Source organism: Nicotiana tomentosiformis, chromosome 5 (assembly GCF_000390325.3).
Source record: "Nicotiana tomentosiformis chromosome 5, ASM39032v3, whole genome shotgun sequence".
NCBI lineage: Eukaryota > Viridiplantae > Streptophyta > Magnoliopsida > Solanales > Solanaceae > Nicotiana > Nicotiana tomentosiformis.
In genome coordinates this window covers 138,471,092-138,543,180 of record NC_090816.1, presented here as the reverse complement: position 1 = coordinate 138,543,180, position 72,089 = coordinate 138,471,092, and the positions used below count along the sequence as shown (strand labels likewise).

Sequence of the window (72,089 nt, the reverse complement as noted above, 5' to 3'; positions counted from 1 at the left end):
AAGACCTATGGAAGAACCCCCTGAATCCTTTACTCCAAAGAAGTCGAAAATAGATCTCTCCAGCTCTTTAGAGTCTGACCTAAATTTCTAAGATTCTCTAAACAGGGATTTTTTCATCGCTTTGAAGGACGAGCCAATTGCTCATGGGAGGGTAGTCAACCTTGATGACATGGAAGCCCTAAATTGTAAGGTAAAAAATCTGTTCGTCTATCAAGGCTGGTTAAAATTCTTTTATGTTACCCCTCATAAAGTTTATGAACCCCTAGTGAAAATGTTTTATGCAAATATTCGCTCTAGTAAGTCTGACAAGTTAGAATCCTTAGTGTTAGGGAAGCGCATTGTTCTTGATTGTGCCATGTTTGACTCAATTTTCCAGTGTAAGTATTCTGGTTTTCCCATGCTTTTTAAAAATTCCTTGCGTGATGATTTTGAAATCTCTTTTGATCAATCAAAATGGTGTATTGTTGAGTGTCCATCTAAATCTCTCCCAAACCAGTTAGGTCCAAGTGATGTTAGTTTTGAAACTCATATTCTAGCCCACATTGTTGCAACTACTCTGCTTCCTCGTACTGGTTCTTTCTCAACCTTCTCTCAAAGAGATACTTTTCTTGTCTATTGCCTTATGATAAAACTCAAGATCAAACTATCCTCCTGGGTCATCAATTTTATGATTGAACATGCTAATGATCCCACCAGTCTGCCCTATGGCATGGCCATCACTCACATTCTGGAAGCTCATAATATATCCATCTCTGAATATCCCTTCATCTTTGTTTCAAAATCTTATAATTCCAGAGCGTTTGTGAGTATGGGGTATGTGTGTGTGAATAGCTTATGGATTAAGAAGCAAGAAGGTGAGGTCAAACTTGTTCAACCTGAATCAAAATCCAAACCCTCTGTTTCCCATCATAGTCCTATTGACCCTGACCTTGCTGAGAAACTTGCTGCCATTGACAATCAGTTGTCCACCATCAAAGATCTTCTTGCTGCTACCCATACCACAATTGGAGACATGCATGCAATCTCTAAAGAAACAGGGTCTAATGTGTCAAAGATAAGAGTTGCAGTTCTCAGAGTTAGGGAAAACGCAGTCAAGACATTCAAGGAGGTACACGACAGGCTTGATGGAGTGACTGTCTCAGCCAGTGCCAGCTTTGATCAACCGAAGGAGGCGATTTGCAACACTCTTACCTATTTCTTACGTCGTTAATGTGGAAGTTTTAGATAATATTTTTTGATGTGTTGTTTTGGACTGGATAACCAGTCATTGGATGATATTTTATTTTGTTTTGCCATAACTCTACAAGCATATCATGCTATAAATCCTGTTTTAGTATATAATATGTTGTTATCTGCTGTTATGATGATGCCAAAAAGGGGAGAAAGGATATATATATAGACATATATGTACATGCAGGGAAGTCGACTAGAGGTACACGCGGCACCTCTTGAGGGGGAGTCATAGATCCTGCAAAAGAAGTCGACTAAAGGAAGTAGTCTCAACAGAAAAGTCAACTGCACTCATTGAGGGGGAGTAAAATACAGGGAAGTCAACTGATGTTTACATATATAATTTTGTCATCATCAAAAATGGGGAGATTGTTAGGTTTTTATTTTAATGATGAAAATAATATAATTGCTCTTGGTATAGGGACTCAAGAAAAGCATCCAAGATTGGAGGAATCAATTAAAGGAACTCAAGGAAATCATCCAAGATTGAAGGAATCAATCAAAGACAAGAAAATCAATCCGAAATTGATTGAAGCAGAAAAGAAGTATCGAAGATCTTGCAAGATGATCAATCAAGTTGCTATTACTGGAAGGACCAAAAATCAAGGAGTAAATTCGGCGCTATCAAGACCTGTAGAAGGAAAGCTATTAAAGTCCTTTCATCAAGGAAGAGCAATGTCAAATAACCTTATTCTTGGAAAGAATAAATCTCTTTCCAAGGATCAAATCTCTTGGGTTGGCAAATCTCTTCAGCAACGGCCTCTTACAAAGTATTTATACAAATCCTTAAGCCTTAGAAAAATATACTTTGATCAAACCAAATACCCTCTATTTGTTCTACTGCAAACAAACATTGTAGCTCTATTAGATCTGTTATGTAACAAGTTAGAAAAGAAAGAGAGAAAAATACTGGTGAGGCATTGTATCAAAAAGAAATGAGTGACATAGAAACTGAGCTATTGGTGTAAACCACATCATTCACGATTGTACTCCAGAAACTCATTCACTGAAAGAGAACTCCCTTGCAACCCAAGGGGACTGGACTAGGATTCAAATTGAATCCGAACCAGTATAAAAATTTCGGTGTCTTTAATTCCTGCATTTTATTTTTGCATCTTAATTTATGCTCTTCTTATTTTCTGGTTATTACATTCAGTCGACTAATTAGAAAACTAGTCAACTAGTAGCTATTAAAATATAAAAATAAACAATTCACCCCTTCCCCCCCCCCCCCCGTACTTTCACAGTCTCCTCATTCTTATCGCCTTCCTAAATTTGCACTTCTCTCTTTCTTCGTACACTAGTGGGGTAGCCCGGGCTTGACCCGGGATCAACATGAACAAAGGTATATTGTTTTATTATACATTGTTATCCTTTCTATACTAACTAAAACAAAAGATTATTTGGAGTTTGTACTCGGTTATGAATGGAATGCAACTGATTTCATATATTACAAAGGTATAGTCACATTCTATAGCTACCCTCATAAAATATCTCAAAGAACTGAAGATATAAGTTTTATCATCACTCTTGAAAGTTGAATCAAGTTTTTTAGTACTTGAATCAATAGAAACTTCAGCAACAGGACAATTAGACTCCTGTCCTTTCTTCCCTGCATCCATACAGTATTGAAAAATTTTCAAAATTCTTTTCTAATTATCAAACTTATTATTAATCAAAGCTTTTGAAATAGGAAATCCAAACCTCTTGTTTAGACTTTAGATTGATGACATTATAAGTTTTCAGTGTTAATGCTATCAGCATATGCATCTCCAAGTGTTGCCTCTTTAAGATGCATGTCTGCCAACTGAATTCTCTTCACATTCTCTTGTTCTTGAGCATGTTACCATACTCAAGGAGCTTCTCAATAGTCATTTTTGGTTGCTCAAAAGTCGGGGGTTCGTCGAAAGAGTTCAGAAGTTTGTCCCCAATAGCTTCAATTCCAGCTCATGAAACTCATTTCGTCATCTCATCATCATATACTTGTGCCCTCAACCAACCAAAGAAGTCTGTATCAAAACAAAAATATACACATTAGTTATAATCAACACCATTCTACGTCACTAATGTAATTCGGTTAGGCGGCCAAACTGAAAAAAAAAGTTACAACATTGAGTCGATTTTGTCAGTCAACAGGATATCCCCCTTACCTATGGACCATTCCAGTTCACCTTTGAGCTTTTGATCTGTTATAAGTTTTTCTAAAAAGTTCTTGAATAAATGTGATTTTCATTTAAAGAAAGGGTGACACAAATCATTGGAACATTAAATGTAAAAGTTTAAAAGTGAATGATGATTATAAATATAGGTTCCTTTGGCTATGAGAACATAAGGTTACATTGGGTATAGTGTGTGTACCTATGTTAATTGGCAAAACCACTATATCAATTATACCTATATTAAATACAACACCACCCAGCAAATCTTGCGCATATCAGCACTATCTAACAGAAGTAGGGCCTAATATTATACTATTAAGTTCCTCCGACCGCACAAAGGAGGTTGACTATGAGTGGTGCCTTGGGAACGGCTCTATTTACATAAAAGAACCCACACAATGAGTAACCATTGGACAAATAACTGACCAACCATGCATAGCTTGTAAAGAAGCAAACCACTCAAAGAAAGTGTCGTGATTCTTGAAATGCTTTCTACGTAGAAAAATTAAGTAGCTTTACCAATCCTATTTCTCGCTAAGTTTATTAACTTTTTTCTTTACTTTTTCATATATTTGTTCTTATTTAGTTTTCTTTTATTATTATTTTTAATTCGAAAGGAAGGGCCAATGGTGTAGGAATATGACAGGATTCTTAAAATAAGCTCGACTATTGGTAAATAGAGTTCCCAATAACACCTACCATGATGCCCCAAAAGAGAATATAAAATGGTCCAACGATTAATGCACACTTTTATCGCCTATGTACAATTAAAAGTTAAGTGGGATGCATTCTGAATCAAGCTCTGATGAGCTGATATCCCAAATCAGGAATATAGTAACAGATATGATCCATGTGTAACCTCAAACTTATTGGGATTTGCATCAAACATTTTTTAACATGAAATTTAGTCATACAGAGGCAAATCGGAAAAGGAAAATAGAAATATCACTATCTAAGATACGAACCTTAAAAAAGAAAGCAATTAGACATATTGGTGTACATGTTCCCGGGTCGTTGCACAAGATATGAGATATCAAAAAATATATAAATAAGTTGAGCAGGATCTTAAAAGGAAAAAAGAATCTGGAGATGCAAAAAAGTTGCGTTGAGAGAGGGGGTTTCCGAGAAAGTAATATGAACTAAGTTTGTCTTTTACAACTTTGAGTCTGATCTTAATCATCAACCAGAACGCATGCGTCAAAGCAATAAATGTCGTCCAATGGAGGTAACATATGATTGACTAACTTCTCGATTCGGATGTATCTGCGTTAATTCAGTCCTTCCAACTGCATCTACTCCTGCCTAGAGATTAAGAGGTGAACTTGTTAATATACACAATATCAGGGATCAATCAAATCATTAAACTGTACCTCAATCCAAAACTCAACAGCGAAATACGTACTACCCATATTTTGATTAAATGCTTAAATAAAACTGAATTAATATAAAGTTTTAACGAATATTTGCAAACTAAATAATTCCACCAATATAAACTTCCTTAAATACATGTAGGAATCATTTAAAGAAAGCTCAACAGGGAAATACGTACTATCCATATTTTTCCCTTTTTTCCTACAGAGCTACAGAAGAAAACTATCTTACTACTATAGTGAACACCTCCAGTGCTATAATGTCAAATGGCAGATAAAGCTTTCTAATTATACGATGATAATGCAAAAAATATGTCTACATAACGCTAAAGGAAAAACTGATACCCAACTAGGGCTGGACATTCCTTCAGCTCTTGTCCTTGGTAATAAATATCCTACACTCAATCCCCACAAGAATTTAGTTAGTTGAGCTCTAAACAAAATATCATTTTACCTTGAACAACTGGAAAATTCACTTATTTCTCCTTTGCAATGACTATAGATGTCGAATAACAAGTAAACTATTAAATTTTTTGTTTAATCGACACCACGTCATAGGAAAGCTAAAGCTCCATATGAATGTCTCTATTTTTATTTTTGGGATAAGTGCGTCTAAATATCGTAATTTCTATGTATGCGAAGCCTTAGAAAAGAATAGCAATTACATTTCAAGTGCCTCTCCTCCTTTGGCATTTTTATCATCAACTTCCTACACCGAGCGAGGACCTTTTTTTGGCTGTCGACTATCCATTAATGTATTTTTTCACAATGTCAATACTCTAGGGACCTACACATTTTTCTACAACATTACAATTAAATTTTCTTCGCCAAATAGCAGAAAATATTGAGGAAGCAACAATTAAGTAACAACCAGCGAAAGCAGAACTATTTGACATTATAAAATAGAACATCATAGTACAAACAACAACTGAGCGTAAATGAAGATATCAACGTATAACACGCCATGTAATTCAAAAGAGTTGTTTATCTAATAAGTTGCTTTAACCAATGGTGCGCAGTGGTCAAATACAAATTAACGAATGATCTAACATCAGAGACAGAGTGATTGTCTGTCTGTTAAGTAGTGAGAAATAGACAGAAGTAATTATCTTGCAAAGATAAATAATCCCATAGATGTCTTCTGAAGTTTAAGCAAACAATAGTCAGAAAGTGGAAGGGAAATATTATTTTCATCGGTAAAAGTTTACTGTATGACAAAAATTCTTGAATCGATTTTACTATCTAGAACTTCATAATTTGCATCTAAAAATGATAGTAATTAAAAATTTAGGTACTCTTCATCATTAGAGAAGAGCTACAAGGGCATCGGGAATAACATTCTAAGCTAATTAGCAATTCACAAGGCCAGTCTTCTCCTTTATATTTCTGTCAAAGAAGTATGCTTAACACAACCTATATTGAAAATCCTCGTTCAACAAATTTTAAAAGAAATTAGGGAATTGCTTCATAATTTTTAAAAGGGATTCAAATTTCATCTCCAATTCCCTTTTGTCCTAGTTCTTCCATTTAATAGTTGAAAGTTGCAATAAGTTTTATCCCTTGAACCACATTCCGATGAAGATAGTACTAGTCTTGTCTTGTATTGCATAAGCATCCAAATATTGTAGAAGATGCTTATGGAACCCTTGCTGTAAAGGAACAATTTTGTAATTACAACAACAACAACAACAACAACAACAACAACAACAACAACAACAACAACAACAACAACAATAATAACAACAACAACAACAACAACAACAACAACAACAACAACAACAACAACAACAACGACGACGACAAAAACAACAATAACAATAATAAAAAACTCAGTGTAATCCCACAAGTGGGGTCTGGGGAGTATAATTACTCACACAGAAATATAAAGATACCTATAGTCACAAACTTTGTCTCTCTTTCGCTCGTTTATCCTTCTAATTTAAATTAAACACGATGAACAAAAATATATTATGGTTGACTACATAAAATTCTTCCTTGAATGAACAAGTCACTTTCTCGTTCCATAGTCCATACACACATATAGCGGAGATGTTTCAAACATATAATTTTCTGGCAAACAACGAACTCAACCCCATTGAAGATCAGGGGGAACATGTAAACAATTCCATGCGATTGCCAACTAATCACTTATCATCAACTAAATTATACTCCATTAATGGACCATCAAATATTCATATGTTATTTGTCTTCATGGTTTGAGACACCTCGTCAATCAATGTTCATATATCAATTAATTAGTTTTGACAGAAAGCTACTTCAACCAATAAAGAAAGACCCAAAAAGCAAAAAGTTTAAATTTTGAAGAAATAGGGTTATCAAATTGATCGCAAGAACTTACAGGAAAAGCTGATTTTGTAAAGGTAAACCACACGTTTAAATTATTTGAAGGTGTGAGTTAAGATTTCTCGAAACAACAAATTAAAAAAAATTAGGTCAATCGTAGTTTCTTTCGGGCAATTTTGCAGACACTTCTAATGCAAACTCGTGTTCAAAACATGAGAAGAAAACATTATTCAGATTAAAACCCACCTGAATCTTAAATCTAAATAATGGTGGTAATCATACGTTTATTGTGTATGACCCAAATAGCAAAAACTTGGAATAGCTAGTGCACATATGTGCAACGGCAAACTGAAAGACGGAGCAAAGAAGAGGAGGAACTTGAAAAATTATTAAAGTTTTGTACAAACAAAACAAAAGAAGCCGATGAGAATAATTTAACTTCTTGCTAGGTAACGACGTGTCAAACCTGAAACAGCATGTGTCAAACTATAACATTAGCTATTTTGATTAAATTACGATAAACCCACTTTCTAACCGGATGTCTTGTTAGGTAACAATGTGTCTGTAATGACCCGGTCGATCGTTTCGAGTATTATAATCCTGTTCTCTTATTTACTGATCAATTTATGCTTTACAGTTATTTTATGACTTGGCGGAGTAGTTGGTTTGGGTCCGGAAGGAATTCGGAGTGAAATGAGACACTTAGTTTCATAATTAAAATTTTAAGTTAGAAAAGTTGATCGGATATGGACCTATATGTAAAAAACCTCAGATTTTAATTTTGATAATTCCAACAGCTCCGTATGGTAATTTTGGACTTAGGAGCGTGTCCGGAAAATTATTTGGAGGTCCGTAATGGAATTAGGCTTAAAATGCTGAAAGTTAAATTTATGAGAAGTTTGACCGGGGGGTTGATTTTTTGATATCGGGGTCGGAATCCGATTCTGAAAATTGGAATACCTCTGTTATGTCATTTATGACTTGTGTGCAAAATTTGAGATTAATCAGACGTGATTTGATAGGTTCCGGCGTCATTTGTAGAAACTTAAAATTTCAAAGTTCATTAGGCTTGAATTGGGGTATGATTCGCAGTTTTAGCGGTGTTTGATGTAATTTAAGGACTCGACTAAGTTTATATGGTGTATTAGGACTTGATGGTACCTTTGGTTGAGGTCCCGGGGTCCTCGGGTGTGTTTCGGGGTGAGTTATGAGCGAGTCCGGGCAATTCGGCACTCTTATATTGTTATGGCACTTTTGGGGGTGCGGACCGCACATTTTGGGGTATTGAGACGAAGGAGAGGTGTGGACCGCACATAAGAGTGTGGACCACGGCAGAAAAGTGCGGACCTCAGAGGAGGAGTGCGAACCGCACAATTCTGTCTGCGGCCGCACTCCAGGGAGTTCGGCAGATTCGCCGGTCCGACTTCGGAAGCTTATATCTTTTGATCTACAAGGAATATTGAGATGCTGAAAAAATAAAAGTTGTAGCTCTTCGTGTCTAGTTTCCATAAAGGTAAAGAAGTCATCATTTGGACATGTGTAGAGAAAGGTATGGCCAAAATACTAAGTCATGACAGTGCAGTCACCAAAAGGCGCTGCCGCACCATTTTTGTGCGATCGTAGGAGCTGGGATATGCGGCCACACTTGGAATTGTGCGGACCGCACATGGTGATTTCAGAGAATGTACTATATAATCGAGGCTTAGGTTATTACTTTATTTTTGGACCTTGGGAGCTCGGTTTGAGACGAGTTTTGTGAGTTTTTCAAGAAATTCATCGGGGTAAGTGATTCTAACTTATATTTGGTTAACATACATGGGTTGCCAGATTTTGTATCTTTTGTCGGGTTCCAGGACGTGGGCCCCACGGGTGATTTTTTTTGAGTAAAATTTTGAATTTTTATGAAAAAAAATACATTTTCTTATGGAATTAATTCCAATAAATTTTATCGACTGAATCGAATTATTTGTGGCTAGATTCGAGGCGTTTGGAGGCTAATTCACGAGGCAAAGGCTTAGCGGAATAAGAATTTTATGGTTTGAGGTAAGTAACAGTTCAAAACTGGTCCTGAGGGTATGAAACCCCGAATTTTGTGTCATGTGATTATTTTTGGAGGTGACGCATATGCTAGGTGACGGGCGTGTGTGTAACGACCCGACCGGTCATTTTGAGTATTACAACCTTGCTTCCCCCTTTACTGCTCAAATTATACTTTACAGCTGTTGTGTGAATTACCTGGGTAATTGGTTCAGGTCCGGTGAGGTTTTGGAATGAATTGGAACACTTAGTTCCAAGGATTAAAGCTTAAGTTAAAATAGTGATCGGATGTCGACTTATGTGTAAACGACCTCAGAATTTAATTCTGATGATTTCAATAGATCCGTATGATGATTTTGGACTTAGAAGTGTGTCCGGAAAATTATTTGGAGGTCCGTAGTGGAATTTGGTGTGAATTGCCGAAAGTTGAATTTTTGGGGAGTTTAACCATGGAGTTGACTTTTTGATATCGGGTTCAGAATCCGATTCTGGAAATTTGAATAGGTCTGTAATGTGAAATGTGACTTGTGTGAAAAATTTGAGGTCAATCGGATATGATTTGATATGTTTCGACGTAAGTTATAAAATTTGAAATTTCAAGATACAATGATTTTGGATTGAGGAGCAATTCGTCGTTTCGATGTTGTTAGGTGTGATTTGAGGCCTCGAGAAGGCCCGTGTTATGTTATGGGACTTGTTGATATAATTAGTTGAGGTCCCGGGGGCCTCGAGTGAGTTTCGGACGGTTAACGGATCAAATTTGGACTAAAGGAAATGCTGGAACTGTTGCCTACTGGTGTGATCGCTCCTGTGAAGATTTTGATCGCAGGTGCGAAGCCGCATATGCGTGAAATAAGCCGCAGAAGCGGCCAAGAGTGGGACTGGGTAGTGCTCGCAGGTGCGAAGAATTTGTCGCATCTGTGAGGCCGCAGGTGCGAAGGGGAATGCGCATCTGCGAAGCCCGCAGATGCGAGTTTTTAGAGGACTGGCTGTTTTCCGTAGGCGCGCATTCTTGTCCACAAATGCAGATGCACAGGTGCGAGCCCAGGCACCGCAGGTGCGGAAATGCCTGGGCAGTGTTTAAAAACGAGGGTTCCGAGAACTTTTCTCATTTTGGACATTTTGGAGCTCGGTTTGGGCGATTTTGGAGAGGAAATTTTCCACACAACTTGGGGTAAGTGTTCTTAACTCCCTTGTGATTATATTCCATGAATTCATCTTCATTTTTGGTGTAAGATTATTGAATCTTCAAGAGAAATAGAAGGAAATTTCTATAATGTCACAAAATGAACTTTTCAAAGTTTGAATACCGATTTGGAGTCGGATTTGAGTGAAATTAGTATGGTTGAACTTGTAATTGGATGGGTTGTCGTATTTTGTGAGTTTCATTGGATTTCGAGACGTGGGCCCCATGGGTGATTTTTGGGGCGTAATTTCGGATTTTGTGAAAATATTAGTATTTTGATATGGAATTAATTCCTATAAATTTTGTGGGCTGAATCAAATTAATTGTGACTAGATTCGAGCCGTTTGGAAGTTTATATGCATATAATGCAATTTCTGGAGCATTGTTTAGCTTGCTCGACATTGGATTCAGCTTGTTCGAGGTAAGTAACTCTTCTAATCTTGGAGTTGAGAGTATGAACCCTGAATATATGTATTTTGTGAATTGTTGGGAGGTGACGCACATGCTAGGTGACGAGCGTGTGAGCGTACACTATAGAAATTGTGACATAATTATTTCTGTGAAATTTTATAGTTAAATAATCTTGGCATTTTCCATGCGGTTTTATATATCAAAGAAATTGAACTGAAAAGCATATTAAAAATTACGTTGAGGCTATGTGCCAGTATTATTGGGACCCATAGAGGTCATATTGTTGTGAATTATTGTATTAAATTGAAAATTCATACTCAGTCATATTCATTTCATTTCATATCATAACTCAGTTTTATGACTCTATTTTGATGCATATAAATATTTTGGGCCGAATGACTTGTTTTACTGAAATGCCCGAGTGGCTTGATTTGTGAGGATGAGTGTGGATCGGGGCAGCCCGCCTGCAGCATACTTTATGACTGAGTGAGGCCGAGGGCCTGATTTGTGAGGATGAGTGTGGATCGGGGCTGCCCACCTGCAGCATACTTTATTATTATGGCACGTGAGTTGTCCGTGCAGACTATAGCGCTTGGGCTAAAAGAGCACCTCCGGATTCTGTACACACCTCCAGTGAGCGCATGTACCTACAGAGAGCGAGTGCCTAGTGCTGAGTGACTGGGAGGCATGAGTGATTGTGAGGTATGCCCGAGTGGCAAGAGTGATTGTGAGGTATGCCCGAGTGGCACGAGTGACTGTGAGGTTGCCCGAGGGGCTGTATATGAGTGATGTTCTGCCCGAGGGGATGTTTTTGATTTTATCACTGAATTGCATCGCATTGGCATGCACACATGACATACATGCATAGAGATGTATTTTTCCTCATGCTGTACAACATCACATCATTCATGATTTCTGACATATTTTTGACAGATGGGCATAGTGATGCATTTGTTTTTACACGGGTTATCCGAAAGGAAAATGAAACATCTTATTTATTATTGACAAGATTTTTGGAGAAATTTATTGTTTTCAAACTATTTATATTATTGGAAACTTCGGCAAACTATTTGGGTTTTCACTGAGATATTTGAAAGGAAGAACTATAATTTTTGAAATTATTATTTGGCTGAGTATTTTATCCCTGAGTTATTTCTGGTATTATTTGTTTTATGTTGTTATGGATTGTTGTGGACTATTAGTTTTGGACCCGACTTGGTGGAAGCTCGTCACTAATTTCAACCTACGGCTAGGTTTGTTACTTACTCAGTTCATGGGGTCGGTTGTACTGATACTACACTTCTGCACATTGCGTGTAGATGTTGGTTGTTATTGTTGCTGTGCTCGATGGTTGCGGGACTTGAAGATGTACCTGCATTCCTGTTGTAGCTGTCTTTTGTTCAGGGTAGCCTTAGATTAATAAAAGCTCTGTTTATGTATTATTTAAACAGACTATGTATTTATTTCATTTCCGCTTTGTATACTCTATTCTTAGAAGCTCATGATTTGTACTACCAGTTCTTGGGGGATGTATAAGATTAAGATGTTTATTCACTTAAATTACTTTAAATAATTATTATTGGAATTGGATAGTTGAAAGTTGGCTTACCTAGCGGGTTGGGTTAGGTGCCATCACGACTAGTTGGATATTGGGTCGTGACAAGGTGGTATCAGAGCACTAGGTTCATAGGTTCTACAAATCATGAGCAAGTGCCTAGTAGAGTCTTGCGGATCGGTATGATGACGTCCATACTTATCTTCGAGAGGCTACAAGGCATTTAGGATATATACTTCCCATCTTTCTTTCCTTATCGTGCGAGATTGATTCAGCTTGAGACATAACTCTTTGAATTCTTTCCACGTATTCGTATGCGCATATGAGCACTCGGTATCAGCTGTGCATCGCCGGTTTGTGATTTTTTTGAACGAGGTTCAAGAGGTGTATTCTGTGTTTTGGTAATGGTCCAGTCTAGAGGACTTGAGGCCAAGTTTAGACCGCAGCTTAGGCTTGGTAGCTTCAGCTGTAACCTGTACATTTGGACTCATATGTCCGTTAATATCCCTACGAGTGGAAGTTGTGGCTCGATGAGCGGCGGAATGGCTTTGTGATGAGTATGATGTAAATGCGGGATGTATTAAGACGATTTGAATATGACGAGAAGTGTTCCCTTGAAATGTAAAGAAATGGCCACTAGGTGCTTGATTTTCGTTTTAATGTAACGTACAGTCTCGAGTATGAATGTTTGAAGCATCTTTCATATTGTTAAACTTTTGGGGTAAATTAAATTCTCATGTCTGGGTAATGAGTTTGGACGCAGATTGACTAAGTGATTGCATAGTAATTGTGACTGTGAAAAGATATAATAATATACCAGATTGAGGCTAAGCATGTGAATTATCCCCTGTGGAGTAATCTATGTAGGAGTATTTCTTATGATGTGAGTGGAGAGTTTCTTTTCTGCTGACGAGGTATATGGGTGGAGATTTGAATCTGAATCTGGTTGAGAAAGTTGACTTGTGTGTTAAGAGGATGAATATGATCTTAGCGGATGATTGAAGTATTTTTATGGTTGGCATTGTATGAACTTGGGAAGAAGTTTCGTTGGACTGACTGTGGCATTATGGCAGTAAGAGAGTATTGGTATTATGAGTTATGGAATGTTTTAATCTATGGCTTTGAGCTAAGTGGGGGAGTCTGCTATTGACCATTTGATTTCATGGTTAGGTGTTAAATTTTAATTTTGGTCGGAGGCATACTTGTGGGTTAGCTATGACTTGCAGAAGTTGAGATCGAGGATGACTCGAATAAGGAAATTCCTCGTTAAGGATTATATTTCACGTATGAGTAATTGAAATTCGTGGGATAAGTGAGTTGTTATTGGTGAATGATGTAGTGCGCACGGAGTATGAATTTGATATGTGGTATTAAAGTAGAGTTACTTCTTTGAGTGTTATGGTGCTAAGGGGGCACGTGTCTTTTGGCCCATTTGGGCGGTGCAATTAGATTTGAGCAAAGTGGGTGACTCCCGAGAAAATTACAGTGGATTTGAGAATTATATATAGCAATTGAGAATGTTTCCAGACTTATGTAAATTCGAGAATTGCGTTTGATGGTGCCTGGACTTGCGGAAATTCTATATGACTATGGATTCTACATTTTTTTTTGTAAGGAAGGTAAGAAGAGAAATTTCAAATTCACATAATGTATTCTCAGAGTGAGTGTTACAGTTGTGGTATTTTTGGAGGTGCTTAAGAAGAATACAGTTGTTTATGGGCCGTAGGGCGTTGTGGTTCTATGCTAAGGTTTGTAGGGTAAGTTGTGGTTAAAGATCATGGTATTTTAGCAAGAAGAAGTATCAATCTGAAGACAAATTCAGAAGGGACTTGGAGAAATAAGACAACTGGGTAGTAGGTTGGATCAGTATGGTAATGGATAATATCGGTTCTTTGGGTGCTTATGAGGTGGGGGTTTTCTACAGGTGCTTTGTGGCAATACACCTGAACTTGGCGACCTGCGTGGCTTGGTCGAGTTAGAGGTATTTAGTTTTAAGGACGTGATTATGTGCAAATGGATTCCAAAGTATTCTTGATGGTTTCTACCGGTGTGGAGAACGTTTGTGTATTGTGATTTTCTCCAGGAAAGAAATAAGAGAAAGGTTTCTAACTAAAATGGTATGTAAATTATTGGTGACTCAAAGTTGATAATAAGATTCTTGTGCTATTTACATGATGGAAATATAGATGTTATGTGTTGTACGAAAGCTAGATTTTTATGTACAAGGTGGCAGTACAATCTTGAAGAGAAGGTAATGAATGTTGGACAACATGGAAGATTTCAAATAACTAGATGAATACTATTACTACTTGGTATTGTATGAGAAAGGGGCGGACTTCAGAAGGCGCATTGTATTTTTACTTACGGATGTATAAATTAGTATTGCGGTACTCACATGGTTGATAGACTGTTGATATTCAAATTTTTGTCAAGTGGCACGGAAGAACTTTTAAAGTATTTCTCGTGGGATAATCATGTATAAGAGAGGTGTTAGGCATTCGGGCGGTGGATATCCATACTTATTTGAGACTTCATGTATAATTCTAAACCCGTTCGAGGATGAACGTTTGTTTAAGAGGGGGAGAATGTAACGACCCAGCAAGTCGTTTCGAGTATTATAACTTCGTTCCCCCATTTACTGCTCAATTTATGCTTTACAGTTATTTTATGACTTGCCGGAGTAGTTGGTTTGGGTCCGGAAGGAATTCGGAGTGAAATGAGACACTTAGTCTCATAATTGAAAATTTAAGTTAGAAAAGTTGACCGGATGTGGACCTATATGTACAAGACCTCGGATTTGAATTTTAATAATTCCAACAGCTCCGTATGGTGATTTTGGACTTAGTAGCGTGTCCAGAAAATTATTTGGAGGTCCATAGTGGAATTAGGCTTAAAATACCGAAAGTTGAATTTTTGAGAAGTTTGACCGGGGGATTGACTTTTTGATATCGGGGTCGGAATCCGATTCTAAAAATTGAAATACCTCTGTTATGTCATTTATGACTTGTGTGCAAAATTTGAGGTTAATCGGACGTGATTTGATAGGTTCCGACGTCGTTTGTGGAAACTTGAAATTTCAAAGTTCATTAGGCTTGAATTGGGGTATGATTCGCGATTTTAGCGGTGTTTGATGTGATTTGAGGACTCGACTAAGTTTATATGGTGTATTAGGACTTGATGGTACCTTTGATTGAGATCGCGGGGGCCTCGGGTGTATTTCGGGGTGAGTTTTGAGTGAGTCCGGGCAATTCAGGACTCTGATATTGTTCTGGCACTTTTGGGGGTGCGGACCGCACAATTTGGGGTGCTAAGGCAAATGAGAGGTGCGGACCACACATAAGAGTGCAGACCGTAGTAGAAAAGTGCGGACCTCAGAGGAGGAGTGCGGACTGCACAATTCTGTCTGCGGCCGCACTCCAGGGAGTTCTGCAGATTCGTCGGTCCGACTTCGGAAGCTTATATAGTTTGATCTACAAGGAATATTGAGATGATTTAAAAATAAAAGTTGTAGCCCTTCGTGTCTAATTTCCGGAAAGATAAACCATTAATAATTTCGACATCTGTATAGAAAGTTATGGCCAAAATACTAAGTCATGATAGTACAGTCATCAAAAGGCGCCGCCGCACCATTTTTGTGCGACCACAAGAGCTGGGATATGCGGCCGCACTTGGAATTGTGTGGACCGCACATGGTGAGTTCAGAGAATGTACTATATAACCGAGGCTTAGGTTATTATTTCACTTTTGGAGCTTGGGAGCTCGGTTTGAGACGATTTTTTGTGGGTTTTTCTAGAAATTCATCGGGGTAAGTGATTCTAACTCAAATTTGGTTAACATACATGAATATATTGTTGTTTTCATCATGTAATAAGTATTTTGAGATGAAAATTTGGAAAAAATTGTAGAAATTTCATAAAATAATTTTTGGGGATTTGAACCACGATTCGGAGTCGGATTTGAGTGAAATTAGTATGGTTGAACTCGTAATTGAATGGGTTGCCAGATTTTATATCTTTTGTCGGGTTCCAGGACGTGGGTCCCACGGGTGATTTTTTTTGAGTAAAATTTTGAATTTTTATGAAAAAAATATATTTTCTTATGGAATTAATTCCAATAAATTTTATCGACTGAATCGAATTATTTGTGGCTAGATTCGAGGCGTTTGGAGGCCAATTCACGAGGCAAAGGCTTAGCGGAATAAGAATTTTACAGTTTAAGGTAAGTAACAGTTCTAAATCTGGTCCTGAGGGTATGAAACCCCGGATTTTGTGTCATGTGATTATTTTGGAGGTGACGCACATGCTAGGTGACGGGCGTGTGGGCGTGAACCGAGGAGATTGTGACTTGGTCTGTCCCGTAGAAACTGTAAAGATGAATAACTTGTCGATAACTAATGTGCTCTCTATGTGTTGTGAAAATTTGATTACAAGTCATGTTAGAAACCATATTTAGGCTATATGTTGGTACTGTTGGGACACACAGAGGTCGTGTACATGTTGAACTATCTGCTTAATTGTTGTTTGTACTGAGTCATAATTTACTTGATTATTTTATTTCAGTCTCTATTGTTCATTATTGATGCATCATATCATTGTTGTTTGGGCTGATTTCATGATTTCTGAGAGCCCGAGAGACTGGAGAGATTTATGATTGAGCGAGGCTGAGGGCCTGATTGTGAGATATTATACTATAGTACGTGAGTCGTCCGTGCAGCACGTGAGTTGTCCGTGTGGATTCTTATATTATACTATAGCATGTGAGTTGTCCGTGCAGCACATGAGTTGTCCGTGCGGATCCAGATATTTATACTATGGCACGTGAGTTATCCGTGCAGATTATAACACTTGGGCTGTAGGAGCCCCTCCGGAGTCTGTACACTCCCAGTGAGCGCGGGTACCCATTGAGTGTGAGTGCTGAGGGTTGAGAGCTGAGTGGTTGAGATGTTGTGACGAGTTGAGTGACTGTTGTATGAGAGGTTGTACTTGCTTTTCATTTGTTGTTGCACTTAGTTACTATCTCTCATTGTTGTAAATACTCTGAAAGATTTTATATCCGGATTACATGAACTTGAACTATATAAAACTAATTTGATTTAAACTGCTGGATTAGAAAGCATGTTTATTCTTTGCTGGGATTACTGAAAGTGAACTATGACTGTGTAGCTCGTCACTATCTTCAGTTCCTTATTTATTATTGTTACTTGCTGAGTTGGTTGTACTCAAATTACACCCTGCACTTCGTGTGCAGATCCAGGTATTTTCGGACATAGCGGGAGTTGATTCTCTCGCACAGTTGATTTTACGGAGATTCAGAGGTAGCTGCCGTGTTTTGCAGACCTTGTCTCTCCTTCCATATCTTCTTGTTTACTGTATTTGGTCTTAGACTATTATAGACCGTATTTTTTTAGACTTGTATTCATATTAGATGCTCATGTACTCACTGACACTAGGTTTTGGGGAGTGTTCGTATCAGTATTTGTGGGATTTTCTATTGTATTTAAATATTATATTTTCAAACTTAAAAGAAATTTTGGTTTATTGAGATTATCGGCTTGCCTAGTATCGAGATATGCACCATCATACGGGTGAGATTTTGGGTCGTGACAGTGTCAAACCTGGAACAACACGTGTCGAACTATAACATTAGCTATTTTGATTAAATTACAATAAACCCGCTTTCTAACCGGATGTTGCTCTTTTATTTTTTTAACCGGATGCAGGTCTCATTCCCGCTTATTAATAGTAGGAAACATGAGCGTTTCTCTCTTGGTCTTCCTTACTGATTTTATGATTTATTGTATATTTCACTCACACTAGAATAACAATATATATCTCTCTGTGTGTTTAATTTAAGTTCTATTTTACTTGATTTTAGCTTAGTTGATTTATAGGATTTATTTGTTGTTATAAAGTAAGTTGGAATTTTGTTCAATTTTAGAAACATTATGCAATGGAAAAGTCATCAAGATTGGTCGCCCAATGGACATCTCTCTCTAGATAACCGGAAAGAGGCTTTTCCATTGCACCATTTGTCCTTGTTGAAGCTTTAACCTCTTTGCTTTGTTGTTCGAGTCATTTGGTGTGCAATAAAGGTATGTACTGCTAATTGCTTTTTACTATTATTTTTATATGTTCGATATATTTGTGCTTCGGCCAACTACCACATTTAATTTCTTATGCATTCCTGGTCTTTTCCATCCTCCAGAGGTAAGAGAGAAAATACTGAATTATCAATGAATGTCTGACACTTTTAGCACCTGTAATTTTTTCACCACAGAGGATGAGAGATTAAAATTATAGAGAGAGATTTGAGGAATTTTGGTTGTAAATATTTGGCTTTTAACCTTTCATTTTTTCTTCACGAATGAAAGAAACTAATTTTTACGAATCAATTTAAAGTGAAAACTCTTAAATCCAGTATAAAGAGTTTTAGATACTTCAAATATATTCTTAGTTCTCTTTGTTCTCGAAGAAGCTCCTTGTCATTAGTTATATATAACCGTGTCAGATTTGCTAAATTTTTATGACTTTCTTTTACAATCACTAGAGGAATAAATAGTTTATTATTTGTTTAGATATCATCTAATGTCTTTGCTTGAAGCTAAGAATCTCATCAACCAGGTAAGAAGTTATATGCGTCAATTCGGTGAATAATGATGCCGAATAATGTACCTTTATTTGTTTGTCCAGTTTCTTGTGAAGGACACTTTAAATAGACCTTCCCTTCTGAGTTAGACCATCCATGGATAATTGAGAATGCTGATTCGAATGTAGCCTGCTGAAAGCGACATCTCCGCATGCTGCTCTCAGATCGAGTCGTTCAAACGGTACTTACATTTTTTTGTAAATCCTTCCCTAAAATTCTTTTATCTTGTATAGCGTATAATAATACTGAGCAGGAAAAGTTCTCTTTAGGGAGGTTAACAAATTCCTGTAGCTCTCAACCACTTCGGCTAACTATATTGGTCAAACTTTTTATGGATATAAATAACAAAGATGATACTCTACCAATAGGCAAAACAATAAAGAAAATAACAAAGATGATACGCTGCAAATAGGAAAAACAATAAAGAAGCACATAGAGATGCACTTGCTAAGAGAAAAAAAAAACTACGAAGCCTTGCATCTGATTTTTTTTGTAACCAAAGCAATGAGAAGCTTAGTAAGTAAAGCAAGTTTATGAGTCATAGCATGTTCTCTATGAGATTTTATGGGTCCCGATTACGTATCTTCATATATCATTAGCCATAAAGAGTTAATAGAAAGATGTCGACACCATACGTAATTTACTGTGGATTATTCGTAATGTAATTACTTTCTGCAAAATACTGAGTTATAAAAGTAATGTGCGCTGAGAATAGTATTAAATAAAAGTAAAAATTTTAAAATTCATTCATTCTTACCTTTTAAACTTCAAATATGTCATTCTGCAAAAATTGCTCTTATTTCTGAAGTTTTTGTGGCATTTTACTGGTGTTGAAGATATTTTACTATTGAAGTTAGTTCTCATATCGTTTTAGGATGTGGTTGGGGGCAATTGTTGCTGCTATTTCTGGATGCAGTTGAAGCCACTTCTTCTGTTGCTTCTTTGATGTTATTAGACATACCTTTGATGTTGTTGTGATATGCGGCTGGAGCCACTTGTTATTGTTTCTGGATGCGATTGAAGCTACTTTTGCTGCTGCTTCTTGGATACGATTGAAGACGCTTTTGCAGCTATTTTCTGGATGGTGTTGAAGTCATTTTTTTCTGCTGTGATATTAGGTTAGTTCACCTGTTTATTATTTTTCTATGGCACTCTCAAGTTCTTCTCATATTACTCTAATAACTCATTCTTCGTGATTTTATTAACACGTCAATACCCCTTGCGAATTGAATGTTGGTGTGCCAAAATATACAAAACTTGTATAGGAGACTCTTAGTGTCTATGAACTATTTCACATAGTTCCTTTTTTTTAAAAAAAATTGTTGTGCTAGATACTTTTTCCAAGTGTTCGATTGACTATTATGTGTCCATGAAATCCAATCTGTCGTAGCATTTGCTAAAGCGTGTAAAGATTCAGTGATGCAAGGTCTAATTTCAATTTACTTTTGGTGTTCTTTCAAGTTTTTAAAACTTTTAGAGCAGTTTTAGCATATCAAATACTCTTTTTGACTAATCTCTCCCCTCCCCCCCCCCCTCTTACTTGGCATATAATAGTATTGAGAATATGACTACTTATGCACTTGAGATTAAAGTTACAATCTTTAACTCTTGCTTTCTTATCATGTTTTTTGTGGAGTGAATATATAGTTTTCCTTTTAATGGAAAATGGTGATCTGTATTACAAAGTAACATGGATTTTTGAAAAAGGTTTTACTTTTAATTTTAATGGTGCCAAGAGCCATGATTCTTGATTTATGATTTTTATCTATAGAGCAATACATAATTGCTTATCAGACTTTGACAATTTATTCTGAATTATAATGCGGATTCGTGAGCTGTAGTAAGTTCCTCACTTATTGACTTTGTGATTGTTCTTAGCTATCGCTGTAACAGAATACTACTTATTCCTATTTAGGAACTGAATGTATTTGAGGCTAGAAAAAAGTGGTGCGGGGACTTCAAGAATGGAGTTAATACCTATGATTTTTGTATTCTAATTATACTGTTTGTGGGGAAGCACCAAATTTGAAGAAAAGGGAGTAGTCTTTTCAAAAGCTCCATTTCCATGAGATAGTATTTGTAAAAGTGACTTCATTAAGTCGCATTCTTCACTATTATTTTTCGGTTAGTTTCAGCTTATTCCTAAAATTTGTATGCTCAAACAAAAATGTGACTGTAAAAATATAAACAGAAAGAGTTGTGAATAGTTTTAAGTAAGCTCAAGTCATGTTGTATGAACTTTGTTGTAGGGTATTTCTTTGCTTGAGTCATTTTTAACTATCTTCCTTGCATCTTCATCTTGGAGTTGTGGTACCCTCTGTTTAGAGGCAAACATTACTTATAAAAACTGACATTTTTCAAGCATGCTAAATTTCAATCTACTAAGTTTTTGAAATCGGGGACGACTTAAAATTGTGATTTTTGATAAATAGGTAAGGTTGGATTAGTGTGCTGAGTTAGCCAAAGTTATCTTTTTTGTCTCACTACTTACTAATGGTTGCTACCATTTTTGAAGTCAAAGAAGAAAGAGAAACGAATAGAAGGAAGATTATAAAAGCTAACTTTTTATGTTTTAGAATTCTGAATGAAGATTAATAAAGAGAACTTTAGTTATTTTTGAGAATTAGTGATGGATTTAGAGCTCGATTGGACATAAGAAATTTTTTTTTTTTTTCAAAAAATTTTTACTTTTTTCCGAAATCAGCGTTTATTCATAAAATTTTCAATTTTCACTTGAAGATGCATTTTGGAATTTTTTGAAATTTTGAAAAACTCCAAAGGCTGTTTTTCAAAATTTTCACTCAGATTACTCACAAAACTTAAAAAATAACCCAAAATTATATTCATGTCCAAATACAATTCTAATTTTCAAATACTATTTTCACTTGAAATTTTTTTTCACTTTTTTTTTTGAATTTTACAATTCTTATATCCAAACGCCCACCTAGTAATTGAGAGACGAAAACTAAGAAGAAAAAAAAGATGATTCCTGCCGTACAAAGTGTTCTTTAGAGAAAAAAGCGCGGACATGTATCCCCTTCAAAAAAAATGTATATGCTTCAACCTTCAATGAAATTCTAAACCTTTCTTTGCCCCTATAAAGAGTATAACATGCTTGGTCCATCAATCATTTAAATAGACTCTAGGTAATTTCACGAAACAAAAATTTATAGATGATAGACTGCAAAAGCATTGATCGATTTAATGCATGAAATTAAGGTATAAAAAAGAAGTAAAGAGAAAGATAAGGTGCAGACTACTTCCGCTACAACTTAGGTTTGAGTGGTAGAGAATTGAAGTAGGGTAGAGAGAACTTATCCTGAGACACGTATAGAATTGAAGTAGAATAGAGAGAACCTATCTTGAGACATACTGAGAAAAATTTAAAACTACTCTTCAAAAAGATCAAATCACACTTGATTGTTAGATTCCATTGCAAATCAAACAAGAAGTCAAATGCAACAACTTTATGCAGACACTCTCCATGTACTCTCTTTTTTATGAAGAAATTACTTTTTGGGAGAGTTATGTGACATGATTCTTTGAGTTGCTCTAAAGATGTTAAAGTTGTGTGCTAATTCTTTTTGTAAATACTATGATAAAATTAATTAAGGATCAATTTTATTCTTTAATCATGGTCTATTGTATAAGACGATGAATCTTCTGCCAGAACTTTATACTGTCGAGAAATACAACGAGAGAGGTGTTGATATTGATGCACAGACTGAGGGTGTTGGGTACAAGTACGTGTATTAGTGTAAACTGAATTTGCGTTACCCTCTTCTCACTATTAGAAGCAAAAAAGGATATTCGCCTATCCTGATTCAAGACCCATCATGTTTATATTTCTTTTGCTAATAATGTTAAAGGGCACTACTAGTATCCTTGCACCCTTCGTTCTATTTATATGTTCGTTCATTCTTCTCCTTTTGAGATAGTGGGCGCGGACTTGGCTGTTACGTTGCACAAACCTCAACCTCTTTTGAATGACTTTCTAAATCAGTAATAATCCTTTTTTTTTCTTCTACTTTCTTTCTTCATTTACTTGAAGAATAAATTGGTCCCTTATATTGGTTATTGACATTTGATCATCACTTCCTGCTTCTACATGCCATTACACTTTATCAAGGATCGGGAAGAAGACTACTAATTACAATATTGTGAATGTATCAATTTTTTTTTTAATATGTAAATTATTAGGATCGGGAACCCAGGTAGTGCGGAATTTAGCCAAACAATGTTATAATGACAATAACAAAGACAATGCAAGTTGATAATAATGGTAATTAAATCATATAAAGAAGGCACCAATTTAACGTGGTTCGGTCAGTGTGACCTACGTCCATAAGCGGAGAGGAACAATTTTACTATATCAACAAGAGTACAAAAGAGAGTACAAAATTAGAGTAAATACTCTAATTAATCCCAAATACCCCAAAAGAATAATCTCACAAGATCACTCCAAAGAAAAGGTTCACACAAGTGTTTTCCAACACTCAACTCTTTTATAAAACCTCTATAATGAAAGAAAGGAAAGGCAAAAGACGTTTGTCTCAAACTTTGGTGTATCTGATATGGACATTTGATAACCTATTTATAAGAAAATAGGATGGTCACGTATGAAATATCTTTGGCCAACAAGGCCTTTAATGGATGGACATAGAATGTCCAACAATGTGACTAATGAAAGACTATACCGAACCCAACAAGGCATATAACCTATGGCCAAAAGTAGGTCACGTATATTATAAATCTTCACCTTGGACTGATTTTGGCTGATATAATAAAATTACTTCTCTTTCTCCGCAAAAGCCCTAGTAGGCGAAATCATTTTTCATAAATGCCAATCAAGTTTAAGAAAAGCTTAAACTTGACAACTGGAAGAGGTTTCTGTGATAATCTGATAGGTCATCTTATATTTTAGAACCCAATTCGGCATTTTGAGATCTCAAAAACCTTATCTTAGCCTTCCTCGATTTGTGTGCGCAGTCCGAGTATTCTTCCGGGAGGCTTATATGTTAAAAACTGATAAAAAGAGAATTTTTGCCTTAAAAATCAATTTAAGTTGACTTCAGTCAATATTTTTAGCAAACGGATCCGAATCCATATTTTGACGTTCCCGGTAGGTCCGTACCGTAATTTGGGACATGGGCGTATGCCTGGAATCGAATTCTGAGGTCCCTAGCTCAAGATATAGAATTTTGATGAAAAATTAAAAGTTTGGAAGTTTAATGATTTGTAGAATTTACTGATATTTGGTCTTGTTGATACCGGATCCGTATTTTTATTTCGGAGCCCGATACAAGTTCACTATAATATTTAAGACTTGTATGTGCAATTTGGTGAGAAACGGAGTTGATTTGACGTGATTCGGACGTCCGGTTGTGAAAATAGAAGTTTTAAAGTTTTTTTGAAAATTTCATTTGATTTGGTATTCAATTCGTAGTTCTAGGTGTTATTTTGGCGATTTGATCGCGTGAGCGAGTTCGTATGATGTTTTAGGAATTGTGTGCATGTTTGGCTTGGAGCCCCGAGGACTCGGGTGAGTTTCGGATGGGCTACGAGATGATTTGAACTTAAGAAAATCTGGTTTTCTGCAGTTTCAGGTGCCTTCTGGTTTCCTTCTTCACGTTCGCGGAGGCACTCTCGCGAACGCGAAGTAGAAACTGGGATGGCTGGGTTTTTTCTTCTTCGCGAACGCGAAGGATGGGTCGCGAATGCGGAGCGATGGGGGCTTTACCCTTCGCGAACGCGACCAGCTCAACGCGAACGCATAGGGTTTGGGACCTGGGGAGGGGTCAGTCTTTCCTTCATTGCGAACGCGAGCAAAGGCTCGCGAACGCGAAGGCCAGGGGGGAGTAGCCTTTGCGAACGAGAAGTCGGACTCGCGATCGTGTAAGCTTGACAAGCTCTGCTCTTCGTGAACGCGACAGTGTCCTCGCGAACGCGATGAACACTGTCGCCCAGCTATTAAACAGTCCCATTACGGGACTTAAGCCATTCCTTCAAATTTTCAAAAGCTAGACGGCCTAGAGGCGATTTTCAAGAGATATTTTCTTCCCCAAAGTGTTAATACGAGTGGTTTGGAGGTGGATTCTAGAGAAAAAGCTGCGATTGAGTATTGAGTGGCCTTCGGAGCGAGGTAAGTGTTGTGGTTAACCTTGACTTGAGGGAATTAGGAACCCTCGGACTATTTGCTATGTAAAATTCATGTGAGCGGCGTATATGTGAGGTGACGAGTACTTATGCGCCGCCAATTTACCTATTTTCCATGTTTCTCCCATTTTTCTCATATTGTCTCCTTCCCATGCCTAATTGCTATGTGTTTAGACTAGTGTTGTTAAATTGATCGCTCTTATTATATTTACGGATCTTCTGGTGATAATTGAGTATTGATTCCTAAGTTGAGGTTGATATTGTGGAACCAAATGTTGAAGTAAGGCTTGTACTTGTTATTCTATCTCCCTGTTGTTATTTGTTCATTGCATTATGGTAAGGGAGAGTGTTAATGCACGAAGGGTGATATTGTGCTGTATTGTAAGTGTTAATGCACGAAGGGTGATGTCGTGCCGTATTGTGAGTGTTAATGCAAGAAAGGTGATGTCGTGCCATGATATGAGAGTTAATGCACGAAGGGGGATGCAGTGCCGTTTCTATTGATTTTATGGTGAGGTTGAGAGTAAAAGTACGAAGGGTGATGCCGTGCATTTTTCCTTTACTGTATTCACTGTTCCTGTTGATTAATAGTATATTGGTTGTTCCAGTCATCATTCTGCGGTAGTTCTTTATCTCGTATTTTCCTCAGCATGTTTCCCCCTCCCGATATTTCCCGTCTAGCTCTTCATTGTTGTTATTTGTATATACACTGTTAAATTGTACATGTTGATTTGTAGGTGTCTTGTCTTAGCCTCGTCACTACTTCATCGAGATTAGGCTCGATACTTATCAGTACATGGGGTCGGTTGTACTGATACTGCATTCTGAACTTTCTGTGCAGATTTTGGTACCGGCTCGGGTTGATCAGGATTTTAGTTGTTGGACCCGCTATCCGGAGACTCAAGGTAGATCTGTCGGCGTTCACATACCTTGAAGTCCCCGTCCATCTTTTCTGTTTTACTGTTTCTTTCATTCAAACAGTTGTATTTCTCTTAGACTATTACTTGTAGTGAATTCTATAATTCTCGTGAATTGTGACTCCAGATCCGAGTGGTAGTAATTAATGTAGTTTTTATATTATTCTGCACTCGCTATATTTCATCTTAGCTTATTTGCTGTTATTTACTGAATGGAATAAGGAATGGTTTAATGATTCTCTAACGTTGGCTTGCCTAGCAAGTGAAATGTTAGGCGCCATCACGGTTCCGACAGTGAGAATACCAGGTCGTGACAGTTTCGTGAACATGTCAGCAGGATTGTCTCTAGTGTTGATCTTCTGAACAGAGACTTTTCCTTCAACAATAGTTTCTATGATGAAGTGATACTTGATATCGATATGCTTCATCCTCTCATGATACATCTCATCTTTAGTCAAGTGAATGGCACTTTGACTAATACAGAAAATGGTAATACCACCTTGGTGTGAACTGAGTTCAGCAAATAGACCCTTCAACCATAAGGCTTCTTTGATCACTTCGGTCACTGCCATATATTCTGCTTCGGTAGTAGATAAAGCTACTACATATTGTAATATAGCTTTCTAACTGATAACGCAACCACCAATGCAAAATACATAGCATGTCAGTGATCTTCTTTTGTCAAGATCACCTGCATAATCTGAGTCTACAAAACCAACCAAAGTGTTAGTATTTCTCCCAAACTCCAAACATGTGTTTGAAGTACCTCGCAAGTATCTGAGAATCCATTTCACAGCATGCCAATATGCTTTACCAAGGCAAGCCATATACCGGCTTACCACGCTCACTGCTTGTGAAATGTCTGGACGTGTACAAACCATTGCATATATAATATTGCCGACTGTACTGGAATAAGGAACCTGTGCCATGTACCTCTCTTCTTCCTCTGACTGCGGGGACTGAGCAGCTGATAACTTAAAATGAGCAGCAAGAAGGGTACTAACTGGTTTAGCATCTTTCATGTCAAACTTCTCCAAGACTTTCTCCAAGTACTTCTTCTGGGTTAGAAATAGCCTGTTGGCTTTTCGATCTCTTTTGATCTCCATGCCAAAAATTTTCTTAGCTGCTCCCAAATCTTTCATCTCAAATTCACTTTTCAGCTGACTTTTGAAATTGTGAATTTCTATTAAATCCTTAGCAGCAATGAGCATGTCATCAACATATAATAATAGGTACACAAATGAACCACCATTTAACTTCTGGAAATAAGCACAACTATCATACATGCTCCTCAAATAACCATGACCCAACATAAAGGAATCAAATCTTTTATACCATTGTCTTGGAGACAGCTTTAATCCGTACAAGGATTTCTTCAACAAACAAATATGATCTTATTTTTCTTCAATTTCAAATCCTTCGGGTTAATGCATGTATATTTGTTTCTCAAGTTCGCCATGTAAGAAAGTTGTCTTAACATCAAGCTGTTCTAATTCCAAATCATACTAAGGTAAGCAAGACTCAGATAGAGATATGTTTAACAACATGTGAGAAAATATCATTAAAATCAACTTCTTGTACTTGACTATAGCCCTTTGCAACTAATTGTGCCTTATACCTCACATCTTCAATCCCTGGAATACCATCCTTTTTCTTGAACACCCATTTGCAACCAACAATTCTTTTTTCTGATGGCGGCTTCACAAGAAACCAAGTATCGGGCAACCCCGATCCATAAAATAGTAAAGCCAATAAGGCATGCTGCAGGCGGGCTGCCCCGATCCATAAAATAGTAAAGCCAATAAGGCTTGCTGCAGGCGGGCATCCCCGATCCATAAAATAGTAAAGTCAATAAGGCCTGATGTAGGCGGGCAGCCCTGATCCATATAATAGTAAAGCCAATAAGGCCTGCTGTAGGCGGGCAGCCCCGATCCATATAATAATGATGTATAAAGCCATTATGGCTTGCTGCGTTGCGCAGCTCAATCCCATAAATATCCTCACAATGAACAATTATTACTGAGTATGAAATGTATATTTTTGAATAATTAATTCATTAATAACACGACCCCATAGGTCATAAATATTGACACGTAGCCTAAACACGATCTTTATTACAAGCCTCAGCTCAATTCCTCTAACACGTGCCACATGTTTAGATAATAACATGATTATTTGATTTTTACAACTTCATAGGATTTATTCAAGACATAATTTTATCTATCGTAATTTTTAAAAATAGTTGTGTCAAAATATTTTGTTATTTTAGAAGTTCAAGACAAGCTTAATTATTTTTTTTCTATTTTATCCTTAATAATAATTATTCTCGAATGCTACAAATATCTCAGTTATGAGGTAATATTATGATTATTCAATACCAATAAGACACAAATAAAGGCAAAAATAATCAAAAATACTTCCTAATTATTACTTTTGTTCTCATTCTTCATTTTTTTTAAAATACAACATTGCATTATTAATGAGCTCGGCCAAAAAATAAAAGGAGGAGAAAAGAGAAAATCCAAAGTTATCACCCAAAAGTATTCTATTTTCTCCTTTAATTTTTTAGCCAAATAGTAGTGTGGTTCCGCCCAACGACTGGTTTCCACATCCGTCTTCACCCTTGCAAAACCATCTCTTCTGTTAGGGTTTTTCTCCCCTGAAAGGATTTCCTTCTTCTCCAGCTAACCGGTACCTACACGTCCCAGCAGTTTTCCCTAGACTTATTTGTTGCATATGAATTTTTGCTCTTTGTGATTAACTCTCAAACGTTGTTGTATTATTTTTAGGGATTCTTGGAAGCAACTAAATTATCCGGAAATGGTCTCGTCCTAATTTCAGGTAAAGCTTAAATTTTCCTTTATCCTTTTCTTTTTCTCTTTTCGCATTGGCTTAAATAGCGGTCCATAAAAACAGTTGTTGTTGATTAAGTTAAATTTTCATTTCTACCCTTTAGGTTTTTCTTAAGTTGGTGCAGAAACAGCGAACTTGAGGTACACATACTTTCTTTTTGAATATGTTAACATATTTCTGTATATATTTATTACATTAGCCAGGTACATATTTTTTTTCCTCCTTTATCAGGTACATATTTTTGTATTAAAAAATCTAAAAGGAGTAGAATAAGTTTCAGTATACTTGCGGAAAGTGATGATTCTGATTGATTTTTTAGTTTATTTTTACATTTAAAATACTTTAAATCTGAGATGAATTAAAATGGATTGACATGGTCAGTGAGGACTCATGTAGCTAACAGAAGCTTGCTGATTGGGGCGTAGTTGTTGTTTGTTGTTTTGAATATTCCTTATTAAAGTGATCTTTCTTCCTAGCATTTTGCTTTTAGGATGTATGATGACCGACTTGGGTTGTTTGGCTAATAGTAATTGTTAAGAGAAGTCTAGGTAAGCATGCAGGATAAACATTCTTTATTCTTCAGTCATCCACTGCTTATGGGTTTTCTTTTCCTCGTGTTTGGAGCTGCATTGTAGCCTCTTTGGTTATGCCAACTTTGGTGGTTTGCCTTAGTGATGAACCTTATGCTCCTGAAAGATTTGGCCACTTCTTAACAGACATATTGAAGACATTTGGTCATGGAAAATAGTTGCACAATATTGCTGAGTGATTGACTAGTCCAGGTCTAACACTGAGTTATCAACATGATTGTTTAATCAAGTCTAGGTCTTCTCCTTAATCACCAGTAAGTAGAACTGAAACATAAAGAGGATGCTGCCTATACAATAGTCATACAAGTTAAAAAATGGACCAAAACACCAGGTTGTCATGTGAACTGGAGATTTATTTTCATTATCTTATCCTATTCTGAACAAGACAACAGGCTATACAATGTCGGATTTTTTTTGTTTGATTAGATAATGGTGTTTTATTAAAGCAAGTACCAAGGAGGTACTGCAAAAGTACAACAAAGAGGGATTACATCCACAATACAATAGCTATCAGCTCATTGTTTCTATGAAGTCAACAAGCTGAGAAACCTCCCCTACAGTATGTTCCTTACACCAGGCATATAGACTAATGGAAGTTATTAAATTTTCTCCCCTATATCCTCATGTCATCTGAAAGATCCAAAAAGTGTGATATATCCTCTATTTTACAGCCCTTACACCAAAGGGTCTATCTTTCCCTCAAAACATCTTTTGTTAGTCTCTGGCAAAGCAGTCCACATTATAGTGGCCGTGGATAGTCTTCTATAACATCTTCAGCTGTCTGCACGTTCTCTGACTATCCCAGCAAATCAGCAAACTATTCACTTCCCATGGCATGACCCAACACCCTCCAAATTTGTTGTAGAAAAAGTGACCAGATTTGCCCTACTTGGTTGCAATGGAGGAACAAGTAGCTTATGCTCTCCAAAGAATTCTCATAAAAGAAACGTCTCCTGCATAAAGAAAAACCTCTTCTTTGAAGTTTAAGATTAGTCAAACAGGCACCCTTAGCTGCTACCTTCCAAGTAAGCAACTTTAGGGATGCTTTAGTCTTCCAAATCATTTTCCAAGGCCAATTCATTTCTCAGCAGCCTGCTCTCTTTTGAAGACAATTTTAGCAACGTTTAACAGAGACATCCCTGCTCTTACTAGCCGGTCAGACAAGTGTGTCATTACTACCTGCATTCAAAGAAAGAGTTTGTAGCAAGTCCAGTCAGTGTTATCAAAGGCGAAAAGCGCAAAAAAGCTCTAAGGCCCGTTGAGGCTTTAAGCGCAAAGCTCAAATAAAGCGTGAGCTTTAATGAAAAAAGGCGCAATCGGAGGGAAAAGTAAAAATATGTATATGTAGTTCAAGACCAATAATTATAAGCATGAATAACAAATACATGGACAAAAAAAGTTGAAGAAAAAATAACGATAAAGTGAAATATCAATTGTTCAGTGTTGCATTTTCAGGATTACACTCATTGGCAAGAAAAATATGCCTTAGAGCCTTGATGCGACACTGAAGCGCTCGCAAAGCGAGGGGAAGCGCTCAACATGTTTTGAGCCTCGCTTTAGGGCTTAAGCGCGCTTTAAGTGCGTCTTTGACAACACTGAATCCAGTAAAAGTGTAAGCTCCTGGATTTCCCAGCCATTGAATCTCCTCAACTGCAAGTGCCATCCATCACTAGAGAAACATTCAGCTACCGTAAAGTTTCTATTTACAACCAGACTACGCGTAGTGATATTATACTGATGATTTTTAAAGATATTTTTTCAATTTATAGAAAAAGAGCGATGAGAAAATTATGAACTTAATTTGGGGATGAAAAATTGCTCGATGCCTTATTAGATCGAAAAGTTTTCTTCTTATCCAAAACGAGACAAAGGTTGAAATGTTTTCTGTTTCTTGTAGTCTAGTAGTTTTTTTTTCAATAAAAAGATGAATATCTTATTTTTTATTAGCTGTGGTCACTTAACAAATCTCTCCTTTTTATCTTTTTATCTTTCCTGAGCCAAGGGTCTATCGGAAACAACCTCTTTACTTTTTCAAGGTAGGGGTAAGGTTTGTGTACACGCTACCCTCCCCAGAGCCCGCATGTGGGATTACACTGGGTTTGTTGTTGTTGTTATTGCTTATTCCTTTATTTGTGATTGTATTTTTAATGTTCTAAATTTACATCATGTACATTGTTATTGATATTTCACGTATATATAAAGAAGTCCATAAAGCTTTAACCTACTGCCTCCGGTGCTCATACTTGTTCGGACAAAGTAAAATGCATAATCTTACAGCCTTTGGCTTTTAAAACAGTAATCATATGTTCCTAATATGCATTATTACTCAGAAAAACAATATAAGGGAGTAATCCTTTGTTCCTTATTATACAAAGAGAAAGTATTCTTTGTTTTTCTTTTTCGCTTTCTCTGGGGTCCAACCACTAAGCGGAAAATTAGTTAATTTACTTGATGTCTTGTTTTGCTTGAGGAGACTTGGGCCTCTTCTTCGTCTTCATTGTTTATGAGTACAGATTTCTTTTCTTACCGAAACAAAGATTGGAAGATGCAAAAAAATTAAGAGAATGTCAAACTTTTGACTTGATGAATGTCTTTAATAACATAGATTGAAGGGTTGGCTGGCTCTTAAATGTGGAATATGCTTATTTCATGATTTTACCTTCAATTTGATAGTTCAGTCCTACTTTTCTTTTGTCTGTTTCATCTTAGTTTTATCTTTAAATGGACATGATTTCCTGGTTTCCTAATTGCTAATTCTCGGAACCTGCTCTCTTTGATAATATTCTTTGTAAAAATGATTTCCTAATATTTGTGTTTCATGTTTATCTGGTATTAGCAGGGATTAATAACCCAAAAAATAACTTTACTTGGAGGATGGGTGACGATGCTTTTGATGGCCAGCTATTGGCTGAAAAGTTGTCTAAGCTTAACAGTTCACAGCAAAGCATAGAATGTATCCTTTTTGCTTATGAAGGTTATACTTCATGCATATGTTACTCGATTATTTTTTGGGACAGAATTCACCGATGAGTAATTTGGGATTTGACATGGTAGCGCAGGGGATTATGTTCCCGTTTCCAGCTTTAATCTATTACTAGCATTGTTATTGGCACTTCAACAACAACAACAACCTAGTAAAATCTCACAAGTGCCTATTTTAGGCACTTCAATCCTAAAGTAGTTGTCCTCCTTGACTTAACTACCTAAGGGCTGGGGCTGTCACTTGTATCCACTTGCTATGTTAGCTGCTATCCTTTTTGCTTTCGTTCTTTAGTGTAAATAATTATTTTTATCTCTCTTCTAAATTGAGATAATTCTAGACCCGCCTCTGGTTCAAAAATTACCTTAGCTTGTGAGCTTGTGTGACCCTGTTGTACATATTTCTGCACCATTTTACTGCTACTTCGCAAAAATAAGATTTAATACAGCTAAAAAGAGGTCTTATTCGCTCTCACCATATTATATATTAAAAAGAGACAATTCATAAATAAATACTTCTCTTGTAAATTTTATGACTTAAATCTTATTTTTGTACATAACACTTATAGAAGCGCATCTTAATTTAAATGTAATATGTTAATAGTGCTTAATTTTTGCAATTAATTGTTATATTGGTATTTAGGAATTCTGTATAAAAATTAATATTTAGTTGAACATAGTGTTTAAGATAAACTTTTTTTGGTAAGTAAAAATTTATTACCGCCTGAAAGTGTTTAGGGTAAAATTTAATATTAGCAAAGGTCACCATGCCGCTATTAGGTTCTTAAACTTTTTATTTTTCGTCTCAAATATGCTAAATGCTATATTATAAGTTTAGGTGAGCAAATTTATTTAGAAAGTAAATTATAAAGTTAATTAAGTTGGATGTTAGAATTAATACATCGATAAAATGGATATTTCCAGATGTTAGCTAAGTTACTTGAACTAAAGGGTCAAACAAGTGGCTGATTTAGAAAGGGAAAATTTCTAACATAAAATTGCCAAGAATGTGGCAAGATTCATCTTAAAAAAAATTCATGAATGACGCATCTTTAGCAGATTATTGTGTATAAAGTTGAAGGCAATATACTTTATCAAAGAGGCTAACAACTCCAATACGAGAAGCCTTTTTTTTTTTGCCGGTGAATTTTATTCACCAAGACAAATAGTTTTTACTTGTCTCTCTCGTCACATGGTATCAGAGCTGAGGAGAGAAAACACCATGTGTGGGTCAATGTACTCGATAGAAATCTTTTCGGTAAGTTTGTGCTTCCGCTCGTTGCATTGAGTTTGGTCTTAGCCCGGTTGTCCAATTAGACGCTTCATCTTGATGAGGGTGACGTAGTGATCAAGATCAAGGTGGATCTATGTAGTAGGTTCGGGGTGGCACGCCACCCGCAAGCTTCGCCGGGAAATCTATGTGTATATGTATAATAAATGGTAAAGATATAAAGTGCCAGTGGAAAAGGTCCATCTTTTCCTCCCATTGGGCGAGAGTTCCAATTCCGGTGAGAGCAAATTTTTTTGCTTGCATTTAGTCTAAAGAGACTTGAGTACATTGACACGACACATTAGTTGACACTTTCTTTTTAAATGTTTGACTTTTTTGTTTGTTTGTTTAAGTAGAAACTAATAGGATAAATAATAGTAAACATGTTCTTTTTAGGATATGCTCTTAGAATTAAATAATAGAAAGTTAGAAACCATCTTTTTATGATCTTTTCTCAATCTCTCTCTAATAAAACAAAACCCATTCCTTCAAACTCGTCAACACCACCACCACCACCACCACCACAACATACCTAGTGTAATCCCACAAGTGGGGTATGGGGAGGACAATGTGTACGCAACCTTACCCCTACTTGTGCAGGTAGAGAGGCTGTTTCCGATAGACCCTCGACTCAAAGCAAGCTGCATGATCATTCACAACAGAATAGAGAAAGAAACAAAGTAGCGAAAAAGTCAAAGAAGCAGTAACACCAACAAAATAATGGAAAAACCAGAGCAAAACCAACCAGGTAGTAATAGAAATCTAGGAATATGGAAATACGAGGATAACGCTACCACTACTTAAATGAAAGGAAAGACACTCGACTGCCTACTACACTTCTGCCCTAATTTTCGACCCCTACACCCTTCTATCAAGGGTCACGTTCTCGGTAAGCTGAAGATGCGTCATGTCCTGCCAAATCACCTCTCCCTATTACTTCTTCAGACTACCTCCATCCTCCAAACTCGTAATTATTGAGCATCTTTAGAATATGAAAACTCGTCGTGGACAATGATAAATGAATGATGTATATTTATGATATTAGTAATATTATTGGAAGTTTTATGCTTTGCGCCAAGCACTCATAATTATTTATCTTCATGCGCCGCTTGTCATAAAAAAAAAGTAACGTTGGACGCGAGACGGGAGAGCGAGAAATAGTGGCACTGACTGCCAAAGATACAAAAAGACAAGAAAACTTAGTCGAGCATGTAGTATTAGGCTGTCCATAAGTTGCGGGTGATAGGTGCTATTTGAGTTTCCCCTAGATCGGAGAGGTAATGATGCCATATTGAATTAATTGGGCGTCTCATCTACAATGTTAAGCTGTTAGAGAAGAAAAACTTCTATTTATTTAATTATTTCTTAACACGCCTCCTCATGTGTGAACATATTCTTTTTTATTGAACTTGGCACATAGAAACACTTTGTTCTTAGGTGGGTATGAGACTTCTAACCCAAGCTCTCTATTGCTCTGGTACTATTTAAAGAAACAAAAGCTAAGAAGGAGTTAGGAATTTTTTTGGGGCTTGATCTTGATATTTAGCAATAGGGGCTCTAGCTTAATATAGCACATGAAGTCAAGAAATTGTTCTCCTACTATGACGTAGAGAATATCGTTGAATATCATATACTCCTCTGTTCCAGTTTATGTGAACCTTTTCGCTTTTTAATTGTCAATTTGACTAATCTTTGAAGCTTAATTGAATTAGATTAACTCAATATTTTAAAGTTAAAATTTAGATATTCAAAAACTATACGAAAAATACTATAAGTTGCAATTCTTCTAATGTCAATATGATGAAAAAATGCATTTCAAAATGTTGGTCAAAGTCTACATAGTTTGAATTTCAAAAAGAAGTTTCACTTAAACTGAAACGGAGGAGTAATATTTTTGCAATGTTCTGCTATTTAAACACAATAAATCTGGTCATTGTTGTGAATCTAGAATACCATGTGCCCAGTAGTATCAGCCATTTACCCCACTTCCCCTCTAAATTTCATCAGGCGGTCACGCTAGAGACATAAACAATCATGGATAATTAAATTATGAAATCCTTCTAGTATTGGTCAATAGTTCTAATCAAGCATATTTTTGTTCTAATCTTATTTCTGTTGTCATGGATTTTTTATTTTAGAGGGAGGCTAATGTGATTTTTTAAGCTAGAGGATAAGTGTGAGTTTTGTTAATTATAGTGGAAGTCAATGTACTTAACCTTTTTATTTACTGATTAAGAAAAAATGAAAAGATCATTTGAGAGGTGCTAAGTGTTCCATATTGCTTTGGGGAATGGGTAGTTGTCTCCTTATATAGTCATATGCAATCCTCTCTCATGAGCTAGTTTAAAAAGTCCATTTTTTAAACATGGTATTAGAGATATACCGATTCCAATTCTGGGTTAGCCAGTGTTGGGTGTGTGGGGGAGTGTTAAGTATCCCACATTTGGTTGATATAATCTATTGTTGTCTCATTATATGATGTTTGCTAATCCTCACCCCATGAACTAGCTTTTAGGTTTGAGTAAGGCCCAATGTCCATTTTCTTAACTAGATGGGTACAATTTTATTTTGACGATATCTTATGTAGTAGAAATAGTATAACTTCTATCTATTCGGGAAATATTATTCAATGATGACCAAAATACAAAAGCTACGACAACTGGAGGGAGTATTATTTTTTTCAAAATACTCTGGACGTCAGCAATGCAGTCTGTTTTGGTACTTCTAGCAGAAACTTTGTTCTTTTTGTCTTTAAGAAGCTTTTGGTATCATGAAGGGCTATTTTTGATGTAGAGTGTTTCTTTCAGCTTTGGTATGATCTTCTTAACATTTTATCAGCTTTGTCAAGGTGGTGCATTTCATATCGTAAGAAAGCCAAGCAGATTGTTGAAACGTGGGATAAGTTGTTCAGATCTGCACAGCGGGAGCAACGTGTTTCATTTCTGTACTTAGCCAATGATATTCTGCAGAATAGTCGGCGCAAGGGCAGTGAGTTTGTTAATGAGTTCTGGAAGGTCCTTCCCACGTCTGTGAAGCATGTTTATGAAAGTGGTGATGAAAATGGGAAGAAAGCGGCTTCTAGACTGGTAATCCCTTTTCTGCTTTCTGGTAGGTGTATTTGTTTGTTGTTAAGTTAGTGCTTAATGACAAATGAGAAATCAACTTGTGCATCAGTTAGCCTGAAGCTAGGAAAATTGTGTGAAGCTACTTTTGGTTCACAAATATAATATATATATATATGTGTGTGTGTGTGTGTATATATATATATTATATTTGTGTTGTTGGAAGTCGGCCTTATGATGAAGCTCTTCTGTCACCTTGTTTTTTGGTTCTTACCACAACTGAAAGTCTGCTGTTACGTGGAAAGTTGGATACCACAACTGAGAAAGCTCTCTTTCCCTTCATTGTGCTTTAGAAAGGAGCGAGAAATATTTGCCGAAGTTGTTTTTTTACTCATCTTCCTATATCAAATTTTTTTTTCTATCCAAAAACAAACAAATTAAAAATGATAGAATATGATGTAAGGGCGGATATATATATATTGAGTTTATGATGCTACATGCATGCAGGTCAAGATTTTAACATTTAGTTTCAAACTTTTTTTCTTTGTGAAGGCATGGAATTGACCCAGTGTTGTCATTAGATGTATTTATTTATGTATGACGATTGTGTCTGAGCCAGCTTGCGCGCTCATAAGATTTTTATATTTTTCTTTCACTATGTAACTAGAGCAATATTCTTACCAGCAGTGAGAGATAAAGTCTGTAACAGGCTTTACAAGCCTAAAGAACCTCAAATAGTTATGTTGGGTCGTATTCTGCTGCTAGTTTTTCTAAAATCACCTTCTGGTGGTACTCGAGTAGTGCCAACTGTTGCATTGAAGTCTGAGAAGTCGCTCATACCCATTAGTATTAAGGGGCATTGTTTTTATTGTTGTTACGTGGTTAAGTTGTTGTTGACAATAGAAAGAAAAAGGGTCAATTATACACCTGTTTAACCGAACTCAAAAAAGGCTGTGCGGTGTCAATCTAATTCCATCTAGTTAATTCCTAAAATGTTTTACTATGGTTGCTAATTAGGCCATGAATCCTAGAAGAAAGCCACTCACATTCTCTTCGAATTCCTCTAGAATTCTTGTAACATGTGGGAAAGCCACAAGTAGAACACTGTTTCACTCTACTCCAATGCTTGGACTATCTCACATCTTTGACAGCCCCCTTAAAGTTTGTCTAGAACCTGGTCTCATGGTGATGAAAAGCACACCTTAGTGCCTTGGTGCTTGAACTAAAGCTGCCTAAGTGGGGTGAAACACTTGACATGTCATCTTGTTTTATTAAGATAAGGTGCTATTAGATCTGCAGTTACTAAGAAACTCCTTCACCGTATCTCTTTATTTTTGTTTTGTTGATTTTAAGCTTACTGTCTGTCGAAGCCCATGTCACTACTTTCTTATTCCGTTCTGTTTCCTATTTGGTTTCTTCTTTTTTTCCCCCCGGGTAATATCAGGTTAATATATGGGAAGAGAGAAAAGTTTTTGGATCCAGGGGTCAGAATCTTAAAGACGAAGTGTTGGGCAAGACTCCTGGTCCGTCAGTAAGCAATGGGAAGAGCTCAAATCCTATCAAAGTTGTGAAAAAGGATGCTCACTCAGTAAGGATTGTGAGTATCAAACGCATATTTTCTGCTCAAAATTCATGCTGGTTTGTTGTCAAGGCTGTATAGGTAATCTGCATGTTTTGTTAATTTCAACATCAGAAATTGGCTGTTGGCTGTACTCCAGAAAAAATTGTAACAGCATTCCAACTAGTTCATGATGAAAATGTGAATGAGGAAGATGCTTTGAACAAGTGCAAAGATGCAGTTTTTTGTGCTGGGGAAATGGAGAGTGATATTGAAAACCTTACTTCCCAAGGTAAAAGAGTAAATTATCTGCTGGAATAAAGTAACTCAGAGTGAAGAATACCTCAATCTTTTCTGTCTCTTAAATTGACGCTGCACATCCATTTTGTGTCATTTTTTTGGTTATAGTGGAGATATCTCTTGCATTCCGGGCACTAGATTTTCAAGTTTATTTTTGCTGTAAGTGGACTATCTGCTTTGTTTGCGAGCTATATGATGTTTATCCTTTGAGAGAGCTTTCTGGTGAAAAGATGATTTATCTGCCAGGAGTCTCTCTTTGTGATTGATGAGTAATTGTCTGTAGAGGTTCACAGCCAACAACTCTGTGAGAAGGCACGGGAGAAAATATGTTAGTGATATTGGATGATAAATACAATACAAGAGGTCCCTATTTATAGCTATACACTACAAGGAGATATTACTCCTCTTCCAATGTGGGACAAGACTACACTATACATATCTATAAACTAACACTCCCCTCAAGCCGGTGCATACACATCATATGTACCGAGCTTGTTACACATGTAATTAATACGAGAACCAGTAAGAGACTTAGTGAAAATATCTGCTAGTTGATCATTCGACTTTACAAACTTTGTAACAATATCTCCTGAAAGTATTTTTCTCTGACAAAGTGACAGTCGATCTCAATGTGTTTAGTCCTCTCATGGAACACCGGATTTGACGCAATATGAAGAGCAGCTTGGTTATCACACACTAGTTCCATCTTGCTGATTTTTCCGAACTTTAACTCCTTGAGCAATTGCTTGACCCAAACTAACTCACACGTCGCCATAGCCATGGCCCGATATTCGGCTTCGGCGCTAGATCGAGCAACTACATTCTGTTTCTTGCTCTTCCACGAGACCAAATTACCTCCTACTAGAACACAATATCCAGACGTAGAACGTCTATCAAAAGGTGATCCTGCCCAATCAGCATCTGTGTACCCAACAATCTGCTCGTGGCCTCGATCCTCGAATAGTAATTCTTTGCCTGGAGCTGACTTTATATACCGAAGAATGCGAACAACTGCATCCCAGTGACTATTACCGGGAGAATCCATAAACTGACTTACAACACTCACCGGAAAAGAAATGTCAGGTCTAATCACTGTGAGGTAATTCAATTTGCCAACCAACATTCTATATCTCGTAGGGTCTCTAAGAGGCTCCCCCTGTCCAGGCAAAAGCTTAGCATTCGGATCCATAGGAGAGTCAATAGGTCTGCAACCCATCATTCCAGTCTCCTCAAGAATGTCTAAGGCATACTTCCGCTGTGAAATAACAATACCTGAGCTAGACTGAGCGACCTCAATACCTAGAAAATACTTCAATCTGCCCAGATCCTTAGTCTGGAAGTGCTGAAAGAGATGTTGCTTCAGATTAGTAATACCATCCTGATCATTACCAGTAATAACAATATCATCAACATAAACTACTAGATAAATACACAGATTAGGAGCAGAGTGCCGATAAAACACAGAGTGATCAGCCTCACTACGAGTCATGCCGAACTCCTGAATAATTGTGCTGAACTTACCAAACCAAGCTCGAGGGGACTGTTTCAAACCATATAGTGACTTGCGCAATCTGCACACACAACCATTAAACTCCTCCTGAGCAACAAAACCAGGTGGTTGCTCTATATAATTTTCTTCCTCAAGATCACCGTGGAGAAAAGCATTCTTAATGTCTAACTGATAAAGAGGCCAATGACGTACATCAGCCATGGACAAAAAGAGACGAACATATGCTACTTTAGCCACGGGAGAGAAAGTATCATTATAATCAAGCCCAAAATCTGAGTATATCCTTTTGCAACAAGACGAGCCTTAAGCCGATCAACCTGGCCATCCGGGCCGACTTTGACTGCATAAACCCAACGACAACCAACAGTAGACTTACCTGCAGGAAGAGGAACAAGCTCCCAAGTGTCACTCGCATGTAAAGCAGACATCTCGTCAATCATAGCATGTCGCCATCCTGGATGAGATAGTGCCTCACCTGTAGACTTAGGGATAGAAACAGTGGACAAAGAAGATATAAAAGTATAATGTGGTGACGACAGACGATGATAACTTAAACCGACATAGTGGGGATTAGGATTAAGTGTGGATCGTACACCTTTGCGGAGTGCAATTGGTTGACTAAGAGGAGACAAGTCTGCAGTAGGTGCAGAATCTGATGCGGGGCGTGAATCACCTGGGCCTGATGCTGGATGTGGACGACGATGATAAGTCAAGAGTGGTGGAATTGCAGAAGGTTGAACTGGATTATGTGGAGGAACTGGAGCTATAGGTGGTGAAGCTACAACCGGAGCTGTAGGTGGTGGAACTGGAGCTATAGGTGGTAGAGCTACAGCTGGAGCTATAGGTGGTGGAGCTACAACTGGAGCTGTAGGTGGTGGAGCTGGAGTGACTGAATCTCCAAAAGATGAAACTGGTAGTACCTCAGAAATATCTAAGTGATGACCTGAACCTGTGAAGTATGATTGGGTTTCAAAGAAGGTAACATCAGCGGACATAAGGTACCGCTGGAGGTCAGGAGAGTAGCATCGATACCCTTTTTGTGTTCTCGAGAAACCCAGAAATACGCACTTAAGAGCACGAGGAGCTAACTTATCTGTTCCTGGAGTAAGGTTATGGACAAAACAAGTGCTTCCAAAGATACGGGGTGGAAGAGAGAACAAAGGTAAGTGGGGAAGCATGACAGAGAATGGAACTTGGTTCTGGATAGCTGAAGATGGCATACGATTAATAAGATAGCAAGATGTAAGAACGGCATCCCCCCAAAAACGCAACGGAGCATGAGATTGTATGAGTAGGGTACGAGCAGTTTCAATAAGATGTCTATTCTTTCTTAAAGCTACCCCATTTTGTTGAGATGTGTACGGACAAGATGTTTGATGAATAATCCCATGAGATTTCATAAACTGCTGAAATGGGGAAGACAAATACTCTCGGGCATTATTACTACGAAATGTGCGAATAGAAACCCCAAATTGATTTTGAATTTCAGCCTGGAAGGTCTGGAAAATAGAAAACAGCTCATATCGATTTTTTATCAAAAATATCCAAGTGCACCTGGAATAATCATCAATGAAACTGACAAAGTAGCGGAATCCTAAGGTGGAACTGACCCGACTAGGACCCCAAACATCTGAATGGACTAAAGTAAAAGGTGATTCTGCTCGATTATCAAGACGTCGAGGGAAATGGGAGCGGGTATGCTTACCGAGCTAACATGACTCACACTCTAGAGCTGACAAGTGAGATAAACAACATACCATTTTCTGAAGTTTTGACAAATTGGGATGTCCCAACCGTTTATGTAATTAATCTGGTGATTCAGTAACAGGACAAGTTGTAGAAGGAAGACAAGATGTGAGTCCATGTGATTTAGCAAGGATAAGGTAATAAAGTCCGCTTGATTCACGCTCGGTACCAATGATCCGCCCCATACTGCGTTCCTGTATAAAAACATGGTCATCAAGAAATAAAACAGCGCATTTAAGTGATTTGGCTAAGCGACTAACAGCTATGAGATTAAAAGGACTATTGGGAACATAAAGGACTGAATCTAAAGGTAAGGAAGGAAGTGGGCTTGCTTGACCTATTGCAGTTGCCATGGTTTGAGACCCATTGGCCATTGTGACTTTTGGAAGAGATTGAGAATACGAAATAGTAGTGAAAAGAGATTTGTTACCAGAAATATGATCTGATGCACCTGAATCAATGACCCAAGACTCAGAGGATGAAGATTGGGAGAAACAAGTCACGCTATTACCTGTTTGAACAACAGAAGCTATCTCAGAAGATGTCTGCTTACATGCTTTATACTGAAGGAACTCAATATACTCTGCTAAAGAAACCATCCGACTATTCAAAGCATCGGTTCCCATGTCGCTACAATTTGTAGTAGTAGGGTTAACTTGAAATAGTGGAAATAAGTAACTCCTGTGAGAAAACTGAAGAAATAGCTTGAAAAACACTGTTTGCAGCCGGAAAATAGAACATTGTTCTGTGCCGGAAACACTGTTCACGCCGGAAACACTGTAGCTCGTCGGAAAATTTCAAAGTTGTCGGAATTTGTTGTAACCAGGATGGATAGACTCGGAATTCCTTTGCGAGCAAGCTGTCCTGAAGAAATATTTTCAAAAAATGGCCAGAAAGGTCACTGTTCACGCCGGAAAAATATAAAAGTGGCCGGAATTTGATTTGAATTAGATGGGTAGGCTCGGAATTTTGAGGAGGGCACACTGTCCTGAAGAAGTTTCGCGAAAAAATGGCCGGAACCCTCGCCGGAAAAGTTGTTGCCGGCGCGTGGAGGAGCGTGGCGGCTTTTTTGCCGGATAAAATTTTAGGGGTTGGTAGTCGGAGGGTGATCTACCTCGTGGTGGTGTTGGTTTTAGCACAACACCGACAAAAAGTGACTTTCACTTAGACAAGTCTTAGGTCACCGGAAAAATTACACGATGACTTAGTTCTTTCTTCCCGGTTAATGCTGGAATGACGCACATCGATCTTTTCTCACTAATGCTCTGATACCATGTGAGAAGACACGGGAGAAAATATGTTATTGATATTGGATGATAAATACAATACAAGAGGTCCCTATTTATAGCTATACACTACAAGGAGATATTACTCCTCTTCCATTGTGGGACAAGACTACACTATACATATCTATAAACTAACAAACTCTTTTGCTCTTTGAAGTAATCAATACTTTTGATCAACTGCTGCAAGTTGATATCTACTTTTTGGAGAATCACATTAGTGATTGTTTAGGAATACGAGGCAACGAAAAACCAAGGAAAGAAAAAAGAATACACCAAAATGCAAGTGCTGCACCATATGCTGGTGGTTGTTTCTTGTTGCAATTGTATGCAACGGAAAAATCCGCAAATAATGAATTAGGAAACAATTATGACATTTCGTGCTCATTTTCAAACTTTTGCTTTATTACTCCCATCATCCGGTTAAGGATCCACAAGAAAGGTGACAAGATTCGAACCTATGGTCGGTCTGCCCCCTGACCTGCAGGGTTGAGCGTTTGTGGCAGGTGTATGGGATGTCACAAGATCCGAGACTAGTTGGATCTTGAGCACTCGTCCACCCTATGTATATGCAAATTGTGTATGTTTAGGTGCACATACCTTGGCATTATCAGTTTGTTTCAGCAAGTGACAGCCTGAAACTTTTAATCTACTATATATTTATTATTAGTATGTTAATATATAAGTGTGAGAATGCACGGGAGAAAAATCTATTATTGATATTCTATTTAATTATAATAGAATGAGCCCTATTTATATAATACATATCATACTCCTATTCTATGTGGGACTAGGACTAATTCATATTATTTACATAACTATCTAACAATAAGTATTGAGCCGGGGGTCTTTCGGAAACAACCTCTCAACCTTCAAGGTAACCTTCAAGGTAGGCGTAAAGTCTGCGCACACACTACTCTCCAGTGGGATTATACTGGGTTTGTTGTTCTTGTTCTTGCATGTTAATATATAAGTACCTTGAAACTTCTAATGCTACTAGCTCTCGAGAACTGTTCTCTGTCTTTCGTGATGAGTAGAATTTATTTCGATGAAAAAGGAACCCGTGGGTAGTAAAGTGATATAAGAGGAGAATTTTCTTGCTAGCATGACTAACTTTAACATAATCCTAGTTCATATTAACTCGTGGTTCGAGGCCATCAAGAAAGGCAACGACATAAGCCACTGGGCTTTGGTCCAATGATGTAGGTAGTATAGCCCGACATGTGTGGTAGGCACATGCTACAAGTTAAAATCATGATGCGGAACCAAATTTGGTATGTAACTGGAGAAGGGTTAGAAGAACATGCTCATTATCCATCGTGTTTCGAAACTGAAAAACAACAGATTTCATGGTTATAAAAAGATAAAGATAGGCATAAGCACCGATTACCATTAGCTTTCAAAGATTGTCCAGTAACCAAACCCTTCGGGGTGGCCGAGTTGGTTGAGTAGGGGACTTCCCAAATATGAGATCTAGGGTTTGAAACCACTTGCATACATCCTCGGTCGAGCCCGTAGCACGGGGGTTGCCTAGTGCGGTTTACCTTTCTGTGTGGTTTGCGGGCTATTATACAGGAACGAGGTTTACCCTATGCACACGAGTAGCGGCTGTGGGTTTCTTTGTTATAAAAAGATTGTCCAGTAACCAAGGATCATACTTGCAAATTTCAGAGGGTGCTCACAAAGTAAAGACCAAACAGTTTCAAGTCATTAATGACATGCTCAACAATAACAACCCAGTGGATTCCCACAAGTGGGGTTTGGAGAGGATAGGATGTACGCAACCTTACCTTACCCTGGACGGGTAGAAAAGTTATTTCCGATAGACCCTCAACTAAAGAAAAGATGAAAGACGCATTGATAACAAGTAATAACAATACAAGATATTAAGAAAACTGAAACCAAGATAGCAAAAGAGCTTTATGTAGTAATAGCAATCTAAGGATAAAATGATATCATACTAACACTAATACTATTGAACTAAGGAAGACGGAAATGCTCGACTACCTACTAACCTTCTACCTTAATTCTCAACCTCCACACCCTACTATTAAGGGTTATGTCCTCGGTTAGCTCAAGCTGCGCCATGTCCCGCCTGATCACCTCTCCCAAGACTTCTTTGGCCTACCCTTTCTCTTACCCACCAAGACCAACCTCTCACACCTCTTGACTCCTCCTGACTGGGGCATCTATGCTTCTCCTTTTAACATGCCCGAACCATCTTAGCCTCGCCTCTCGCATGTTATCCTCCACGGGGGCCATTCCCACCTTGTTCCGAATAGCTTCATTCTTAATTTTATCAAACTTAGTATGCCCACACATCCATCTCAACATCCTCATTTCAGCTACTTTCATCTTCCACCAGAAAAACCCTTCGATACCCCGAACATCTTTCTCGCCGCCTTTCTAATACAATCCGCTGTCATAGTCCACGTACAACTCGTGTCCCTACTACTCCTCCAGGCCCCGATAGCCAGCAACTTCTCCCCCAACTTCTGAACATTGTCCTTAGTCAATGCACCCCACCTGATTCTAGGTAGACCAGACACAACCCTCTTCCTCCTCGTTTGCCTGGTCTCTAAGTCCATAACCAATAGCCTATGCTGACCTGATCTCAACTATGTTTATTTTGAAATGGCAATTGACATCTTTGTGCTTCAATAGTGGAAAAGGTTCCAATAGTGGAGATGTAAAGTTGAGGAAGATTTGTGCTTCAAGAGAATTTCATGCTTCAAAAATGTCACCGGCATAAAATAAATCAGTGAACCTGGTAGCTTAAGCTTTTAGACGAGATTATAACAAAGTTCAACATGGTAACAACACAATAGAGGTCTTGTGTGTCGATTCCACTTCCATCCATAAACTAGAAACTTCTATGAGCAAGAAAGAAAAATTACAAGTCCTTTGTGAGGGGTCATTGCACACCTAAAATCGGTAATTAAAATTATTCTCTCTCTAACCGCTTAAGTTCTTAGATGTCGTGGTGACACAATTTAGTAAGAATTCTTTTTGGGGTAGAGAAAACATGGAGGCCAAGACAATGTTGTTAGAAGGTATACTTGGTTGGGTGAACTCTAAGACGACCTAGACTTCTCCTATATACAACTGATTTCTTAAATAAAGAAGTTGTTACTCTGATAAAAATAAAAAATAAAAATATAGAAGCCGTTTCTTCAACAATAGTCAAAGGAGATGGGAGAGGTGGACAAGCTGGAGTTTTACAATCCGAAACACCGCATGAAGTTATAGTATGGAGATGCTATTTGCATTGAACTATATGAAGTTGATGGAAGCAACTATTACCTTGCCAAAAATTACCAAAATCTCCACATCATTGGCATGTGTACTGAGGAGGGAGAATTTTACGGGGAGGGTGAGAGCGGGGTTGACGAAGACTGGTAAGGAATATTTTGGAGGAGGAAAGATGGGAGGAATAAATAGGCGGTGGAGTCACCTTAAGTAGTTGGGTAATCAAGAAAATCTTGGGATCAAAAGATTTTTGGGGTTGTGATTTGAAGGTTCTGAGGAATTGATCTTTCTATCTTAGGGATGTAAAGATGAAACGGAGTGAGGTTAGCACCGGGGATAGGGGAAGAAAGATAAGAGTGGGTTGCAAATGAAAATAGGGAGGGAGTAAAAAAGAAATGTGTGTTATGGTGTTCTATGAAAGGTGAGGAAGAAGGGGCACAAGAGGACCGGGGGGGGGGGGGGGATTCTGATTTGATTTACTGGGTATGAGTTGAAACATACTATCATGGGATGTTTGGGCTTTGTGTGACCTTAATGAAAGAGGTGTAGTTTGGTTTAGATGTGAAAGCAGACAAACTAACATGGGAAAGTTTAACAAATGAAGATAGAAGCCTTTTGAGGGGCAGAGATGTGGGCAGATTGGAGATATCGAGAAGAGGTGCTTCAAGAGCTATTACGGTCATGTGAAAAATGAGGTGGGTAGTGGCTCAGGAGTATAATAGGTGTACACACATTTTCGCTTGTATCTAAGTGCTTAGCTAGTGGTTTTATTTGGGACTTTCCATGAGTGATGAGGCTGTGGGGACTCTTGAAAGGTTTTCTTTTGGGCAGGAGCTAAGTGCTAGTAACAAGACTACTGAAAACTGGGAGGTTTCATGTGTGGCAGAGGGTGATTCCTGCATAATAACAGATCTCGGTGCCACAATTATTCCAGGCATCGTTGAATTCAGAGATTTCGCTTACACGCAAGCTGCTGATCAATTGCCTCTGTTAGGCTACATTCACCTGCCAAGGGCAAAGGAACAAAGGTCTAGTTCGAGACAGGCAGTTCCTTGTGACTGGCAGATGGGAGACGTTAAAAAATCTAGCTCAAGCTCCAAAAGGTCGCGGTAGACCATACTCCTATTGTATACCTGTTATGCTTTATTGTGAAAAGCTGTACAACAAGAACAACCCAGTAGAGTTTGTGGAACTATCAAGTCAATGCACCCTACATATCGATTCACTGTAAACCTAAGCTTAAGAAATTGAAGGAGGGTCTAAGAAAATGGAATAGAGGAGTCTATGGGGAAGGCCATGTCAACTTATCTTAATATTCAATATCTTTAAGATAGTTGCTATCTCGGAAGTAAAAATTGTTGCTTGTGAATTCTCCTGCAGCTTAATGTGACACTAATACATCTCTGCTCTTAAAATTTTCCGGCATTTACCTTCTCAGTTTCCCAAATTTTTCCCCAGTATAATACTCCAGCTTTGCCATCTCAAGCTTTAACTGGGAGAAATATAGGAATTTGAATTAAGGGTGCTGTTGAGCTGTTGCCTATTTACAATAGATAAGAACTTTCTCAAAGAAAATACTTACTCATCCTAGGAGATCGAGATTTGCCAGTATTGACGTTATCATGTAACTCACGGTACAAACATATCATGTATTAAGCAAATATGTTAATTTGGATATGACTGCAATATGTTGTTTGTATTAAAGGTACTCTTGAGCTAGTTGCTTAATTGCATTGACAATCCATTTAAAAAATTTTATTAGCAAGAAAATTGATTAACTATAGCTGGATTTGAAGGTGGACTACAATGTTGGGAATAAACAACAAGCAGGTCGCCTTCTGTAAGATTTATGGATGAACTTGGAGAAGCCCTTAGAGTTCAGGGTCACAGGAAAGATTAGTCCTTGATTTCTGTTTATACTTGCATTGCATAATCATGAACTCCATCATCAAAGGCAGATTTAGGATTTCTTGAACATGGGTGCACCACTAAAAAAAGTAGAAAAGAAAGTATTAAGTGGGAATCGATCCGTGTTCCTCTATTAGTAGGTGCACCATTTAGTCTTTTTGGAACATAGGTGCCAACACGTGATATTAGTAAATTCTAGAAAATACGTGCATAAAATACCTAGTTTGGCGGAAAGACTATGGGTTCACGTGCCCCATGATTTGGGCTATACATCCACCCCTGTTCATCATGCTGTATTTTATCTTTCTTGCTATCACTTTGTTGCTTCTGAACTAGAAGTTTTTCTTGACCAAAGTAATTGCTCTTTTTAAAACTTCTGACATTGTGTTTTGCGCTGATTGTTGCTCAGGAAATCTCCAGGGTTCTGAATTGATGGATAAGATGCAAGAGCAGGAAAACATACTTCAGCAATGTGTCAGCCAGCTTGAGAATGCTGAATCATTGAGAGTTACCTTGATTTCTCAGCTGAAAGATGCACTTCAAGATCAAGTACAGTTTTTCCCTCTCATCTCCCCCTCCCCCCCCCCCCCCAAAACACACACACACACACACTCACACACACACACAACAAACCCCAACAAAACAACAACCACCCCAGTGTAATCCCATAAGTGGGGTTTAGGGAAGGTAGTGAGTACGCAAACCTTACCCTTACCTCCACTTTCCGGTAGACCCTCGGCTCTAGAAAAGATGAAGAAGCATTTGCAGCAAGCATTAACTACAACAAGATAATATGATATCCGAAGCGAAAGAAATAACATGAAGTAAAAGCAAACTACGAATAACGAATTACAAGCATAATACTAATACTACTAGTATTGGAAAGAAATATGCTCAACTACCTACTAACCTTCTACCCTAGTCCTTGACCTCCACACCCTCCTATCAAGGGTCATGTCCTCGGTAAGCTTAAGCCAAAAAAAAAAAAGAAAGAAAGAAAAAATAGCAAAAACATAATCTAACCCCTTGTGTAACACCTATCACTATGATTTTCATAATCCTCTCTAGACCTTCTATGTTTACCTTACATTTGACAAGGGGTATATAGCAGAGAAAAACTACACAAAAAGCTACATGACTGCGTTTCCCATGCTCCTATTGGTGGCTAACCAAGTTCAGTTCCTAATGATTTTTCTATTTTCAGGAATCTAAGCTAGAGCTATTACGCAGTGGGCTGCAGGTAGACTCAATCCCAGTCTTTTATTGCTCATATCTCTATATTTTATCCATTCACATGAAAAGGGGAACAGAAAATTAGGAAAAGATAAAGCATACTAGCCAATTGGAGGTATCATACCTTTTAGGTTCTTGTCCATGGTTTTCTTTTAGATTTTATGTTCTCCAATTTCCAGTAGTAGGGCCAATTTTTGCATATCAAATTGCTGCTGTTTGCAGAACAATCTAGATAAGGCAGTTCTATACCTTTTAGAAGTCTATATGGACTTTGGTAATTTATAGCTGCTTACCTTTTAGAAGTCTATATGGACTTTGGTAATTTATAGCTGCTGTGAATAAGTAATAGTCTTTTTTTCTTTACCTTTTGTTTCATTATTTCATTCTTTATGTAATTTTAGGTGTGGAGACTGCTACAGTTGGTCTTGTTTAGTTTGTCCTTGACGACTTACTGAAAGTGATGGGGTGGGAGTAGATAAACATAGGCTGTCGTTGCCTCCAGTTATTAAGAGGTTCTGGAATTATGGAAGAAGTTTAAGAGGTTTTTGTTACCATGTGATGGGCATGGGAGATGTTCCTGAAGCAAGTCACCAAAGCTCTCTTTTGACGGGAACCTGAGGGGAGGAATAGTATCCACCAGAGCTTTATTTTGCAAAGTTATGGTTTTTGGGTGTGGAAATCCGATGGGGATGGGATAAAGCGTCACTTGAGTTTTTTTTTTTTACTTGGGTGGCCATGGCATAAGGTGAGCCTAAATGGAGTAACATGGTCAGTGAGGATTCATATAGCCGACACAACTTGTTGGGAATTGAGGCATAATTGTTGTTGTTGGATGGCCATGGCTATAATTTGAGAGAAGAAGGAAAGCATGGCAGGACGGCTTGAAGCTTCAGGTTGACACTGAAAGTGGTGGCGCATATTGCTGGGTTGGGGTGTGAAGTTGGGACTGGAAAAGGATGGGTAAATGAGCTATTCGAGGTGTAGGAGATACTTAGCCGTAAGCACATTTTTTTTAATGAAGTCTTAACCTTAAACACAATTATATTTCTTTGCTTGCTTTTGGTGCAACTTGACACTTGTGTATGATGTACATGCAATGCATATGCACGATTTGTAATTATGTCTTGTAAAACTAGTTTAGTGCCAAGTTATCATTTATAAAAAATTTCTTTACTTATAATAAAAAGAAGATAGCTTTTCTATTTTGAGTTGTCCAGAGGTATAGGAGATAGCTTCTTCCATTTTTGAATTTTAATCGGAAGCAGGTTGAAGAACTGAGCTCCTCATATTGAGGGGTGACTAGTTAGAGTCACTTGTCACAGAACTTTGACTTGTGAACGGAAAACTTTCCAAAATTTTGCTGGTTAGAACCCCATGTACAGTGGCTGCTAAATGGGCTAATGTCAGAAACTATTCATTTACAAGTGCAGCTTCCGTTTGGATGATCCAAAAGAAAAATGGTCAAGGAGACTGTTGAAGCCATAACTAATTAATTGAAAGTGTGCTTTCTCTAACCGTTTAAGTTCTTATTTTAGATGGTCACGCTATCCATTGTGGTATTAGAGCATCCAGAGATCTCGAGTTTAATTGAATAAGAATTTTCACATGCTTGGCCCTAACAAAATTAGTCCGGTCCCTACATGAGAGGGCGTGTTGAAGACGTAATTAATTAATTTAAGTGTGTTATTTCTAACAGATAAGCTTAGGCATAGTTAGTTGACTAAAAGTGTGCTATCTCTAACAAATTAAGCTCTTAAATGAGGTGGCCAGACTACTCAACATGGGGCTTTTCCAAAAAGAAATCAATGAGCTGAGTATTTCGTTAGGTCTTTGTTTGCTTTTGGGTCACTTAGGGTGGTTCATTCTGGGCCAGTTAGGGTGGTGCTTTTGGTGCCAGATTGTGAGATGAGCGTATTTATGATAATTTTTCTATCTTTTGGTTCTCTTTGTATCTGTATTGAGTTCTTATCTATGAGTTGCACTCCTCCTGAGTGCAATTTCTAATCAAATTCTCCGTTTTTCCAAAACAAACCCAAAAAATAAACAGAATAAGTTTAATTACTCACTAATCTCAATTGTGCTTCATGATCAGTCACTTTTTCCTTTGCCATCATATATGACATTACATTTCTGTTTTCAGAACTCATGTTTGTGATTTCAATTTCCCTCTCTTGCACCTTAAGGTTTTCCATATCCCTTGGATCACGGTTTTTTCCCCAACTATTCTCAGTTCTCATGACTTCATCTTCTGAGCTGCATGAAGTACCTAAATATTCAAAAATCTTTTGTTTTTGCTATTTTATTTTTGGTTACTTCATGAGTGTTGGATTATTATAGGGCATTTAGACGCTAAAATTTGTACCTTAAGTTGCATTTGATGTTATGAGTACTAAATTCTCATATATTAAGCAACTTCTGTATCATCTTTAAACTATGCTCTTCATTTCGAGGAAACATGTGCTTCACTTCTCAGTTCTCGCTTAAAGCCCTAGGAGTCTTGTCACCTTTTGTGCTTTTCGCTTTTATAAACACTGTTCTATACCCATTTTCTTCCAGAACAAAATGACCATTAGAAAATTACCCTACAATAGTACTTTGTTATCCTGTTTGTCATTTTGTGTGACTCGATGTAGACAACAATTTGTTCTTTTGAAGATGACCGGCTATGTTATCCAGTTTGTCGTTTTCAGTGACTAGATGTAGATATCAATTTGCAAGATGACTTATCTTCTTCAGGGAATATTTCCCAGCAACGCAGTGCGTGATGCGTGTTTTAGGTGCATGTCATAGACTTCAAACCCTGCTGACTGTCGTAGACAAAAATTTAGTATTTAAGGGGAGAAGGGTACGGTGGCAAGGCCCATTATCCATCGCGTTTTGAACCTTGCGTCATTGGCCCTTGGGATTTTCTCAGTTATCAAAAACAAAAAAAGAATTTCATCTGCGAAATGTCTTGATGAGATAACTAAGATCCTTCCTACCTTGTTTTGTACTATTTTCCAGCACCTTGACACTCATTTTACAGCAGTTTTTAATGTTGCTCAAAATCTCGTCTTAGGCGCTCTGCCATCACTAGTATAGGTGTTGGTCAAATAAAGGGGTGGGATAATTTGTTCTTTCCAAGTTCTTTTTTCTTAAATTAGAACCCTATTTATGTTTTGGGGGTCGTTTGGTTCACAATGTGTTAATTGATGAAACTAATGAGGGTTTCAAACAAAAGCTTGAGGACATGGAGAAGCACCTTGGAGAGTAAGAGCTTTAGGATAAGTAGAAGTAAGATTGAATACATGCACCGCAAGTTTAGTCAACATGAGAAGAACGAAGTTAAGGTAGATAGGATTGCAGTACCAAAATGCAAACAATTTAGATATTTAAGTTCGTTGTTTCAAGATAATGGAATGATAGATGAAGATGTTGCCCATAGGATTAAAACCAGATGGTTAAAAGGGAGAAGTGCTACGGTGGTGTTATGTGATAAAGGGATGCCTACCAAAGTAAAAGGTAAGTTTTATAGAACAACTATATGACCACAATGTTATATGGTAGTAAATGTTGGGCTGCTAAAGTCCGACATATTCGCAAGATGAGTGTTGTAGAGATGGGTATCTAAGATGGATATGCGTTCATACAAGATTAGATAGGATTAAAAATGACCACATTCGCAGAAGGTGCAAGTAGCACGCATTAAGGATCAAAAGAGAGAAGGTCACTTTAGATGGTTTTGTCATGTCTGCGTTGCCCCACGGAGACACCGGTCCGTAGGTGTGATACTATGGTGAGTAGAGGTGTTGAAAGGGGACTGGGTAGTCCTAAAATCACATGGGAGGAAGTCGTCTCGAAAGACCTATAAATCTTTGGAATCAATGCAGACTTGACTAAAGATAGGGTACTACAACAATAACAACATACACAGCAGGTAGAGAGGTTTCTGATAGACCCTCGGCTCAAGAAAAACGTTTCCAAAATAGGTTTGAAAAGAAAATACATGAATAAAAAAAGTTATGATGAATGTACTAAAGAAAAGAAAAGTATTGACAACAAAAATGTTAAAGATAACTTAAGTGAAAGAAACAACAATAGTGATAAAATTGAAGAATAAGATAATAATGGAATAATAATATTGCTACTAATAAGGAGAAGAGGGAACAAATAAAGTGCTCAAACTAGAACAATGCTCTCCCATAGAGAAGAGAGAAATCACTCGGCTACCTACTAACCTTCTACCCTGATCCTCGACCTCCATGCTTTCCTATCTAGGGTCATGTCCTCATTGAGCTGGAGATTGCCATGTCCTGTTTAATCACTTCTCCCCAATTCTTCCTCGGTCTACCTCTACTGTGAGAATGCACGAGAAAATATATTATTCACATGTATTGACAATGATACAATGAGTCCTGTATATAATGCATGTTCTACTCCTACTACATATTGGATTAAGGTTATTTACATGTAACTATTTAGCTACCAAGCTTACACTCCCCCTCAAGCCGGTGTATATAAATCATATGTACCGAACATGTTACATATATAACTAATACGAGGACCAGTGAGGGACTTGGTGAAAATATTAGCAAGCTGATCATTCGATTTCACAAATTTTGTAGCAATACCTCCTGAGAGTATCGTTTCTCTGACGAAGTGACAATCAATCTCAACGTGTTTAGTCCTCTCATGGAACGCCAGATTTGATGCAATATGAAGGGCATCTTGATTATCGCACACAAGTTCCATCTGGTTGATTTCACCAAATTTCAACTCCTTCTGCAATTGTTTGATCCAAATTAGTTCACATGTTGCCATAGCCATTGCTCGATATTCTGCTTCTGCACTGGACCGAGCAACTACATTCTGTTTCTTACTCTTCCAAGACACCAAATTGCCTCTTACTAAAACACAATATCCAAACGTAGAACATCTATCAGAAGGTGATCTTGCCCAATCAGCATATGAGTATCCAACGATCTGCTCATGGCCTCGATCCTCAAACAATAACCCTTTTCCTGGAGCTGATTTTATATACCGAAGAATGCGGACAACTGCATCCCAATGACTATCACAGGGAGAATCCATAAACTGACTTACAACACTCACAGGAAAGGAAATGTCAGGTCTAGTCACTGTGAGATAATTTAATTTACCAACCAGCCGTCTATATCTTGCAGGATCGCTAAGCAGCTCCCCCCGTCCTGGCAGAAGTTTAGAATTCGGATCTATCGGAGTGTCAATCGGTCTACAACCTGTCATTCCTGTCTCCTCAAGAATGTCTAAGGCATACTTCCGCTGTGATACCACAATACCTGAGCTAGACTGAGCGACCTCGATACCCAGAAAATACTTTAGTGTGCCCAGATCCTTAGTCTGAAAGTGTTGAAAGAGATGTTGCTTCAATTTAGTAATACCATCCTGATCATTGCCAGTAATAACAATATCGTCAACATAGACCACTAGATAAATACAGAGACTTGAAGCAGAATGCCGATAAAACACAGAGTGATCAGCTTCACTACGAGTAATGCCAAACTCCTGGATAACTGTGTTGAACTTACCAAACCAGGCTCGAGGAGACTGTTTTAGACCATAAAATGACCAGCGCAAACGACATACAAGGCCACGAGACTCCCCCTGAGCAACAAACCCAGGTGGTTGCTCCATATAAACTTCATCCTCAAGGTCACCGTATAGAAAAACATTCTTAATGTCCAGCGGATAGAGAGGCCAATGGCGAACATCAACCATGGATAGAAAAAGGCGGACTGATGCTATCTTAGCCACGGGAGAGAATGTATTACTGTAATCGAGCCCAAATATCTGAGTATATCCCTTGGCAACAAGACGAGCCTTAAGTCGATCAACCTTGACTACATACACCCAACGACAACCAACAGTAGATTTACCTGAAGGAAGAGGAGCGAGCTCCCAAGTACCACTCGTATGTAAAGCAGACATCTCGTCAATCATAGCATGTCTCCATCTTGGATGAGACAATGCTTTACCTGTAGACTTAGGGATGGAAACAAAGGACAAAGAAGATATAAAAGTATAATGGGGTGCTGACAGACGATAACTTAAACCGACATAATGGGGATTAGGATTAAGTGTCGTCCGTATACCTTTCCGAAGTGCAATCGGTGTACTAGGAAGAGACAAGTCCGTAGTAAGAGCAGGGTCAGGTGCAAGACTTGAATCAGCTGAGCCTGATGTTTGGCGCGGACGACGATGATAAGTCAAGAGTGGTGTTCCTGTGGCAGGGGATCTAGGAGGAGCCACACTAGACTCCTCAACGGTTGGAATGGGTAAGACTTCTGTGGCAGAAGGTGAAGGAGGAGCGATAGTTAACTCCTCAAAGATCGGTATAGGTAAGACCTCAGATATATCAAGGTGGTCAGAAGAGGCAAAGAAAGGTTTAGACTAAAAAAATGTGACGTCAGCTGACATAAGGTACCTACGAAGATCAGGTGAGTAATAACGATCTGAACACGAGAATAACTAAGGAAGACACACTTGAGAGCACGAGGAGCTAACTTATCTTTCCCAGGGGCTATGTTATGAACGAAACAAGTTCTCCCAAAAACACGAGGGGGAAGAGAGTATAAAGGTGACTGGGGGAACAATACTGAATACGGAATTTGATTCTGGATGGGAGATGAAGGCATCCGATTAACCAAATAACAAGCTGTGAGAACTGTATCGCCCCAAAAATGTAACAGAACATGAGATTCAATGAGAAGTGTGCGAGCAGTTTCGATGAGGTGCCTATTCTTTCTCTCTGCAGCCCCATTTTGCTGAGGGGTATAAGGACAAGAGGTCTGATGAATAATTCCTTGAGAAGTCATAAACTGCTGAAATTGAGAGGATAAATATTCTAAGGCATTATCACTGCGAAAAGTGCGAATAGAAACACCAAATTGATTTTTGATTTCAGCACAAAAATTCTGGAATATAGAAAATAACTCAGAACAATCTTTCATTAAGAAAAGCCAAGTACATCTTGAATAATCATCAATGAAACTAACAAAATAATGGATTCCCAAGGTTGAACTGACTCTACTAGGACCCATATATCATAATGAACTAAAGAAAAATCAGACTATGCATGACTCAATATTACGGGGAAAGGAGGCTCGGGTATGTTTCACGAGCTGACCAGACTCACAATCTAATGTAGATAAACTAGACAAACTAGGCACCATCTTCTGAAACTTGGATAAACTTGGATGTCCTAAACGTTTGTGAATTAGGTCTGGAGGATCTGTAACTAGACATGCCTTGGAGGGATTGAGTGAGCTAAGGTAGTAAAGGCCTTCTGATTCAAGTCATGTGCCAATCGTCTGTCCCGTACTGCGGTCCTACATAATAAAAGAATTTTCAATAAAATATATACCACAATGGAGGGCACGAGTCAAACGACTAACATATGCAAGACTAAAAGGACAACCAGGGACATAAAGAACGGAATCTAGAGTGATAGAGGGTAAAGGGCTAGCTAGTCCAACTCCTTTTGCTTTAGTTTGAAACCCATTGGCTAAAGTAACAGTGAGGAGACTGTGAATACACAATATTTGACAAAAGTGATTTATTACCAGAGATATGATCAGAAGCGCCCGAGTCCACGACCCATGGTCCGAGAGTACTAGATTGGGAAACACAAGCAAAAGAATTACCAGCAACAGAAGTATCAATCTGAGCAATAGAGGCTACTTGTGGAGATGTGGCTTACTTGCTCGGTACTGAAGGAACTCATTATATTCCCCTTCAGATAAAGAAAATCCCTGGTTACCTGTAGTCTCGGTCTGAGCAACATAAGCATTTTTGGGTGGACGACCATGTAAAGAATAGCACACGTCACGAGTTTGTCCAAGTTTATGACACTAAGAGCACTTGGGTCTAGATCTTCTAAAACGACCTCCTCCTCGTCTATTCTCCATAGTTTGAGATGCCCGATTGTCCACTGTCTGGGATGCGAGAACCTAAGTTGCTCGGACTCTTCACTTTCAGTGCCGCACCCGTGTCGACACGACGTGGGTGTGGGATCCGTGTCGGATCTGGTCAGCCGATTTTGGATACTTTGACCAAAATCAACGGAGAAATTTGGGACAGATACAATAATTTTTGAAAACAAATCAAAAGTTAGGGTGATATGGAAGAAAATGGAATACCTTGTATATATAAATTTCTATGTCTGTCCTTTTCCTTTTATCTCCTTCTAAAATTCTACTCTTGTTCAATATTTTCTCTTTCTCGGAATACCTTGTAAGTTTTTTACATAATGTCTCATAATTTAGGCATATTTTTATAACTCTATTTTTAAATAATTGAATTATTTTTAGCCGAATCCCCGCACCCGTATCCGTACCTGGATCTGTACCCCCGAATCTTTAAGGATCTGACCTCTAGATCCGCACCCGTATCGGACACCCACACCCGAGTCCGAGCAACTTAGGCGAGAACAGATGAGTCAAGTGTCTGTAATGAGATCACTGGGTGACTTGGTGGTGCAGCAAGGCGAAGTAATCGAGAGAATAATTCATCAACTGCGGGGACAGTCGGACTAGTCAAAATCTTATTGCGTACTGAATCAAGATCATTAGGAAGTCCAGCGAGAGTAAGAACTAGAAACATCTTTTGTCGCTGCTCTTGTTGCTTTTCAACACTAGCAGAAACTGGCATCAACTTCTCAAATTCCTCCATGACTGCCTGTACTTGTCCCAAGTAAGTAGACATATCTAATTCCTGTTTCTTTAAATTTGTCATCCACGATATCACATCATAGAAACGAGATATGTCATTAGATAAAGTGCGAACCTTTTCCCAAACCAAATAATATGTCTGGAATGGACGAAACAAGGGTATCAACTTGGAATCAATAGATCGCCACAAAATACTGAATAATTGAGCATCAATCTTCTCCCAAAGCGCTTTGACCTTTTCATCTCCTTTGCTAGACTTCTTGATTAAATGATCTTGAACACCTTCACCTTTACACCACAACTCGATAGACGAAGCCCAAGCTAAGTAGTTTGAACTTCCCATTAAGGGTGATGAGGTAAATCATAACACCGGATGTGGCTCACCACCACGACTTTGATTCTATGTGAGAATGTACGGGAAAATATATTATTCACATGTATTGACAATGATACAATGAATCCTATATATATATAATACATGTTCTACTCCTACATATGGGATTAAGGTTATTTACATGTAACTATTTAACTACCAAACTAACATCTACCTCTCCGTAGACCTAACACTGCCAACCTCTTACACCTCCTCACTGGGCATCTGTGCTCTTCCTCTTCACATGCCCAAATTATCTCAGTGTCACTTCCCTCATTTTGTCCACCACAGAGGCCACTCCCACCTTGCCTCGTATATCTTCGTTCCTAATCTTATCTCTCTTGGTATGCCCACATATTCATCTAAGCATTCTCATTTCTGCTACTTTCATCTTCTGACTGTTTAAGTTTTTGACTGGCCAACACTCTGTCCCATATAACATAGTTGGTCTAACAATCACTCTATATAACTTATCTTTTAAGTCTCAGTGACACATTCTCATCACATAGAACACCGGATGCGAGCCTCTATTTCATTCTCCCCGCTCCAATATGATGTGTGACATCATCGTCGATTTTCCTATTTCCTTGGATTATTGATCCAAGATACTTGAAGCTTCCTGTCCTTGGGATGACTTGTGTGTCTATCCTCACTTCCACATCCGCCTTGTTAAGATCGGGTTACCGGGTAGTGCGGAATTTAGCCAAACAACGTTATAATGACAATAACAAAGACAATGCAAGTTGATAATAACGACAATTAAAGAAGATAAAGAAGACACAAATTTAACGTGGTTCGGTCAAGGTGACCTACGTCCACAAGCGGAGAAGAGTAATTTTACTATACCAACAAGAGTACAAAATTAGAGTAAATACTCTAGTTAGCCCCAAATACCCCAAGAGAATAACCTAACAAGATCACTCCAAAGAAAATGTTCACACAAAATACTCTTGAATTAGTGTGTTTGCAAAATACTCTATAATGAAATACTCTATGCTGAAATAAAGGAGGAGAAAGAAAGACAAGAGTGAAAAGCTCTTGAATTGGTGTGTTTGCAAATGAGGAGAAACTCCTCTATTTATAGCAAGAAATCCTTGGCCTAATAGTGGATATTATGTCATGGCAAATGTCATGATCCACAATTTTTGTTATAATAGATATTATGTTATGGCAAATGTCATGAAAATTTGGCCATATTACAAATCTCCACCTTGGCCTAATTTCGGCTTATATATAGTAAATTTGCTCCACCTTCTCCGCAAAAACCCCAATGGGCTAAATCATTCTTCATAAATGCCAATCAAGTTCACGCAAAGCTTGAACTTGGACACTGAAAGAGGTTTTGTGAACATGTCAGCAGGATTGTCTCTAGTGTTGATCTTCTGAACAGAGACTTTTCCTTCAGCAATGGTTTCTCGGATGAAATGATACTTTATATCAATGTGCTTCGTCCTCTCATGATACATTTGATCTTTAGTCAAGTGAATGGCACTTTGACTATCACAGAAAATGGTAATACCACCTTGGTGTAAACTGAGTTTCGCAAATAGACCCTTCAACCATAAAGCTTCTTTGATCGCCTCGGTCACTGCCATATATTCTGCTTCGGTAGTAGATAAAGCTACTACATGTTGTAATGTAGCTTTACGACTAATAGCGCAACCACCGATGCAAAATACATAGCCTATCAGTGATCTTCTTTTGTCAAGATCACCTGCATAATCTGAGTCCACAAAACCAACCAAAGTGTTAGTATTTCTCCCAAACTCCAAACATGTATTTGAAGTACCTCGCAAGTATCTGAGAATCCATTTCACAGCATGCCAATGTGCTTTACCAAGGCAAGCCATATACCGGTTTACCACGCTCACTGCTTGTGAAATGTCTGAACGTGTACAAACCATTGCATATATAATATTGCCGACTGCACTGGAATAAGGAACTTGTGCCATGTACCTCTCTTCTTCCTCTGACTGCGGGGACTGAGCAGCAAGAGGGGTACTAACTGGTTTAGCATCTTTCATGTCAAACCTCTCCAAGACTTTCTCCAAGTACTTCTTCTGGGTCAGAAATAGCCTGTTGGCTTTTTGATCTCTTTTGATCTCCATGCCAAGGATTTTCTTAGCTGCTCCCAAATCTTTCATCTCAAATTCACTTTTCAGCTGACTTTTCAAATTGTGAATTTCTGTTAAATCCTTAGCAGCAATGAGCATGTCATCAACATATAATAATAGGTACACAAATGAACCATCATTTAACTTCCAGAAGTAAACACAACTATCATACATGCTCCTCGAATAACCATGACCCAACATAAAGGAATCAAACCTTTTATACCGTTGTCTTGGAGACTGCTTTAATCCGTACAGGGATTTCTTCAACAAGCAAACATGATCTTTTCCTTCAATTTCAAATCCTTCAGGTTGATGCATGTATATTTGTTCCTCAAGTTCGCCATGTAAGAAAGCTGTCTTAACATCAAGTTGTTCTAATTCCAAATCATGCATGGCAACGAAGGCAAGAAAGACACGAATAGAGTTATGTTTAACAATAGGTGAGAAAATATCATTAAAATCAACTCCTTGTACCTGACTATAGCCCTTTGCAACTAATTCGTGCCTTATACCTCGCATCTTCAACCCCTGGAATGCCATCCTTTTTCTTGAAGACCCATTTGCAACCAACAATTCTTTTTCCTGATGGCGGCTTCACAAGAGACCAAGTACCATTCTTGCGGAGAGACTCAATTTCTTCATTCATTGCAATCAGCCACTTGGCTGAGTCAGCACCAGAAACTGCTTCTGAATATTTTGATGGTTCTTCAATTTCTTCAGTTTCCTGTGCAACTGAAAAAGCAAATGCAACATAATCTCCAAACCTTAATGGTTGTTTACCTTCTCTTCTTGGTCTATGTTTGGCTATAGAATATCCTCTTCTTCTGGTTCAACTTCAGGAGTCTAAACTTCAGGAATTTCAGCTTCTGTCTCAACTTCAGGAGTTTCAACTGTATTTTGTTCCAAAGTTGATGAGCTTGGCTCAGAAGGAATGCCAATCTCAATCTCTACCTGGTTCTGTGTACTCTTTCCTTTATCTGTATTACAAGAACTAGAAGACTCTTTTTAAAATGTAACATAGAGGATTCATCAAAGGTTACATCTCTGCTAATTATAAATTTTGGTGTCTTGGGATCAGGATACCATAGTCGGTATCCTTTCACCCCAGATGCATACCCAAGGAAAATACATTTTTTAGCCCTTGGCTCTAATTTTTCATCATTTACATGCATGTATGCAGGGCAACCAAATATCTTTAAATCAGAATAATTAGCAGGAGTACCTGACCACATTTCCTCTGGAGTCTTAAAGTTCAAAGGTGCAGAAGGAGCTCGGTTGACAATATAACAAGCTGTAGAGATAGCTTCTGCCCAAAAGGCGTTTGTCAACCCAGCATTTGAAATCATGCAACGAGCCACTTTCCAAAAGAGTTCTATTCATCCTTTCTGCCACATCATTTTGCTGAGGTGTCATTCTCACAGTACGATGTCGAGCAATTCCTTCATTCTTGCAAAATTCGTTGAATTCATCATTACAAAATTCCAAGCCATTATCTGTTCTAAGCCGCTTAACCTGTTTTTCTGTTTGCTTCTCGATCAAAACTTTCCATTGTTTGAAATTTAAGAAAACATCACTTTTATTTTTCAGGAAATAAACCCAAACTTTCCTTGAATAATCATCAATGAAAGTTAACATATACCTGGCACCACCTTTTGATGGGGTACGTGAAGGACCCCAAAGATCTGAATGAATGCAATACAAAGTACCTTTTGTTCTATGAATCGCTGGAGATTTGAAGCTGACTCTTTTCTGCTCCCCGAACACACAATGTTTACAGAACTCTATATTTCCGGTACTTTGGCCACGTAATAGACCTCTTTTGCTGAGGATGGAAAGACCTTTTTCACTCATATGCCCCAATCGCATATTCCACAATTTGGTAATGTCAGAATCTGATTTATCTGATATTGAAACTGCAACAGCACCTGTAACAGTAGATCCCAAAAGAGTATACAACGTACCAGATTTGCGTGCTTTCATGATCACAAGAGCACTATGAGAAATTTTCAGAACTCCACCTTCACTTGTGTACTTGCACCCAAGAGATTCTAGAGTGCCCAAATAGATGAGATTTTTCTTCAAGTCAGGAACATGTCTAACATCGGTGAGAGTTCTTACCACACCATCGTGCATTTTGATTCGGATTGTACCTTTTCCAATAACTTTGCAGGCAGCATTGTTGCTCATCAAGACAACTCCACCTCCAATAGATTCATATGTGATAAATAAATCCCGACTGGGACTCATATGATAAGAACAACCCGAATCTAAAATCCACTCATTGTTAGATTTGAAACTAGTATTAGTTGCTAAAAAAATAGTTCCCTCAGTCTCATCAACAGCTACACTTGCTTCGGCAGTGTTAATATTTTTGTGCTCATTTTTCTTTTCTGTATGCTTTTCTTTGTTTTTCAATTTAAAGCATTCAGAAATAATGTGACCTTTCTTATGATAATATTTGCACATGACATTTCTGTATCTAGATTTTGACCTTGATTTAGGTTTCTCACTACTTGAATCTTTCTTATTGGATCTACCTCTTATGAATAAGCCTTCCCCTTGGTTCCCACTAGATTCCCCAGTAATATCTCTATCTATTTGTTCTTTTGGTAAAGCATGTTTTCTACTGTTCTTTTCATATATAGGATTTTAAGTTTTTCCCATATGCCTTTGGTTGAGCTTTCTGCTGCAACTTCACGCAAAACCTCATTTGAAAGATCTAAAATAATACCTGCTTTTGCCTTTTTGTCTATGACGGCAAACTTCTCGTCCGTCATTTTATCCGGCATTTCTCCTTTCCTTGTAGTGCCAAATCTAAGCCATCCTGAATTAGGATAGCTTCAATCTTTAATTGCCACATTCCGAAGTTTGCACTTCTGTCAAATTTCTCAACATAAGACTTTGTTTAGAGTCATTTTGGCTATTTAAATTAACCCGGTTAGATCTGGCTCTGATACCAATTTGTTAGGATCGGGTTACCGGGTAGTGCAGAATTTAGCCAAACAACGTTATAATGACAATAACAAAGACAATGCAAGTTGATAATAACGACAATTAAAGAAGATAAAGAAGACACAAATTTAACGTGGTTCGGTCAAGGTGACCTACGTCCACAAGCGGAGGAGCAATTTTACTATACCAATGAATTCATGAGTTTTGTCAAGTGAAATTGGTGACGAAAATGGAGAAGACATCAGTAATGGAGGAAACGGATAAGGGGGAAAGAAAAAGGAAAAAAAAAAGAGAAGAAAAGAAAAAAGAAGAAAGAGAAGAGAAAGGTAAAGAAAAAAAGTACTAATAAAAAGAAAATAGTGTTTGTAATACACTTTAATACAATTAACGAAAGAGCTAATTAGTTTGGGTGGATTCTGTTTCGAAAAGGGCATATATGGGCCAACTGTGTAACTCTAAGGGCATATATGGACCAACTATGTGACGGTAAGGGCATATTTGAGCTAAAGTATTAACGAAGGGCAAATGTGCTCAATTTCGTATAGTACAAGGGCATATTTGGACCTTTGCCCTTTTTTTATAATGGATATTATGTCATGGCAAATGTCATGAAAATTTGGCCATATTACACGCCTCATGTGATGTGTCATTGAACTTGCACTCCATGTACTCTGTTTTAGTCCTGCTCAACCTAACCTTTAGACTCTAGGGTGTGTCTCCAAACCTCCCGTCTATCGTTAATTCTGCAGCGTGTCTCATCAATCAATACTATGTAATCTGCAAATAACATACACCATGTTACCTCCCCTTGCATATGCTGTGTCAATTCATCACCACCAAGTCAAATAAAAACGGGCTAAGAGTTGATCCATGATGCAACCCCATTTCAACTGGGAAGTGCTCCGAGTCTCTTCCCACTGTTCCGAGTTCTGACTCGGATCTTGGTTCCATCATACTTGTCCTTAATCGCTCTAGTGTGCCACATGTACATCTCTTGACTCCAAGCATCTCCATAAAATCTCCTGGTACTTTGTCGTATGCCTTTTCTAAGCTACCATATGCAAGTCTCTTTTCCTATCCCTATACTGCTCTAACAATCTCCTTAAAAGAGCTAAAGATAGGGTACAATGGAAGAAAAAGATCCATAAAGGTGATACTTACTAGTTAGGAATAGGCTTTAAATTTGTTAAAGAACTTTTATTGTTATTACTATTTATTATATTATTATTATTCATATATATATATTTAACTTATTTTTACTACTATTATTTTATTTGGTATGATTATGATATGAGTTGAGCTTAAAGAAGTGGGGATTTATATCGTCGACCCTAATGTTTTTGGGGATTGAAGCGTAGTAGTTGTTGGGTCGTTTGGTTCAAAATCAAAGTATGCAGGGATTGTAATGCAAAGATAATATAATGCAGGATTTAGTTTTGCAGAAATTGTCTTACTCGACAAAAATAAAAGTAATATAGAAGTTGTAATACATGGATTGTAATATAGGGAGTAGAAATGTAGGAATTGTAATGGATTGGTTATTCCTCATGATGTTTGGTTTGTTATATTAAGAGCCCGTTTGGACATAAAGATATTTTTCCCTTTTTTCCAAAAACAATTCACTTTCTTTCGAAATCAGCGTTTGTTCATAAAATTTTTAATTTTTACTTGAAGATGCATTTTGGAAATTTCCGAAAATTTGAAAAACTCCAAAAAGCTGTTTTTCAAAATTTTCATTCAAATCACTCACAAAACTTCTAAAACAACCCAAAATTATATTCATGTCCAAACACAACTACTCTAAATTTCAAATACCATTTTCCCTTGAAAAATATTTTCCTCCTATTTTGGAATTTTACAATTCTTATGTCCAAACGCCCACTAAAACTTACTAGTATACGAAATATAATTTAATATATTGCTTTAATTTTTACAATAAAATTTAGGTGTGTTTGCTATTATAGCCTTGAACTTCTTTATCTTTGTACATTTTAGTTTAAAAATCTTTGTCTACTCACTGAAACTATATTTATGAAATTTAACATTTTAATATCATAATGGATATAATATTTTATATCATGCAATGTGGAAGTCGATGACAACTATCTAAAGGAGGCATAATATCATAAAACCATGTACTACTAATTTCTAAAAGGAAATTTTTTAGTTGAGTAAATCTGTTGCTGTACTCTGGTTTTAGAATAACCTGAAATAAAAGAAAACCAAATTAGTCTTAGGCGTGTAACATTTAAAAGAAAAATAGAAACAATCAAGAAATTTGCTCCTAGAGTTATTGAAGAAATCCAGACAAACTACACAAAGTATAGTGTGGCATGTTTTTTTAGGGAAAAGAAGATTAGTCTGAATGATATAAGGGCATTTTTGTCATTTTAGTTATTTTGATCCATATATTGCATAACTTATGCTGGTATTACTAAAGAGGAACAGTAAATTGTTAACCAAACTAAGTATTAGCAATGCTGAATTGTATGTGGATATTAAAGTCGGTGACTCGAACAATTTATGTTGAATTGTATGCTGAGATTAATTCTCCTTGTACACCCAACCAAACGGGCCCTTAAAATATTTGGTTTGTGTCCCTCAGAAGAGTGACTTGAGAGGGATCAAAAAGCAATGTCCTATTCGTTTCAAATAGGGTGAAAGTAGTGATCGTGATGTCTGTTATGACTCATGACTGGTGTCAATTCTTCAATGGCACGCTAGGTTGATTCTCTCGATCTATTATCATTGAATGTTGGACACGTCAGCAGTAGCATATATTCAGATTGCTAGCATTGCCATCGCAGACAAGGTTGATTCTGTCGACCTACTATCATTGAATGTAAGCTTGTTCCTGCACCCAAGGGTGTGACCTAGTGATCAATGAAGTGGGTGCGAACCATGAGGTCTCCAAAAAGCACTAGGTGATTTCTTCCCATCTATCTAAGTCTTGGTGGATAGAGTTACCTGGTACCTGTTGCTGGTGGGAGGTTGTAGGTATCTCGTGGAATTAGTCGAGGTACGCGCAAGCTGGCCTGGACACCACGGTTGTCCAAAAAACAAATGTAAGCTTGTTCCTGCTAATGACACGTTTGAATGCTTGGCATTGGTGTGCTTGCACCCTCGATCATTGGTGGGATTCCAATAAACCACAGTATGATTGTGTTTTTCTGTTGATTGTATTCTTCTGCGCTGGTTGGTTTTGGTTCATGTATTAGTGCGATTCCAAATATACACACAAGAAAAGAGTACTTGTGCTACCTCTATCATTTTCTTCCACGTTAAGGAGAACAGGCACGTCTCTCTTCCTTTATGTATAAGCTGTGCATATTTGAGTTCTTATAGTTTGAAATCTTTGGGTTTCTCAAGTCCTTTGAGCATTGTCGTTCAACTAGTTTGATTCAAAGTAGTCTTAAAACTACCATATCTCCATCTTTTGACCCTGAATTTTAATCATCTGCAAATATGTAATCATTGGATAGCGTACATAATATGAGAACTTTTGTTATGATTCCATCTTTATTTTCTCTGGAAGTTTGCTGCAATCCTATTCTGAAAGGTGAAAATATGTGTTAACGTGTTCCTTGATTCTTTAAAAGTCTTTTCCTATGGTATTTCTGTTTCCTTACGTAACATACAAACTAATGTTAGTTCCTTGATGGGATTGGGATTGACACAGCTGTTTGACTTGCAGGTTGCACGTGGTCAGATCGAACTAGCAAAAAATGTAAGACAGAGGCTGACATCTCCCAATGTTGCTGCTCCACCATTGAGTACTGGTATCCTTCCAGTTGATGGCACAAGAGCAACTGAACCAACCCCGCCTTCACTGCAATTACCCAACATGCCTCCTTTGCCTCCACCTCCCAATCCTTTGACTTCTTTTGCAAATTCCAAAACTAATGAAGAGGAAAGCAAAAGGGCGGCAGCAGCTCTTGCTGCAAAACTTGCTGCTTCAACATCTTCTGCTCAAATGTTGACCTCTGTTCTTTCGTCTCTTGTTGCTGAAGAAGCTGCGTCACTGAGCAGTGGATTGAAATCAACTGGTTTCTCTTCTAGCTTACCTTTTGCATCTCCAGAGAAACGGCTCAAGTTAGACAAGCCAATGACTTTTTCTGATATGAACAGTTCCGAAGGGGGTAATTCCACTTACTTCACTTCATCACAGAAACCGATTACTAGCATTCCTCTTGCCCCTTCCTCAGGCTTACAATCGTCAAACCAGATACAAGCTCCGTTTCCACCACCACCACCTCCACCACCACCTTTACCTCCAGCAAATTCCACTGGAAGTCAGTTAGGTCAGTCTGCAGCTATGATGATGGGGATGATGCCCTATGGATATAGTGCCGGCTGCCTTCAGCCACCTCAAATTGCAATGGGACTGAGGCCGCCTCCACCACTACCCCAGCAAGCACAACAGCAGCAACTGCAGACTCAGCAGCCACAATCTCAACAGCAGCCTGCCAATGGTGGATTTTATCGTCCACCTGGTATTGGATTCTATGGACAGACCCATCAGCAGACAACACCAGCAGCACCCAGGCAGTAAATCCCTTTGGAATAGGGAGCACATGTTACATTGTACATTAATAGTAAAAGTAGACTAGTTCTAGTTACTGTTTCCCTTCTCCTTCATACTTTTGTGCACCTGATATCCTCTGCAATCCCCAAGCCCTCCTTCGAACCTCCACCTCTGTTGCTTAACCAAAGTGCCCTTTGTGTTGAAGTATTGGGTGTTTTGCATCCATTAAAGCGTACCTGTAACCTAATGTCTAGGTGTCCGTATAATTAGTTGTAGATTGAAGGTCCATGTACTTAATATCTTCAGAACCTTGAGCAGAAAGAAACTAGTAGGTGAAATTTTAGCCTGTTTCTGCTGCTTGGACCTTTCTATTAGTACTTTTGAATGCTTAAAACTGTGTAATCATGCGATTTCACTTAAGTTCTATGATCTCTGTATGTCATGGATATCTCCTCCCAAATACGTCTGCTGGCCAAACCAAAACCGTATTAAATTAGCAAGTAAAGATGGTTGATGCTTGATATATCCACTATGATAATTTTGGTAACTTGGATGAGTTGCTTTGCATGCCGTTTGAAAGGTCACTGGGACCTTAAAAAATCACCTCCTAAAGTTGGAACCCTCCTGTATAGTTGAAGAAAATGGATAACCAATGAATTGGGTTTAACTTTTATAAGTTTGGGAGACTAGGAGTTCTCTCCAGAGTGATCATATTCAAAAAGTGATACTATAAATATTCATATTATCAGCCGGTTAATTCTTTTTTTATCCGTATTAAATATGGGTCGGGTCGAATAATTTATCCGTTTTTGCATTACCCATTTTTGATCCGAACCATATCCGACCCGACTCTGTTTGCGACCCCTAGTCCTACTTTTGTTGGCCTACCATCCCATTAAAATTTAATCCAAAATTTCAGTATTTTTTCGCTCTCTAACATCTGCCTTTCAGCCTTTATGGTTAAGTTCCAAACTCCAGCTTGTAAAAGCGAAAAAGATTTGAAATGTACATTCTTGACTTAGCTTGATGTTAAGTTTAGTATGCATATATAGAAAGACTTTTACCACAAGATGGTTGTAGCATTAAAATGTTGCAATAGGTGCAGCACTCGAAATTCTGATGTGACATTGTCTTTATTACTAGACAATCTGAAACCCCAGGTACATAACCAACTCACATTGGAACAATATTTCATATACATTCCGCCACAGCAGTAACAGTTGATAGCATCTACTATTTCTATTTTAAGTGCATATATTCTAAGTACGCCTACATGTTACTGAAATACAAGTCAGCAGCAAAGAAGTAAGAAGAAGTGGGGTGAATAAGGACGAATCAAACAATCCCGATCTCTCAAACTTGCATTTGGTAATTTGCAGCAACAGCTCATCAACTACATGGATTCAAGACAGTCTCAAACTAACAATATTTCACACCAAAATGAACTGTACTTGTTCCCGTCTGATATAGAAAAGCTAATATTATTCACCAGTGGAATGATTTTCGAGATTGAAGGTAAATACAGGCTACAAGAGCTTGATACCGTAATGCGACTCACATCAATGAAAAGCCATAAACTGCAAAAGGTATATACTCCACCTCGAGTAGTCCTTTCTATAAATTAAGGTCTGTTTTTAAAGGATGTAAAGATGACATTGTCAAATATGTCAGTGAAGACTATAAAAACAATAATCTGCTAATCAAGAACTTCATAGATTTTGGGGCAAGATCACCTTGCAGTAACAGTGAATTCAACTACTGAGTAAGAAAGTGAAGCAACAGACAGTCTTAAACCAGAACCACCAGAAAACGAAGCAACAGATAGGCTTATACCAAAAACCACTAGAACCTAGAGCAGACACTTATAGTAAAGATTAACTGATATAAGCTCAAAATATTGGTTGTGTGAGCTCGCTATAAACCTCCAAACAAACACACTTAGCTTCCCTTTCCCCAAGCTAATTAATTCTCCTCAGCCACCCGCGTACATTTTCTTTAAACAGTTCAGCCAAATTGCCATCCACAAAGGGAAAAACATTTGCTTCCCGTCGACATGCAGATATTTCCAAAATGATTTTTAACTTCTAATAAATGGCATATTCTTGTAATATGAAGGAAGTACATATAAGACAAGTTTGGAACATATTAAGAAATAACATCAAAAACAGCTTCAAGGAAAACATGGGATGCTAAAGAATTTCAACGAGCAGAATGTTGAAATAGAATACATTTAAATTACATCATTTTTACTCTGTGCTCCCCCCCCCCCCCCCCCCCCCACACACACACACACCAAAAAAAAGAAGAGGAAAAGGTCTTCTGTCTTTTTTTGTTTCCGGAAGTGAAGCTAAAATAGAATTGAAAAGAGAGCCTAGACAGAGCACAAACTGCTTCTTGAGAAAACAGGAAAGCAAGAGAGGTTGAGAGTTATTTTCACAATCACAATATAGCTAAAGGAGAGCCAAGATGTAGAATAGCATAGTCAATGCTAGTTTTAGAAATTGAGAGCGTCTCTCCTGTTCATACCAATAATGTCTTTTGGCACCCTATTTTTATCTACCTCTGCTAAAACTCGGCGCTTCAATCAAATCCTTCACTTATGTTGGCATCCTCCTTAGCTCACCCAAGAGGCGGATTTAGGATTTCTAATAACATGGGTGCGCTACTAAAAAAAAAGGAGGAAAAATGTATTAAGTAGAAATTGATTTCTATTCTTTTAAATAATTCAATTAACCTTCAACCAAATGCATCATTCAACCTCCTTGAAACATGAGTGTCAACAGTTAAATATTAAACTAATTTTAGAAAATACGTACATAAAATATCTAATTTTACGGAAAGACCACGGGTTCACGTGCCCCATATTTTTGCCTATAAATCCGCCCCTGGCTCACCCGCACCCTTAGGTATTGGGTGGGGCAGATCTGTCATCATTCTTCACCGTCCTTCCTAATACTCCCTCCGTTTCAATTTATGCGAACGCATTTGACTAGACACGTAGTTTAAGAAAAGAATGAAGACTTTTAAACTTAAGGTGTAAAATGAGACACATATATATTGTGTGACTATAAATCATTACATAAAGGTAAATTATTTCCAAATAAGGAAATGCGTCATTCTTTTTTGCACAGACTAAAAATGAAATAGGTTCTGAGTAAATAAGTTACCTGAAGGCATGGATGAAGATACAAGCATTATTACTAGAAGGAAAAAATGAATCTTAAGCACGGCCTCGGAAAGCAAAAAAAGGATTGAAGCAAAAGAGAAATTAAGTGCTTTTAAAGCAAATGAAGGAAAACAAAAAGAAGAAAAAGACTAAATCTGACCTTCCCAAATAAAACTTTCCATACTGTACTATGCACAAATGATAAAATACCGAGAAGTCGTGTCTCTCTTCTGTTTCCCTGCAGCATTATGAAGATTTTAGAACCATTACTACATCAATATAAAAAATGAAACTCATCAAACTATTATTCAAATAACCATCATTTTGCTTGCTTAAACATTAAAAAATTGAAGTGGCCTGACATTCTTCAGCAAGAATATATAGCTGTGGGAGCACCATTGAAGCTAAGCCACTAGGTTTCCTTTTTACCTTACGTTCTAAACTTTTTTTTTATGAGTAAACCTCAAATTCTGAACTTTTCCATAGGCGATGCAGTTAGAATAAACGGAAAAGGGCCTAAAATGCCCCTTTACTATATGAAATAGGATAGGCTAGCCCTCCGTTAAAAGTTGGTTTCTATTCTGCCCTTGCCGTCAACAAATGGGCTCGTATATGCCCTCCATCACTAACGGACATATATGAGTTGGTTATAATAGTCATTTCTCAAATACTTCACAACTCCATATCAGTTTACTTAGACATTTATTTGACAACACCAAACTAATTATCATAGTAAATAAACTCAGTCATAGACACAACAA

The 72,089-nt window shown here is 37.8% G+C and overlaps 1 protein-coding gene and 2 long non-coding RNA genes across 7 annotated transcripts in view; 2 read left to right on the top strand and 1 right to left on the bottom strand.

The window, feature by feature from the left end:
- Nucleotides 1-18,941: 18,941 nt before the first annotated feature.
- On the top strand, nucleotides 18,942-21,113 carry LOC138891850 (uncharacterized). Its single transcript, XR_011408188.1, has 3 exons — nucleotides 18,942-19,078; nucleotides 19,772-20,015; nucleotides 20,813-21,113. It is a non-coding gene; the product is annotated as an uncharacterized lncRNA (long non-coding RNA).
- Nucleotides 21,114-28,497: 7,384 nt separating this feature from the next.
- Nucleotides 28,498-68,608, top strand: LOC104104982 (uncharacterized). 3 transcript variants are annotated; one of them, XM_009613208.4, is made up of 10 exons: nucleotides 28,499-28,661; nucleotides 28,760-28,811; nucleotides 28,927-28,963; nucleotides 32,253-32,366; nucleotides 36,501-36,748; nucleotides 38,169-38,321; nucleotides 38,418-38,574; nucleotides 48,688-48,827; nucleotides 49,483-49,518; nucleotides 67,332-68,608. In XM_009613208.4, the coding sequence occupies exons 4-10, from the start codon at nucleotides 32,288-32,290 to the stop codon at nucleotides 68,187-68,189; spliced, it is 1,671 nt and encodes a 556-aa protein (XP_009611503.1). In that variant the 5' UTR covers nucleotides 28,499-28,661; nucleotides 28,760-28,811; nucleotides 28,927-28,963; nucleotides 32,253-32,287; the 3' UTR covers nucleotides 68,190-68,608. The 3 variants fall into 3 exon arrangements, with proteins under 3 accessions (XP_070031546.1, XP_009611503.1, XP_009611512.1); XM_009613217.4 differs by having other exon boundaries at nucleotides 32,250-32,366; XM_070175445.1 differs by lacking the exon at nucleotides 49,483-49,518 and having other exon boundaries at nucleotides 28,498-28,661.
- A 2,884-nt stretch (nucleotides 68,609-71,492) lies between these two features.
- The window catches only part of LOC104104994 (uncharacterized), a 2,683-nt gene continuing 2,086 nt past the window's right edge, over nucleotides 71,493-72,089 (bottom strand). For 2 of the 3 annotated variants that reach the window (XR_004509357.2, XR_004509352.2), the window contains exon 4: nucleotides 72,080-72,089. This exon is cut by the window's right edge and continues 424 nt beyond it. This is a non-coding gene — a long non-coding RNA (uncharacterized lncRNA). Of the gene's footprint in view, nucleotides 71,567-72,079 lie in introns of those variants that run through there. The other variant, XR_004509359.2, reaches the window with a different exon arrangement.

Bases quoted from the DNA above. Each gene is read 5' to 3' on its own strand.
- LOC104104982 (XM_009613208.4), top strand. From the start codon at position 32,288: ATGGGTGACGATGCTTTTGATGGCCAGCTATTGGCTGAAAAGTTGTCT. The intron at 48,828-49,482 runs GTACAGTTTTTC...TTCTATTTTCAG, and splicing joins AAGATGCACTTCAAGATCAA to GAATCTAAGCTAGAGCTATT. The intron at 49,519-67,331 runs GTAGACTCAATC...TTTGACTTGCAG, and splicing joins TATTACGCAGTGGGCTGCAG to GTTGCACGTGGTCAGATCGA.